The following is a 60,948-nucleotide window of genomic DNA, read 5'->3' on the forward strand; positions in this document are numbered from 1 at the left end:
CCAACGAAAGTACTTAACGAGTATGAGCCTTGGAGTAGGAGTCGTCGAAGCCTCTGAACCAAGTAAAACTTGGTTTTGTCAACATTATTTTTAATTCTTTCGCTACGTACTTGTTTTTAGTCACAATTTTTAATGAACGCTATTCACCCCCTAGCATCTTTCCAATCCTACAAGTGATATCAGAGCGAGGTCACTCTTCACCGGACTAACCGCTGGAAGAAGCATGAACCAGAGCCATGATCCAAGATCGAACTATATGGGTGAAACCTTAAACGAAGTAGGGGAGGCCTTGAGCAAGTCAGTGACTTGATGCTTCAAAGGAGGCCTTAAGTAGGTCAAGAGTGACCCGATGCTCGAGGGGAGGCCCTGAGTAGGTCAAGAGTGATCTGATACTTGAGGGAGACCCTGTGGTCCTTTGTTTGGGGGGGAAGGGATTGTTGGGGTTGTAAGGTTGCAAACATAGTCCCACATTGAAAACATATGAAAAAGATCATGAGTTTATAAGAAAAAGATATCTCCATTGGCATGAGGCCTTTTGGATAGAGCCCAAGAGCAAAATCATGAGAGTTTAAGCCCAACGTAGACAATTTCATACCATTGTGAAGATATCTAAATTCTTTTCAATCCCACAAATTGTTATCTATATATTATGATTTCTTTCTTTTATTTGAGTCTTAGGATTTTAAATCTATATAAACATCTATTTTGCAGATGGAAGGATAATCCTTGAATATTAATAAAATTTCTATTTTTAAAAAAAATCTGGAGAACAATGATTATCTCTTTTTTGCTTTCTCCTTAAACCTCCCTTCTCGTCAGCCTCCAAAAAAATCATTATCCTGTCTGATGTCAGAATGGCTATGTCATCTTGTGCCTATATGTAGATGACACATTTAACATTGAGAGTAATGATAAAATAATCAAATCTACTAAAGATATATTAAACTCAAGATTTGACATGAAAGATATGAGTCTAGTTGATATGATTATATGAATCAAAATTATTAGAATAGCAGAAGGACTTGTTCTTAGTTAGTCTCATTACATAGATAGGATTCTTGAAAAATTCACTAGGGTGATACTACATTGAGACAAACATCAATAGATACAAGTTAACATCTATCAAAGAATCGAGAAGAAAGTATCTTTCAGATTGAGTACTCTCGAGTGATTGGAAGTCTGATATACTTAACGAGTTATACACATCTAGACTTAACCTACATAGTAAATAAACTAAGTAGATACACGAGTAATCTTGGTATTGAGCACTAGAAAGGGATAACAAGAGTATTGAAGTACTTGAGGTATACTCATGAATATTGACTGTAATATATGAGATATTCTACTAGATCGAAGGATACAACAATATGAATTAGATATATGACATTAAAGACTCGAAGTCATGAGTGGATATGTATTCACTTTGAGAGGTGTAGTCATTTCATGAAAATCTTCTAAGAAAATCATAATAACCAGATCCATAATGAAATATGAATTTACAACTCTTGACAAATGTGGTGAAGAGACTGAATATCTACGATAATTCTTAGAAGATGTTCCCAGATGGACAAAACTTATACCTTCAATTTGCATACATTACGATAGTCAATAAACAATAGCCAGGGCATAGAGTCACTTGTATAATAGTAAGTCTAGACATATACATTGTAGACACAATATCATTAAATAACTACTCTCAATAGGTGTTATCACTGATGACTATGTGGAATCAAAAGATAAACTAATGGATTCATTAACCAAATGGTTAAATCAAGAGTTAGTTGCAAACTCGTCATAATGGAAGAGTTTGATACCGATGGAAAATATTGGTGCAAAGGAAACCCAACCTAAGCAGGCTAGAGATTCCAAGAATTAAGTTCAATGGAACAACCTAATTATATTGACTAAGTGGGAACACTATCCAATGAAAGGATGAAGGTTAAGCATATGACTTTTAATGATTTAGTGGAGTAATGTGGAATACTCCTAAAAGATTACCTATGTGAGAAAGCAGTGGGGGCACTTCAAAGAGAATTAAAGGCACAATTCTTATAACTTCTCACAAAATCAAGCGTGTTCATAGGCAAGACTAAAGACACTCATGAGAATTAAATTGTGTAGGATTGGTGCGCACGTGAGAGGGGGTGAATCACATGTTTTAAAAAACTTATCTTTTTTATTTTGTAAAACGAGTATGCAGCGGAATAAATCAACATAGAAATAAAAGGAAAGAACATGAACTCGAGGAGTTACTTGGTTCGGATACTTTGACGACTCCTACTCTAAGACTCATGATTCCTCGGACCATATCAATGAGCAACCCACTAAAAACCTCTTCTAGAACTGTCAAAAGAGGGAATCGAGTATAATAATAAACTAAGGACAAGTGTAAAAATCTACACTTTCCTTTATGCAGTAATTAAACACTTAATTAAAAATCTCATTACCCAACACTTGAAGATTATCGGATTGAGCTTGGTGTCGGACGGCTTCTCAAGGGTAGTAAGGCGTAGCAGTGTCACAGCATAGCGGGAGGGCGAAGTCAGAGCAGCCAAAAACTCGAACAATCGCATATAGAAGTTGTGAATGAGTTGTGTTGAAAGCTTGGCCAAATGACCGAGGGCACCTCCAATCCTCGTCCAAGGCACCTCCAAATGTAAAAATTTTCCCATGACTTTCGTACTCGATAAGCACTATAGCCTGCGGCCTTTATCCATGCGAGGGTGCCTTCCAAGTGCTCTAAGACGCCTCCAATGCGCCTCCCCACAGCGCAAACTTCATCTTCCTAAGGGCACCTCAAATCTCCAATCCCAGGCGCCTCAGAGCAACTTTGAGGCACCTCAGACACTATTCATCCAAGATTGATTTTTACTCCTTTTGTCCTACAAAATGCGTTAGTCCAAAAAATAAAGTATACCCTATAATACCAAGTTACACAATAATTAAATAAGAGATTATTAATTAGATCCTATCTATTCAAGACCAGGATCTAGTCAAGGTCCCTGGTCTTAGTCTAGCTTTCCAAAATGGACCTAAACTAGACCTGCACCTAAAGTCCCTAATTGGGACTTGTCCTCACTAGAACACTCTCCTCTAATGACTTACCTTACTTACCAAGAAAAATCACTTGACTCCCTTTCGGTCCACCAGGTCTTCCTGCCAATTGTCAAGTCCATAAACTCAATTAGATTTTGGTCAGTTGTCATGTCCTGCGAACACAGCCAGGCTTTCCTCCAAATATCAAGTCACTCCTTGACTTATCTAGACTTCTACACCAGTTATCAGGTCCTCTAGACCTAGTTGGACCTTAGTCTGGTGTCAAGTTCTCCAGACTCGTCAAGTCCTATACACTTGGTAACAAGGTTAGATAACACAACACCTAACTTTAATTAATTTATCATTCATTGGTGCCAACTGCACCAATAATCTCTCCCTTTTTGATGCAATGACAACCTAGGTTAAAGTTAGAAAAAAATACAAAAAGAATTAGCAATAAAAATGATTTAAGAGAACTTAAATAATTTGAATGTGTTTTATTCTCTTGATCATTTTAGGGTTAAGTTTTGCAGACTTTCTTAGTTTTTTTACTTAAACTCTTACCCTTTCCCTTTGACATTCAATAAAAATTGTACAAGTAAGTACACTAAAAATATAAAACAAGTAAACAAACTAAGTAAATTTAACAAACACTAAAGATAGTCAGGTCTATTTTTGCAAAGCAAATTTGAAAAATGGATTATGCAAAACATTTGTCAAACCAATTTCAAGGCAATTCTAAAACATCTTTCAAAATATTTTTCCAAGTGTTTTTCAATTAGTGTTTCAAGAAAATTTCAAGTATGCGTAAAAAAAATGTCAAAGACTTTGCAAGAGTTTTGCAAAAAATTTTGCAAAGTTTTTTCAAATAAATTTTCCAAAGTAAAATAATTTTGTAAACATTTTCAAAGTAATATTTTTTAAAGCTGACTTTTCAAAGTAAATTTTGTAAATTAATCTTGAAAGAAACATTTGAAAGATAATTTTTCAAAGTAAACTTTGAGAAAATTTTACAACACATTTTCTAAAGTAAAATATTAAAAAATATATATAAAGGTATTTTCAAAATATTTTTCAAAGAACATTTTACAAAGTATTTTGTAAGGATTTTAAAATGGGTACTTTGAAAATTTTCAAACAAAAGCTAAGAAATTTAAGTAAATTTCAAAATACTTTTCTAAAGTAATGATTTTCAAAATGGAAAGCAATTTTTTTTAAAAAAAAATCAAAGTAATTTTAGGTAGTTTTGAAAACATATTCTCCCCCTTAACCTAATATTATCTTAAAAATAATAGTCATCTAAAAATTATACTTAAATGTCTAACCTTTAGTTACCAATTAACTGTCAAAAGATAGCAACGTTCACTTGATTAGTCAAGTTAAGTACATGTATCCAACTAGTGATCTACTAAGAAGGACTACTTAACTTGATCACTATATTTTTGTATTTTTTATCCAGACTAATTTTGATGCACTGATATAAACATCTGAAGTCCAAGCAAAGTTCTAAGCATCTCACACTATTCTATATTTTTGAATACACAAGCAAGGTAACCCTAATGTGTTTGTGAGATGTTGGCTGCTAAAGCTATAGGATCATGCTGTTTAAGGAAAAACCTAGGATAAGTCCATTATATTTTTTGAAATACTAGAAAAATGGGGATTTTTAACAAAATATAAGTAACCTAGAAGTTTAAAATTTCTTGCTAGTACAAATGAAATAAAAGATTAAGTTGTAATCTATCATGCACATTCCTAATTGTCGGCGTAAATTGCTAAATTCAAATTCAGGGAACAGTTTTGTAAAGATATGGGCTAGATTTGACTTGGACTCAAAGTAGTTGAGTTTAATGTCACATTTAGCAACATGATCCCTAATAAAGTGATGTTTGATTTCAATATATTTGGTTCTTGAATGATGCACTATATTTTTGGTTAAATTGATTGAACTAATGTTATTAATAAATATTTTTTCATGTTTATAGTTTAAGTTAAAATCTTTTAAAGTATAGATCATCTATAATAACTGTGCTACATATTCCCTCATTCCTATGTACTTTGTTTCAGTAGTAGATAAAGCAATATAATTATTATTTTCTACTAGACCAGCTGACAAGTGATGATCCAAGGAGTTATCATCCACCACTTATACTTTTTGATCTAATTTGTAGTCAGCATAATTTGAGTTAGAGTAACCTATAAGTCCAAAACTAGTTGTTCTAGGGTACCAAATTCCTACATTGGGTGTGCCTTTTAAGTATCTAAAGATTTCTTTTTACTGTAGCTAGGTGAGATCCCTTAGTACAAGTTTAATATTTAGCACACATAATAACTGTAAATAAAATATTAGGTCAACTTGCAATTAAGTATAATAGACTACCTATGGCACTTCTATAATATTTTAGGTTTTCCATTTGAATCACTATCTAAAGTTATGTTGGTGATCATTGATATTTTTATTTCTTTAGAATTTTCCATTCCAAACTTTTTAAGTAAATTTTTGTGTATTTTTGTTGATAAATGTTATTTTCTTCATTTATTTGTTTATCTTGTAAACCTAAGAACTATGTTAGTTTACCTACTAAGCTCATTTCAAATTCTTATTCCATTAAGGTAGTAAATTCTTATAAAAATTTAGAATTTGTTTATCCAAAAATTATATCGTCTACATATATTTAATCTATAAAAATGTATATTTTAAGAGTTTTTACAAATAAGGTTGAGTTAACTCGACCTTGATTAAGAGATCAAATTGGTGGATTATCATTTATACCTGGCCCTAGGAGTTTGTTTTAGGCCATCTAGTGCTTTCTTTATCTTAAACACATGGTCAGTATGGTCTAAACTTTCAAACCCCAGTAGTTAACCTACGTAGACTTCTTCTTTGATTAGCTCATTTAGAAAGACTGACTTTAGATCTATTTGGTAAAGTTTAAATCCCTTATGGGCTGCATAACTTAGTATCATTCTGATAGACTCAAGTCTAGCTACAGGGACATAGATTTCATCATAGTTAAGTCCTTCTAATTGACTAAACCCTTTGATGACTAACTTGGCTTTATTCCTAATGATTTCTCCTTTTTCATTTAGTTTGTTTAGAAAAACTCATTTTGTTTCTATAGACTATTTGCCTTTGGGTAATGGAACTAAGGTCCAAACTTCACTTCTTTTAAATTTGGCCAATTCTTCTTACATGGCTTAGATCCAGTCTAGGTCAAGTAAGGATTCTTCAATAGTCTTGGGTTCAATCTTAGAAATTAAGATAATTTGACTTAGATTTCTAAAAGTTGATCTAATTTGAACCCTTAGTTCTAGATCTCCTATTATTTGATCAACTAGATGATTTGGGCTAACTCTAATTATTCTAGACTCAGTTTGTGTTGATTAATTTTCTTCTGGGTGAGTTGGTTCATTTTATTGTTCTTCTAATTGATTTAGGATTTCACTATCTCCCCCTTGATCAAAACTAGATCTGACAAAGTCGATTGGTTCAAACTGGGTTTAACTTTGGTCAGGGGCTTTAGGGTTAGAGTTTTCATCAAATTTTATATTTATTGTTTCTTCAATTCTAAAGGTACTTTTGTTGTAAATTCGGTAGGCTCTACTATTTAGTGAGTACCCTACAAATATCTCATTTTTAATTTTTATTGTAAATTTTCCTAAATATTATCTTATATTTAAAATGTGGACATTACATCCAAATACTTTGAAATAATTAATGTCAGAATTTTTATTGTAATAAATTTCATAGGAAGTTTTATTATGTATTTTATGAATTATTGTTCTATTTTGAACATAGCAAGTTGTATTTACAGCTTCAGCCCAGAGGTATTTAAGTAGTTGATATTCATTAAGCATTATCCTAGTGACTTCTTGTAGAGACCTATTTTTTCTTTCTACTACTCCATTTTGTTGGGGTATTTTAGAGCATGAAAATTCTTGGTGATAGCCATCTTCTAAATAAAATTTTATAAACTTATGGTTTTTAAATTCCCCACCGTTATCGCTCCTAATTCTTTTGATTTTTAGTTCTTTTTAATTTTTAGTTTGTTTACAGAAATTACTGAATATTTCAAATATTTCATCTTTGATTCTTAAGAATTTTATCCAAGTAAATATTAAATAATCATCGATTATTACTAGGTAATATAGGCTACCATTAATTGTTTTAAATCCATATGAGTCAAATAGGTCTAAATGTAATAACTCTAGTATAGTGTTGGTTTGAGTTTGGTTAGTCAGTTTGTGGGTTGATTTAGATAATTTTCCTTGTTGGTAAGTATTATAAATTGTTGCATCTAAGTTAGGTAATTTTGGTAGTCTTCCAACTAATTCATTTAAATTAGTGAGATTTCTAAAGTGAGTGTGGGACAGTCTTCTATGTTATAGTCAAGTTTCCTCTTTTTTGTGTCAAATGACACTTAAGTGAGGAATTGGCAGAGTTAATTATGTCAATATTATTATTCCTAAATCTTTTCAATTTTATAGTAGGGGTTTTATATGTTTAATTAAACATTCAGTTGATGAGACTCTAACCTTATAATCTGAGTCACACAATTGACTTATACTTAATATATTGAATTTGAAATTTTCAACATGTAATACTTTGCGGATAAAGAAATGTGACTCGAGTTCAATGTTACCTATGTCAATTGTCTTAAGTTTGTCATTGTTTCCAAATGGAATTGTTCCTAGGCTTTTACATTTTAGTTCAGTGAATTTGGTGTGATTCCCAGTCATATGTTTGAAGCAGCCACTATCCAAGATCCACTTAGATTCCTACAAAAGGTAGGAATCAAGATTTAGCTTAAGTGTTTAAGTCAATTCTTAGTTACCTAAGTGTATAACTAATTATGTTTAGCTTTAATTTTAATTTAATTTTAAGTTTAATTTAAATTTTAGTTTTAGTTTTAATTTTATGTTTAATTTTAAATTTTAAGTTTAGTTTTAATTTTAAGTTTAAAGTTAAGTTAATTTAATTTTAAGTTTAAAGTTAAGTTAATTTAATCTTAATTTTAAGTTTAAGTTTTTCTTAATCATCTCACCTGGTCTAGTTGTTCAACCAAGGAGTTCTTATAGTTTTGTGAGATGAGTTATACTTGTTATTTTAGAAAATAATTTAACTTTGTGTTATATTTAGGTTTAACCATCAGTCAATTAATTGCACATTTCAAAAATCAGATTCCAAGCTAAGCGAGGCACAGGGGCCTTCTTGGGTATCAGAGCAATGACTACTTCTAGACAAAGCCTTTCTAAGAAATTGAACATTTAATTTTCCTATTGATAAACCTTGGTCTAACTAGTTTAGGATTTAGCGAGGTAACTTCAGTTAGTTTCACTTAGCTAAGTAGACCAAGAAGGGTACATTTTACCTTACTTGACTCCCTAGACTAAGCTTCCCTAATATACTATCATCTCGCTTCACCTTGGTACTAATTGAACAAAAATCAAGTTATCTTTTTAATCTAGTCTTAATTACTAAGCTGGGTAGACTATTATTTTAGATATGCCAACTAGTTTGGTGTTTCCCCATGAATTATTGAATTAGGATTTGTTTTAAGTTTTAGGTTTATGTCTGATCCTGTCTGAAGGCGATGAGATGGTGTGCTAGCTCCGATGAGTGATTGAACAACAAGCCTTCCGATATCTTAAAAAAAACTCCTCCATAATCGTTAGTGACCGAAGACCAAGATGGGAATGTTTAACTACGCCCTCCGACGGTTAAGTCAGTCTCCTCTCTTCAAAAGTTGAAGAAGAATAGTAGTGAAAAAATACAGGAAAGTAGAGTTTCATATACAAATGCTTGTGTTTGCCTACCTTACCAGCGGAGAGGATTCCTCTTTTTATACCACCTCACATAACCTCCGTGATCATAAAGTGGTCCCCAGTTTGTTAGAGTTTGTTAGAAGATGAGAGAAGTACAATCTAGACGTCATGCAATAATCATCTGAGGAATCTTTTTTCTACCCCATATGTACTTTCTTTATCGTTTATGACTTGAACCTCTAATAACATATGCAAAGGAGTATATCACTGTATCTGATTAATGAAGAATCTTTGAGAGAATATTTCCCGACAAGTTTACCAGGCTGTCATTTAGGATGTCGACTACTTGTCTGCTAAATATATTTTGATCGATCATTAAGCCGATTGTATATTAATAATACCTTCTGTTGAATATATCTTGGTCTGTCATTAAGCCAGTCGTATATTGAAAATACCTTCTGTTGAATTTATCCTGGTTGGTCATTAAGTCAGTCGTATATTGAGCATACCTTCTGTTGAACACATCACAGTCGGTCATTAAGCCGATTGTATATTGAGATTCTTATAAGGCTAAGTACTTTTAAGCTCGATCAAACTTTTTCCGGTCGCACAGACACAGGTAACCTTATGTTCGTTCAGCCTTTGCTCTGTTGATCGTATGCTAAAAGTTTTACAAGACTAAGTACCTTTAAGTTCGATTAGGCTTTGCTCGGTCGAACACACACAGGCACCCTTATATTCGTTCAGCCTTCTCTCGATTGATCGTATGCTAAAAGCTTTACAAGGCTAAGTACCTTTAAGTTTGATCGGGCTTTACCTGATTGAATGCACACAGACACCCTTATGTTCGTTCGGCCTTCACTCGGCCAATCGTATGTTAAAAACTTTACAAGACTGAGTACCTTTAAGTTTGATTGGGCTTTGACCGATCGAACGCACACAGGCACCCTTATATTCGTTTAGCTTTCGCTCAGTCGATCATATGCTAAAAGCTTTACAAGGCTAAGCACCTTTAAGTTTGATTAGGCTTTACTTGGTCGAACGCACACAAGGACCCTTATGTTCATTCAACCTTCGTTCGGTCGATTGTATGGTAAAAGCTTTACAAGACTAAGTACTTTTAAGCTCGATCGGGCTTTGCCTGGTCGAATGCACACACACACCCTTATGTTCATTCGGCCTTCATTCAGCCGATCGTATGCTACAATCTTTATAAGATTGAGTACTTTTAAGCTCGATCAGGCTTTTCCAGGTCGAGTGCACACAGGCACCCTTACATTGGATCGGGTTTATAATCGATCGGCCCTATCTGAGCATTCTGCTCAAAGAACGCTCAGGAGCGCTCTCAGGACTTTGATGTAGGGCAATCAATTAGTATTAGTTAATAAACATTCACCGTATACCAATCTTGATTACCACTCACCTTAATTTTGGTATCCTTGTCATTTCTTTAATTCGTTCAACATAACCCGTATCACTAGACTCTCAGTTAAGTCTAGTCGAAGGAGGTGTAGCCAATTGACTGGACTCGAGTTCTAGTCTCATTTATTTCTCATTTGTGACTTAATTTACAAGAATTAACTTTTCCATTCTCCCTTTAAAAGAGGATGAACCAATTTTAAAGTCGATGAGGGACAGTCAACTGTATTACAGCGAGCTAATCAATGAATTTTAAATTTGGTTGTTTTCTTATTTCATTCCCGCCTACTTCTTTTTCTTTAATATTAGGATTCTTTTCTGATTCATGTTCTCAGTCGTACCCCAAGCATCTAGCAATTTGTGTCTTAGGCAGTTAGTGACTTCTTTGAAAAACAGTCCTCATTTCGCTAGGTCGAGTACCGAGGATGTGTGAAAAGGTATTTTTGGCTGTTAAAAGGTCTGGCTTGTCACGTCCTTCATAAATGTCTATTCATGGATGGTTACCACGTGTCTCTTCTTCTCATTCTTCACAAAGCTTGCTAACATCCCCTTCCTCATAAAGCATAATGGTACGTTCGTTTAACCTTGTAAATCAACAATCCACCTTATATAGGCCCTTTCAATCTAACGGTGATGCTTAAACTATCCCTTATAAAAACCTAAATAACATCGACTCTTCACTTATCATTTCTCATCTTCTCCCATCTGTTCTTTCTGGCGACCTCTCCTCCTCTGCATCCCTTTCTTCTTGATTTCCAGCAAACTTAGTAAGTTGTTTATCTTTTATTTCATCATGGCCCAAGAATCCTTCGTTCCATGGTATGCCTCCACCCCTTCAAGATTCAATGCATCTGATCGAGCCCATCTTTATTCTAAGTATGGAATACCTTGTGACCATCAAATTCACCTCCCTTCTCTAGATGAACATCTTCATCTTCCTCCTGATGATCATCTTCATCTTCCTCCTGATGATCATCTCACTTTCTTTTCTGACCAAGTGGTTGCGGGCTTACGCTTTCCTATCCACCCATTTTTCTCTGAAGTAAGTCAATACTTTCACATTCTCATGTAGCAATTTGTCCCGAATGCTTTTCAATATATGTGTGGGATGTACATGTTATTCCACTTGTTTGGCATTCCTCCTACTCCCGCAACTTGTATCTGTTCGCCTATCCCAAAAAATTAGAACTCGGAACCTTTCTTTTCTAGTCTCGCCCAAAGGCAATTTTCTTTAGGGATATGCCCTCTTCCATTAAAAGCTGGAAATCTCATTTCTTCTTAGTAAAAATGCCCGACTCCGCCACTTAGTCCGCCGCTTGGTAGTCTTTCTTTATGTCCGCACATAGATCTACAACTCGAACGGACTTAATGAGGATATCATCCATATAAACTTCCATGTTTCACACAATTTTCTTTTTAAAGACTTTGTTCATAAGCATTTGATAAGTAGCTCCTGCATTCTTTAGTCCAAAAGTCATAACATTATAATAATAAGTGCCTTTAGTAGTCATAAAGCTAACTTTTTCTTGATCATCCTTGGCAAGCAGAACTTAATGATATCCTTGATAAACATCTAGCATACATATGAATTCACAACCAGCAATAGAATCTACCACTTGATCAATACGAGGTAATTGATTAATCTTTTGGGCAAACTTTGTTAAGATCTCTGAAATCAATACACACTCTCCATTTGTTTCCAGGTTTAGAGACCAGGACAAAGTTAGCCAGCCAGCTTGGGAATTACACTTCCTAGATATATCCCACATTCAATAGCTTATCCACCTCTTCTTTAATGATTTTGTTCTGATCGGCTCCAAAATCCCTCTTCCTTTGCTTGACCGGGCGACCATTAGGGTAGACATGCAATACATGCTCCATGACCGTAGGAGACATGCCCATTACTTCTTCGGGCGTCAGCAAACACATCACTATTACTTGTCAAGCAGCTCACCAGCTTGGCCTTGAGGTCGAGAGTTAGGTTGGCAGCTATATGAGTGGTGGCTTCTGGCCGACCGAGTTGAATCTGCACTTCTTCCTTTTCTTCACATACTAGGATGGGCGGCTTTTCTTGGATGACATTGACCTCCATTCTTTGGATTTTTTGGACAGCATTAGCCTCCCTCTTTACTATTTCCATGTATCACTTGCATGCTACCAATTGGTCGCCTTTCACCTCCCCTACTTGATCATCGACTGGAAACTTTATCTTCTGGAAAAAGGTTGAGACGATTGCCCGAAACTCATTAAGAGTCGGTCCATCCAAGATGACATTGTAGGCTGAAGGTGTGTTCACCACCATAAAAATTGATCGACGTGTCCACATTAGAGGTTCCTTCCCGAGGGATATGGCCAATTTGATCTAGTCAAATGGTTAGACTTCATTGCCCATAAACCCATACAAAGGAGTTGACATGGGCTGGAACTCGCTCGGGTCAATCTGCAACTTATTGAAAGCTTGCTTAAAATGATGTTAACGGAGCTACCTGTATCAATAAAAGTGCGAGAAATATTATAATTGGCTATAATAGCTTTAATTATCAATGCATCATCATGGGGTACTTCTACCCCCTCTAGATCTTTGGGCACAAAGCTTATCTCTGGCCCGGTTGCTCGTTTGACACTACATCCGGCCTTGTGGATCTCTAAGCATCGAGCGTGTGATTTTCTCACTCGATTAGAATCACCATTAGTCAGTCCTCCAACTATCATGTGAATATTACCCCGGACGGTGTTATTGCAATTTTCTTCTTGTCAAGTGGATTATTGTTCTTATTGCGCCCTAGCAGGCCCTTGAACTTGCTCGGCCGGGAGTTGTAAAGTTCGTAGCTATGGCTAGGTCGCCCGATATTCAATCTTGATTGGGTTATTTTACCTTTGATATAGTTGATGATTTGGGGTTGGGGGACACCAATGATATCTGGGATTACCTTGCCACTGATTTCACAAAGTGTAACACTCCTCCGTACTGTGAATAGTTGTTTGATGATATGTGCACCACTTTTATGGGGCCTCTTAAGGAACCCCCACATTTTGTACGGCTTGAGGCCATGGTTCTGGATGATGATATTAAGGACCCACACAAGGCCCTTTAGGTGGAGGAGTAGGTGCTACGAGGTGCTCAGGGGCAAGAGCAGGTGTGATAACCTTCTTCTTCCGAGCAGTTTGGGCTTCTTCCGCATTAATGAATTTAGTTGTTTATTCAATCAATAGATCAAAGTTTCTTGGAGGCTTTCTAACTAAATCCTTAAAGAAATCACTATCATTAAGTCCCTAAGAAAAAGCATTTACTAGAATCTTCATGGTGGTCGTGACAACATCTATGGCCACCTGATTGAACCTCTTAATGTAGATTTGAATGGACTCCTTGGGCCTCTATTTAAGGGACTCCAAGGGGTTTACTGATACCTTCGGTTACTAAAAAAGTGATTGAGAAATACCTTGCGAAAATCCTTGAAGCAGCGAATAGAATTATCTGGCAATCACTTAAACCATCGCTGGGCTACTCCGCTGAATGTGATGAGGAACATCCGCATTTTACACTATCCATTAATTGTTGAAGAAGGGTGGCATGCTCAAATTTGAGGAGATGATTCTCTGGGTCGGTAGTTCCTGAATATTCTCCTATATTCATGTTCTGATAACGTTTAGGCAATGGATCATCCAACACCCTCTGAGAAAAGGAGTAGCCACTCACTCAGGACAACTATCACTGGACACCGCTTTTCCTCTATACCCCTCTCGCATAGGTACCTCTCCAAAAGACTCCTGAGGTATTATTCCTTGGCCTAACTATTCTAATGGTGTCTGAAAAAGAACTCGGGGGCATCGAGTTAGTGAGAGAGGCACAGAAGGCAAGCGAGCAAGGTCCTCCTCCTGAACCCCTCTTTTCCTTTGATGAGTGGTCGTTGATGCTTCCGGATTTAGTGGTGGCAACATACCACCACTATTGGCTTGCTGTTGTTGTTGGAGTAGTTTCTGCACCTTGGCTCTGATGAGAAACTCTAGATCATCTTGTGTTAAGGTTACGGTATTGAGTTTTCCAGCTTCTTCCATCGTAAAGCTTCAGATCCAGGCAAGGAGTTCCCACAGACGGTGCCAAATTTGATCTTGTTTGAAGGCGATGAGATGGTGTGCTGGCTCCGATGAGATCCAAGCATTTGCATCTAAAACCCTACTTTCTTGCATTTTTCCATTACTATTCTTCTTCCACTTTTGAAGAGAGGAGACTGACTTGAGCGTCAGAGGGCCTAACTAGGGATTCCCACCCCGGTCCTATGTCATTAACACTTTGTTGGCTCGTCTAACTGTGCACAGGATCGTGGAGGAGTTTCTTTGAGATCTTGGAAGGCTCGTTGTTCAATCACTCATCGGAGTCAGTGCACCATTTCATCGACTTCAGATAGGATCAATGTTGATTTGTTTTATAGTTATAGTATACTTGATTATAGTTTTGTTTGCGAGTTTACCCTTTTGTTTTAACATAGACTAGTAACCCAAGTTTGGTTTAGCTGATTTGAATTTGTAGTTTGGATTTAGTTTATTAGATTTATTTAAGATATTTTCTTATTTTATTCTTATATAATGTATTTCATTTAGATACATAGTATTGATTTAGTCTTATTTGATTGGTTAGATAAGCTTTTGGAACCCAAGCTTTGGTTTTTTTTTATTTTGGATTAATAGTGATATAAATATTTTATTTGTTAAGTTGTACTTGTATCCGAGTCTAAATTATTATACATAGCTTATTGTGATCCAAGTATCATGTCTAGGTACTTGGATCTTGTTGTGATTTTCTAAAAGTTCTTTTAGTTCAACAACTTCACTTTTTATTTAGAATTTTCCTCCTCAAGTTTTGTAACTTAAGTTAGATTTCCAAATTGAACTGGTTCAGTTGTTGGGCTTGATTTTAATTATGCTTTTAGATTTTGATTTTCCTTAAGAAGTTGATTAATTTGAGTTTCTGATTTTTCTAATTTTCTATTCATGCATGCCATAATTTTAAAGAAACTAGTAGATAAGTTAGAATATACCTCGTTGGGACCTTCGAAAATGAATACAGACTCATGACTTGACTCATATTCGGAGTCATCATCTTGATTCACTTTTTTATTCTAGTTCCAATGTAGCACAAGGTAATGTTAGGACCTTGACGTCCACTAGAGGAGGAGGGGGGGGGGTGAATAGCGTCTCACCCAAATCGTCGCTTCCTACGTTTGTTAGTGCACAACGAAAATATAAAACAAATCTAACAAATAGAAAGCTAAACCTAGAGGCAATAACCAAGACAATCAAACCTCTAACGCGTTTATGTAACGTGGTTCGGAGATCACTTGCTCCTACTCCACTGCTGTCCGTAAGGTGGACGATCCTAATCCGTCAGCGGATGACTTTCCAGAAAACCTCCGGCTAGCTCAAGTAGCTCCTTGGGGGTGGAGAAACCTCGTCACAAACTTGCACAAGCTCTTGATCACTCAAGAAGACCTTGGAGACTCTAATAGAGGTTAATCACCTCTATTTTTGTCAACCTTAACCAAGCTTCCAATGCTTGGTTATATAGGCCACGAGTTGAAAAACCCCGTCTACCAGTCGACTGTCAAAATCATCAGTCGACTGCCCTCTATGGAGATTCGACCATTACAACCCAACGGCTCGATACCAGTCGACTGATACTTCCATCAGTCGACTGCTCCATACTAACCGAACAAACAGAAGCATTCTGTTCGCTCCTAGTCGACTGTCTGATCGACCGCACCAGTCGACTGATGAAAATACCAGTCGACTGCTATAGTAACGCTACAGTAATGCTACAGTAAAACCCTAATCCTAGGATTTAACCCCCGAGTACATTCACTCAGCACTCGTCCTCGCCCGACCAACCTAGACCTAGCCTCCTCCATCAGCCTTGCATCCCTCGGATGCCTCCCCATCCTTCACATTTTGCCTTCTGGAGCCTCCATCAACCTTGTCATTGTTGTCAGGTCTTCCTTTGCCAAGAGGTTGCGCCTCCGGGACTTTATTCATTGCCAAGTCACACTTGGACTTACGTTGTCAAGACTACATGTTTGGACTTACACCGCCAAGACTCATCCTTGGGCTTTCCTTGTTGTACCTCTATCCTGCACACTCACAATGCATAGCAAATACAACAATAAACCTAACTTAAACCTTTTCCCAAACATCAAACCCTAGGGTACCCAGATTGCTCCAACAATCTCCTCTTTTTTTTTGTTTGACAACCTGTTTAAGTTAGGGAAATAATATAGAAATAATAATGCAAATAAACATGAAATCTACACATGCATAAATCATGGAATCTAATCCTAGGCTCTCCCTTCACCTAACCTCCCCCTTGAACTAGGATTTCTTGCAAAGGTAAACTTCTCCCCCTTTGTTAATAAATGAGCAATCGCTCCCCCTTCACCTAAGCTCCCCCTTAAGCTAGGATTTCTTGCAAAGGTGTGTAGATTTCCCACTTAAATCTAAACTTCTCCCCCTTTGCCATACATCAAAAAGAGTTCCAACAATATCCTAATTATTGGACTCTTTGATCTCTAATGACCATAAACATCATGTATTAATCCCCCATAAGATTACATACATGTTCACTACTCTTTTGGTCATTTTCTAATGTTGAAAAATATTTTTAGATTATATCAGTCGACTGACATAAATCCCAGTCGATTGGCATCATCAAAACGAGCTTACAGAGACATTCTGTGCTCATGAACAGTGTTACCAGTCAATTGGTAAAAGCCCCAGTCGACTGCCCTCATCAAAATGAGCTCACAGAGACCTTCTGTGCTCAAAAATACTATTACCAGTCAACTAGTAATTATACCAGTCAACTGGTATACTATTTCAGCAACAATTAATCTTTCTAACCCAACTTCATAAATGCACCAAAAATTCTACAGACCTCCAAAAAATCCCAAATTTTGTGAAGTCTATTTTAGCCTTGTCTACTTAGAAAAAATATATATATAAATATATTTATCACAGAAACTAAGAATGACATAAAATTCAAAACTATCTAAATAGTTCAATTGAACCCTTGACCTAAAGTCCTAGTTTTGCCTTCTTCTTTATGTATCTACCCATACTAAACCATAATACATCCCTAACATTAGTTTATATGGCATATATACATCCAAAACTAATTTTCATGCAATATGACCCCAATGTCATCTTTTCATGTATGAAACTTAACCCAATTGTGTCAACCAACTACAATAGAGACTCAAATCCATCTCTAATCCCTTTGGCACATATTGGTTCACTTGAGATCATTTATCATATGTCTCAAATACTCTTTGAGCTCCCCCTTGAGCTCTTAATCTTATTCACCTCCCTAGGTGACTCATTTACTATGGCTAGGCCACTTCGGTGCACCTCGGGTGACACTTAACCTACAAAACTCACCTTCTTAACCTTAGACACCTTATCTTTTGTTAGTTTCTTCTTGTCCTTCACCTTGGGCACCTTATCCTTGTCATAATTATATGTTACTCTAGCATATTCCTTCTTATTGGCCTTGGATGACTCTCCCTTGTCCTTGGTCACACCTCCCTTACCAATGTCATGTGCTACCTTAACACTTGACCTCCTTTTGGTCTTGGAGGGACCTACTTTGAAATTTTTGGGTCTTTGACCACCCAAATACATGTCAAGTCCTTTAGGTCCAATAATGAACCTATCTAGGACTTTCTCCATTTCTTCAAGCCTTACCTTCAAGGCTTGATTTTTCAATGCTAGGGTTTTAACCCTAGAGTCAACATGTCCACCTTGGACATCCCTAAACCTACCCACCTTTCTAGGCATATGTCTCCCTTTCTTGGGATTAATGCTTAGGTTTTCACCCACTTTCCTTCCCTTAGGAAAAGTAGTTTGGGTCTTATTAGGTCTACCCTTAGTATATGATTTCTTAGGGTTATCTACCGTGTTAACCCTATTCCTATCATTATACCTATATCCATAGTTATGCTTGGATAAATAATCTACATTATTTTTAACAAGCATATAAGAATTAGAGCTTGGATTAAACTTCAAAATAGGGATTACCTTCCCTTTTACCTTTGAAGCTCCCCCTTGACTTGTGCTCCCCTTCTTTTCCCATTTCTTTAAGTGCGCCAATTTCTTGAGCTCTCCTCTCCTTAGGTACTTTGTGTGGTAGTGACCCCACTCACCACATGTAAAGCACCTAATGTGCTTCTTCTCCTTCTTCTTCCTACAACTCACATTAGTTTCTAAATTAACTTTAGTGAGTTTAGGATTTACCTCCTTTACCTTCTTGAGCGAAGGACACCTACTCTTCTAGTGCCCCATCTTACCACATTCAAAGCATTTGATGTGGTCCTTTGTGCTCTTCTTGGTAGTTGAGGTGGAGGGTTGAGCTTCCAAGATCTCCTCTTCCTTGGATTGCTCTTCTTTCTCTTCACTTGAAGATGTGGATGATTCCACTTCTTCCTCCCTTGAAGATGTGGATGATACCTCCTCATCTTCCTTCTCCTCCTCGAATATTGAACACGTGTCAACATCCAATTGGTCTTTCTCCTCTTGGACCAATGAGTCATTCTCCTTGGGCTCCTCCATTACTTGGAGTTTTGTAAGATCTTCATGGAATGCAATTAACTTTTTTCCAAATATCACTTGCATTCTCGTAATTGTCTACACTCAACAAAATGTTAGGAGGTAATAAATTCAATAGAATTTTTGTTACCTCCTTATTGTTGATTGCTACTCGGAATACCGTTCTAGTTCCTCTGTATAAAAATTTGCACAAGCATAGAACTATTCTAGCTACTCATGTGCTCTACTGAAGTTAAATTTGAATTGCAAACAATGCTTAACATTATTAATCCAAATTATCCTTCAGAAATTAAACTTGGATTGGAAACGATACTTAACATTTTTACTCCAAGTTTAACCGATGTGATCTTCCTAAGTTAAACCATATTACAAAAGTTAATTAAATATCTATTTTAAAGATTGGCTTCCAGGTTAAACATAGCGAGGCACTAGGTCTTCTTGGGTATGGGATCATCCACCACTTCCTAGACAAAGCCTTTCAAAGAAATCGGATATTTAACTTCTTACAGTAAACTAGGTTTAACTACAGAGACCTCAATAGAAGCACAATATCGAAAACATGAAATCGAAAAATAAAATTGATAACAAAACAATAACCTAAAACCGATAACCTCTTGTGTTTGATTTTTCAAGATCTATACAAAAGGATGAGTTAGTCATGATGCGGAAACAAATAACTAGTTATACCTTTTGTAACTTATAGACCTCTTGATCTTCTGTTGTATTCCTCTCCTTCTCTTGGACGTCGTGTGGGCGACGATCTACCAAGATGAAATCCACCCAAGCTTCTTCCTTTGCTTCCAAGTTTCAACCACCTTCCACCAAAGGATACTAGGATGCAATACCTCCTTCACTTCTTTCTTCTTCTTCTCCAAGCAACCGGCCACCAATGTCTCTCCAAGGCTTGATGTCGCCGGCCACAAAGAAGAGGAAAGGGAGAAGAGGGAGAGCCAGCCACAAGGAATAGAGAAGAGGAATAAGAGATGTGTGTTAAACCATAAGGCACCACCTCCTCTTCTTTTATAATCCTTGGTGATTACAAAAAAAGGAAAGTTTTATAACAAAAAATAAAACTTCCTTTTCTATCATGGCATGGTCGGCCACAAGCTTGTGCTCCAAGCAAGGAAAGATTTTAAACAAAATTAAAATCTCTCTTTTAAAATCCCTTTTGTGGATAGCTTTAAAAAGAATGTTTTATAAATTAAAATCTCTCTCTTTTAAATCCTTTTTATGAATATCTATAAAAGAAAAGATTTTAAAATAAAACTTCTCTTTTAAAACATGGTTACAAAAAGGAAAATTTTATCAAAAAATTAAAATCTTTCTTTCACATTATAGATAACTACAAATAAGGAAAGATTTCAAATCTCTCTTTTAATCCTTTGTAGAAAAGTTATAAAAGGAAAGATTTTAAAATTTAAAACTTTCTTTTAAAATTATGTGGATGACATCATAAAAGGAAAGACTTTATCAAAATTTTATTTTTAATAAAACTTCCTTTTCTCTTATGATATGGCCAGCCCCTTGCTTGGGCACCAAGCAAGGCTTGGCCGGCCCTAGCTTGAGCCCCAAGTTTAGCTTGGTCGGCCCTTGCTTGGGCTCCAAGCAAGGATATGGCCAGCCCTTAAGCTTGGTTAAGAAGCTGGGCTTTGGGTAGATATAAGGCTTTATAAATAAGAGGCTACAACAGGGACCGAGAGGAGGAATTGGTTTTGGTCTCCCGATGAGATTGAGCTTCCCGTGTTCGCCCTGAACACCCAACTCAAGTTCATCAATAATAACTCATACCACTAAAGAGTTATTATTGCACTGCCGCACTAATCTCACATTACAATATGGGTTCCTTCTTATCATGAGTGTGTTAGTCTCCCTGTGTTTAAGATATCGTATGTCCATTAATTAAATGAGTTACTGACAACTCACTTAATTAACATCTAGCTCCAAGAGTAGTACCACTCAACCTTATTATCATGTCAGACTACGTCCACCTATAGGGTTTACATGATAATCCTTATGAGCTCCTCAAGGGGACATCATCAACCTAGATCACTAGGACACAGTTTCCTTTTATAATCAATAACACACCATATAAATAATATTATTTCTCAACTTATCAGGCCTATTGATTTAACGAACTAAATCATAAATTAAAGAAATAAATATTAAATACATGTTTGTTATTATATTATGATTAAGAGTACGCACATCCATAATAACAGAGGTCCTATTTTTTTTTATAGTCAGTATAAAAAGAACAACCTCAAATGGTCCTGCTCAATACACTCAGAGTGTACTAGTATAATTTTATAGTCAAGATAAACTAATACCAAATTATACTACAAACATTCTAATGGTCTGTCCCATTCCATCTTGGTTGTGAGCAACTATTTATAATTTATAAGGAACTGATAACTTGATCTTCTATGTGACACCACACACCATGTTATCTTCAATATAATTAAATGAACAACTACATTTAGCATATAAATGTAGACATTTGATCAATGTGATTCTTATTTAAAATAAATGTTCATACAAAAAGCTAGGCTTTTAGTATACATTCCAACACTTATCCGCCTCCAATTTATCCCTTTGCTCCTTGGTCCAATACCGAGGCTGGAGCCATTTCCCTTTCTTGTCCTTTGGAGCTTCGAAAGGATCTTCCAATGTGATCCAATGGTTCCAATCCATTTAGAACCAAGTCTCCAAGCGTGACCTCTAATACACGAAGTCTTCTCGGTCATATGGAGGTGGGATCCGGATATCCCATCCAAGTAGACCTTCGAACTCCATCTTCCTCTAGCGCTTTGCTCCCTTGGCAATTAGTCCGTAGAAGAGCGACCTGCTCTGATACCACTTTTTTTTTAAAGAATCTTTAAAATATTTTTTAAAGTTTTTAAAATAATTTTTAAAGTTTTTTTTTTTTTGAAAGAATTTCAAATAGTTGTTAAGGTTAAAGGAAAATGATTTTTAAAATAATTTTGAAAAAATCTTTTAAAAAAATTAAAAACCATTTTTATTGGAACCCCAAAGTTATTTTGGTGTGATCAACAAGTTAAGTTAGATCCTATGTGTTTTTAACCTTGTGTCTAAGTGTGCAAGAGCTTAGGAGCACAGGTAGTCGAGCAGAAGACGCAGCTAGTGAGAAGGACGACACGCGGTGTGTCCGAGGGGCGAGGCACTGCTGAAGAGTACACCGACCGATGAGAAGGAAGTGTGCGGTGGTTCCGAGGGACGAGAAGCCGGAGCGGAAGACTGCTCGGGGAGCAAGAGACGCAGCTAGCGAGAAGGTCGGCATGGGGTGCGACCGAGGGACGAAGACTGCGGATGAGTATGCTGACGGACGAGAAGGAAGCACACGACGATTCCGAGGGACGAGAAGACGGAGCGGAAGCCTGCTCGAGAAGACCGGAAGTTGGGTTCGAGTGAGCCCTATTCCGGATGGCATAGATCACCCAAGCGAGCGGAAGACTCGGACTGAGGTGAACGGAGCAGGAGCAGAACACCCGGGCTGAAAAAGTCAACGAGATTGACTTTCCCAGTCGGGGCGCTCGGACCTGTCCGAGGCGTCCGGAATGAAAGTTTATCCAGATCTCGATCAAACCGAGATCTGTACGTTGGGGATAAAATTTTATCCCCCCGGGGCGCCCGGAATCCTTCGAGGCGCCCCGACCAAGGCTATAAATACAGCCTTGGTCCAGAAGCTTAAGATCAACTCAAGCAATTCATTTCCAACACTTGTAAGCTTTCATTTAGAGTTTAGCTTCTTTCTTTATGCGCTTCATTGTTGTAAGAGGCTTCTCCGCCTGAAGGAGATACTAGTGCTATACTTTCCTTGGATTAACAACCTCCCCAGTTGTAACCAAGTAAAAATCCTCTTGCCTCTTCCTTTCTATTTTAATTTATTGCTTTTCTATTTTATGCAAGTGGTAGTTTAAGAAAAGTCGAGCAGGGTTTCGTTTTATTATGTTTCAGGCTATTCAACCCCCTTTCTAGCCAGCCAGCCGCAATCCAACAAGTGGTATCAGAGCTAAGGCGCTTCAGGAGGACTAACCGCCGAACGAAGCAATGAAATAATGGTCGGACCAAGCATCTACCTGCCGAAGTTCAAAGGGGAATTCGCTAGCTGGAAAAAGCGAATGCAAGTATTTTTTAAAATTGAGTTTGATTTAATGTTAATTATGGAATTCAGTTTCACAGCACCGGAAGATAAGGAGAAATACCACTGGACGAAAAAGGAGCAGGTCGACTACGTGGCAAACGGCCAAGTGGAGTACCATCTACTAAGCGTTCTCCCGCCACAAGAAGTCAACCAAATCGGCAACTACGACTCCGCAAAGGAACTTTGGGAGAAGTTCCTTGAGCTATACGAAGGAAAATCTGAAGCCAAACTCGCTAGACAAGATCTACTTTGCAATCAGCTCACCGGTCTGCGACTTGGGGAAGACGAGACAGTTGCGCATCTGCACTCGAGAATTAAAGAAATCATCACCGAAATTTTAAATCTCGGAGAAAAAGTAAATAACCGAGATTCGCTCAGGTATGCACTAAACTCTTTTCCTAGAAATACAAAATGGGCATCACTAGTAGATGCCTTTTACATTTTGAAAGATTTAGAAACAATTACATTAGAAGAATTATTCTCGACATTTGAAGTGCACGAATCAAGATGTGCAGGTACGAAGGAGCCCAAAAACAATGTCGCCCTCAGAGCATCGAGAGACGAACCTGAATCAGAGTCTTCTCTCGACGACGAGGAAATGGTAATGATGGTAAGACGATTCAAGAATCTTTGTAAGTCTAGAAAAACTAACCATCCGCAGGGTATAAAGAAAAAGACCATCCGCTGCTACCACTGCGAAGAAGAAGGGCACGTCAAGGGCAACTGCCCCAAGCTAAAGAACAAGGACAAAGATAAAGGTAAGAAGCATGTCCAAAAATGCAAAGCATTAAGACGATACGTCGTCCGAATCGAAAGTCGAAGCCTTCTCTGGACTTGCACTAATGGCAAGTCATCAAGACGACAACTGCGAGTCAAGCTCTTCCGAAATGAGCATCGAGAGTATCGATGAAGGGGGAGCTACGTCGGAAGAAAGCAGCAGTTCAGGGGGAGAAACGGACAACGAGATTGACAAGGTAAGTCAGGTACGATCTCTTCCTCCCGACAAACTATTTAAGTTTATTAAATTGTTAACTAAGGATTGCTGTAAATTAGAAAAAAGAAATTAAGAATTTGAAAATAATATTAGCTAAATCTTGCCCAATAGAAGAACTCGACATAATTAAATTAGAAAATGAAAAATTAAAAGTAGAAAATAATAATTTAAAAGTACAAGTAAATAACTTGAAAAACTATGAATGCTCATTTAATACCAATGTTAGAAAAGTTAACAATTTGAATTGGTATTTTAGATATCATAAGGGAAAAATTAGAAATATTTCAAAAAATATGTCCATAAGAAATTCTTAGTTAATCCAGTTGGCTGGAACCTATATTGGATTCCTAAGTCTTGCTTAATCTAAATTTTAATCGGATTTAGCGCTTTCAGTGAGAAAATTAAACAGTGAATTTCTTTATGAGGCTTTGTCTAAGGAAGTGGTTGTTGCTCCAATAACCAAGAAGGCCTAGTGCCTCGCCACGACCTGGAAGCCAAAATATTGAAATAAAATATTTAAGTAACTTTATGATAAAGTATTAAGGTTGAAATTTAATAATACTTTAAAAAGTTTTTTAAACATTTTTTTCTTATAAATTTTCTTTTGCGTAAAACTTTTACTTAGAAAAATAAGTTAAAAGTTCTTCTGAAATTAAAAATTTCTACTTAAATTTTTACTTAGAAAAATTTGTTCAAGAATATTTTTGCAAAATTTCCTAAGTCAGAATTTTTTTAAAAATTTTTCTTACTTAGAGCTAGACCTAGAAAATTTTCTTACTTAAAAGTTTTTAGTTAGAAATATTTTAACTTAGAACATTTTTTCCTTTTATTGCAAAATTTTTCAAAGTTACAAATTTTTCCCTTAGATTTTTTTTCTTTGAATCCCATTTTTTTTGTGATCAAATGGAGAGAAGGAAAATTATAAGTTTAGGGGGAGGTAGACCAACTTTTTACAATTTATTGCAAAATTAGTTAGTTTATTTTTTACGTATATTTACCCTAGCTTAACTTGGGTTGCTCACATCAAAAAGAGGGAGTTTGTTAGAACTCCAAGGTTATTTTGGTGTGATCAACAAATTAAGTTAGATCATGTGTGTTTTTAAACTTGTGTCTAAGTGTACAGGAGCTTAGGAGCACAGGTAGTCGAGTGGAAGACGCAGCAAGCGAGAAGGATGGCATGCGGTGCGTCCGAGGGATGAGGCGCTGCGGAAGAGTACACCAGCGGACAAGAAGGAAGCGTGCGGTGGTTCCGAGGGACTAAAAGCCGGAGTGGAAGACTACTCGGGGAGCGAGAGACACAGCTAACGATAAGGTCGGTACGGGATGCGACCGAGGGGCGAAGACTGTGGATGAGTACGCTGGCGGACGAGAAGGAAGCATGCGACGATTCCGAGGGTGAGAAGCCGAAGCGGAAGACTGCTCGAGAAGACTGGAAGTTGGGTTTGAGTGAGCCCTATTCCGGATGGTAGAGATCACCCAAGCGAGCGAAAGACTCGGACTGAGGCGAATGGAGCCTGAGCAGAAGACCCGGGTTGAAAAAGTCAAAGGGGTTGACTTTCCTAATCGGGGCGCCCGGAACTATCCGGGCCGCCCGGAACTGTCCGGGGTGCCCGAACCAAAAGTTTATCCAGATCTCGGTCAAATCGAGATCTGTGCATTGAAGATAAAGTTTTATCCCCCCAGAGCGCCCGGAATCCTTCGAAGCGCCCCGACCAAGGCTATAAATACAGCCTTGGTCCAGAAGCTTAAGATCAACTCAAGCAATTCATTTTCAACACTTGTAAGCTTTCATTTAGAGTTTAGCTTATTTCTTTGTGTGCTTCATTGCTGTAAGAGGCTTCTCCACCTGAAGGAGATACTAGTGCTATACTTTCCTTAGATTAACAACCTCCCCAGTTGTAACCAAGTAAAAAGTCCTCTTGCCTCTTCCTTTCTGTTTTAATTTATTGTTTTTCTATTTTATGCAAGTGGTAGTTTAAGAAAAGTCGAGAAGGGTTTCGTTTTATTATTTTTCAGACTATTCAACCCGCCTTCTAGCCGGCCGCCGCGATCCAACAATTAGGACCTTGACGTCCGCTAGAGGGGGGTGAATAGTGCCTCACCCAAATCGTCGCTTCCTATGCTTGTTAGTGCACAGCGGAAATACAAAACAAGTCTAACAAATAGAAACCTAAACCTAGAAGCAATAACCAAGACAATCAAACCTCTAACACGTTTACGTAACGTGGTTTAGAGATCACTTACTCCTAATCTACGACTGCCCGTAAGGTGGACGATCCCGATCTGTCAACAAATGACTCCCCGAAAAACCTCTGGCTAGCTCGAGTAGCTCCTTGTGAGTGGACAAACCTCACCACAAACTCGCACAAGCTCTTGATCACTCAAGAAGACCTTGGAGACTCTAATAGGGGTTAACCACCTCTATTTTCGTCAATCTTAACCAAGCTTCCAATACTTGGTTATATAGGCCATGACTTAGAAAACCCCACCTACCAGTCAACTGTCAAAACCATCAGTCGACTGCTCTCTGTGGAGATTCGACCGTTACAACCCAACGGCTTGATACCAGTCGACTGATACTTCCATCAATCGACTGCTCCATACTAACAGAATGAACAGAAGCATTCTATTTGTTCCCAGTTGACTGCCCGATCAACCGCACCAGTCGACTGATGAAAACACCAGTCGACTGCTATAGTAACGCTACAGTAAACCCTAATCCTAGGATTTAACTCCCAAGTACATTCACTCAGCACTCGTCCTCGCCCGACCAACCTAGACCTAGCCTCCTAGCCTCCTCCATCAGCCTTGCGTCCCTCGGATGCCTCCCCATCATTTACTTCTTGCCTTCCGGAGCTTCCATCGACCTTGTCATTGTTGTTAGGTCTTCTTTTGCCAAGAGGTCGCGCCTCCGGGACTTCATCCATTATCAAGTCACACTTGGACTTATGTTGCCAAGACTACATGCTTGGACTTACACCTCCAAGACTCATCCTTGGACTTTCCTCCTTTGCCAAGATCACCCTTGGACTTTCCTTATTGTACCTGTATCCTGCACACTCATAATGCATATCAAATACAATAATAAACCTAACTTAAATCTTTTCCCAAGCATCAAAACCTAAGGTACCCAGATTGCTCCAACAGGTAATTCTTGTGCTTTGGTTCTTCGACGTCTAATTCTTCATAGGAGGATTCATCCCAAGTTGCCTTCAACAGCTTCTTTCTTCTAATTGTCTTGGATTTGTCCCCTTTCATCTTTGGGCACTCATGATTATAGTGTCCTTTCTTGTTGCACCTATAGCATGTGACGTTGGCTTTGTTGTTGTTAGAGGTAGACTTTATGTTCTGTAGATCCCTCTTGGTAAAGTCCTTTTTTCTCCTAGTGAACATTTTTCTTACTAAGTTCACTAGGTGTTCTTGATTATCTGAGTCTGAGTCAGACTCAGTTTCTGGTTTAGGTTTGATTTTGGACTTTGCTTCTTTGGAGGATCCTATAAGAAGAGCAATACCTTTCTCGACTAGTTTGGAGTTAGTTTGCTCATATAGTTCTAATTTACAAAATAGTTCGTTAACTTTAATTTAGAGAGATTCCTAGAAATTTTATAGGCATCCATAATAAATGCCCATAATGCATTTCTAGGAAATGAGTTTATGGCGTACCTTATAATGTCTCGGTTCTCCATCTAGTGGTCGATCATGTGGAGTCTATTGAGGATGCCCTTGATTCTCGCGTGTAGTTGGTTTACTGTCTCTCCTTCCTATATTTTAATATTAAATAATTTATTTAACAAAAGGTTGTGTTTTGTTACCTTTGCGTTAGTCATTCCTTCGTGTAACTCGATGAACTTATCCCATAGCTCTTTTGTGTTCTCATGTGGGCCGATGAGGTTTAGTTCTTCCTTCGTGAGTCTACACTGGATGGTGTTCGTTGCTCTTGAGTCATCTTGTGCCTTCCTCTTCATTTCCGGGTTCCACTTTTCTGAGTCAAGTGGAATTCTAGTGTTTTCGTTGATTAGGGTCGTATATCCTCATTGAGTGCTTAACCATTGATCAATGTTCATTTTTAAATACACCTCCATTCTTTTCTTCCAATAGGAGAAGTCATCTCTGATGAAAAGCGGGGAATAAGCGGTTCTATATCCTTCGTTTTAAGTCATGTGATTACTAAAATAGGAAGAACTAAACAGATACCATGTAAAATACCGGAAAAATAGGTGAATATTAATAAGAGAATTTTCCGGAATTTTTGGAGATTTTTCGGGAATTTTTCGGAGCTCTTACGGACGAGTTAACGGGGATAAAAACGGGGCCCGGAAAAGCCTGTTTAAGTTACCCCGTTTAAATGAGGAAAAGTTGATTTTTCCTTTTCCTTTTTAAATTCTTTTTCTCTTTTTCTTATTTCTCATTCTGTTTTCTTTCTCGCCGAAACATCCCCGCGCGCCTCTCCTCTCCCTCACTCCTGAACCCGACGCCAAAAGGAGCCCTAACCGCCGGCTACTCGGCGGTTCTCTCCTCTTCTTCCTCATCCCCTGCCCCTCACGACGACAGCATTCTCAGCCCTAGCACCGCCGCCAGACCGCCTGCCCTAGCCACCCTACGCCGACCACAGAAGCCGACGCCGACCCCAATCGTCGGTGCCCTAGCCTCTGCCCCGACTCCAGTGACGCTGATTCTTCTCTCCTCTGTTCAGCCGAAGCCTCGTCTGCCGTAGCCCTTGCTGTGGAGTTTCCAGCGCCGCCGCTGCAACTCACAGAGCCTCCCTTCCTCTTCTCGCGGACACCAGGAGCCGTCGAAAATCGAGCATCCGAACCCTAGGTTGGGTCCCTGAGCGCTGGCCGGAATTTCTCTTCTGGTGTCTCTGTTTGACAGTGCCAAAGACAAGGAGTTGTGCCCTAGTTTTGCTTTTCACAGTGGTTCTGTCTTCGTTGTGATCTGCCTTAGCAGAATTGGGAAGGTAAGGGCCATACCTAGCTGTGGAATTAGGTTTGTGGCTAGAGCTCAGTTCATGTTTTTCTTTGCTTCTAATCTAGGTCACGGATTGGTGAGGTTTGGGTGTATTGTGGGGTGTTTTTGATTTTTGGCAGCAACCCCATCCCGCAGCGGTAAGGTAAGTATTTGGTTTATGGATTTAGTTGACACATTTTTGATACATGTTCTAGGTACGACTTGATACATAATTAATTTGGTTATAGGGTGATTTAGGTTTATAAGTTGTATAACTGTGTGATTGGGGTTCATGAAACTAACCCTAACTAGTCAGTGGATTAGAAATTAGTTTAGCTATTTGTTTATAATTAAATTAGCTAAACTGTGCGATTTAACACAGGACTTTGACGCGAGACGAGTATCTCGGAGTCAGATCGGACCTTTCTATTTTCGGAGGCGGGTACTTTGACTTATGTCTTTTGATATGCATGATAAAGTGTTTAACATATAGCAAGAATTGTGTTTCCATTTGATTCGGTTGGTCACTACATGATCTGTTACATGTTGTTTGTTTATTTATTATGCACTGCATGTTATTATTTATCTGACCATACATGCTTTCGGTAGTGACCCAACCATGTGATACATCATGTTCAGGACCTAGGGTTTATAGGATACCCTATCTGTTTGTGTACCTTCCATCTGATACATTGACTTGTGGTACACCTGTTATTTATGTATGGATCTTGCTATGCTATTCATGAGATTGCCATGTTTAGTATCATGCATCATGTTTGCATGCTGTGCGATTGTCGGCTCCACTATGGTTGAGCCCATCGCCAGTTACATGTACTGTACACACCACCACCACCCATGGATTAGTGGTATATCAGGCAGGTGTGTGGCGGTTCTGCTGTTTGGCTCCGTTGGTCTGAGGACTCAGCGTGGTAGCCGGTAGTCAGTTCTGCTCTGTTTGGCTCCGTTGGCATTTAGTGTAGCAGCGTGGTAGCCGGCAGACGGTGGACTCTGTTTGGCTCCGTTGGTCAGGAGACTCAGCGTGGTAGCCGGCAGAGATTTTTCCTCCCCGTCATTGTGTACCGGGAGATGAGAGCATTGAGCTCCCCCATTTATGATTTGGGGCCAGAGGACAGGAGTACTCTGACAGCATTCCGTCCACTCAGTCACTGTCAGGAGCAGTGATGTCCGAGTGCACGGTCACCATATGCATTTATTGCATTTTATTGTTGTGATTGCTGCACTTATATGCTGCATTTGTATGGATGCATTTGATTGACATGCGTACAGGATTATGATTTCTTCGGTCTGACAACCTATTACCTTTGTACCTTGATTCCGGTTAGTACAGTTATCTTCTGATTTCATTTCAGTTGCATTTATTCCTTCTCGTATTCAGGAGACTGTACGCATGATTAGTGTTGTCTGTTATTTGTTTTATTATGCATATCAGTTGTACCTGCTGAGTGTTGGACTCACCCCGCCTCCATTGTTGATATTTTTAGGTTGAAGCTGTCCGGAGCAGTTCCAGTCGCTGGCCCCCCATCTGCACGTAGAGCCAGTTCTCTACTAGTTCGTTATTTGTTTTTATTTGGCCTTTTTCTATATCAGACTTTGTTTTAGTATTATCTTTGGATTTTTCCTATGGATATTGTATGGAGTGATACCTTTTGATGGATTTTTGATATGATATTGGATTTCATTCTACTACGTGCCTGCCTGGACGGCAGAAGAGGTGAGTTCGTTGGATTTGAGCTTTACGAGTGTAGTGGAGTAGGGTGGATTTCGAGTCAGAGTCCTATTGTTATTGATTACTATTATTAACTGCGTGGTTGTGACAGCCAGAGACTGAATATCTTTATAAACTGCGTGGCGTTTGTTTTTTTTATTTTTGTTATCATTCCAGCCGCTTGTGGCTGATGTATATGTGATATGTAGAAAGTTTCATATTGTCCGCCGTACAGGGGAGATGCTGCCGAAATTTCTTCGGACAGAGACTCCTCTGGGGCGTGACAATTTAGTGGTATCAGAGCAGGTATACGATACTTGCTGTGTTTTCTGGATTTATACGATTTTTGTTTTCGTATTATGGATACTTTGAATAATCTGATATCAGTTTATTGGGTATCAGCGCGCCAAAGTTTGGCGATATTTATTTGATTTCCGTGTTTTGGATTTTCGGGATTTATCTGATACCAATTCATTGGTATCAGAGCAGGGTGTGATACCTGCGTTTGGTATTTTGGACATTTTTATACTAGCCCTAGTTGCGAGACAAATTAGTCTGGGCAGTTATTTTGGGTTGCACGGATTTTCTGTTTCGATTATGTTTCAGACTTCCGTTTCGGATTTATATGGATTTCCGGCGATTTTCTCGTTCGGAATTTTGAGGTCAGAAGTTGGGGACTGGACAGCGATGGAACATCTCCAGACGGCAAATAGGTATGATGTTTATTTTATGATAGTTAGGACATCTATTAGCACTTTATCTTTATTACCTGTCTGGATGTTGTAGCCATATTACATGTGATGGGTTAGCCACTGATCTTGGTCGACCCTAATAGAGATCAAGGATTATAGTCTCTGGTAATTTTTCATATCATACCATCAGTAGTTTTAGCTTCTGTTACTACTATTAGGAGATGGAGGCACATATCAGCCTCTGCTATTGTTAGCTGGGTAATGGATGATACTTATATATTCCTGTGGACTTAGCCAGTAGAGTTTTTATACTCGTATCCTTTGGATAATAGGGTATCCGATACGATGAAAATTGGGCATTGGAGAGTTATCATGTTTGATCATTGTTGAGAATGATTTGAGGTTGAGGGATATTGGAAGATCAGATATTGTGATGTGTTGATTTCTAATAATTTATGAGAGCAAATGTTATGTGGTTGTTTGATGATCTATTGTGGATAACTATTTTGATGATTTATATTTGGGTTGTCATTGATGGTGACATAGTGAGTGTCATTTATGATATTCACAGGTTTGATGATTATGGTTGGTGATCAGATTATAAATTGGGTGTTGGAGAGTTTTACGGTTGAATGTACCTATGAGATTTTAATAAATCTGGTTGGTTATGGATAGTTAACAGGATGAAAAAAAAAATGATATATGCTTCCTCTGATATGGGACTATGTGGAAAAAATAATGATTGATATTTTGAATGCTAACTTGCCCTCATGGGGAGTGGAGATTTATTCATCTGATATAGTGTGGGCTGATGTTTTTGAGGATGAAGATGAGAGTGTCTTGATGTTCTTAAATTATGACTTTTCTTTTGGGTCGTACACATTTATATATATGATATTATGTGGTTGGATATACCTTAGTTGCTTGTGGAGGATTAAGTATTCTTGATTAGTTAGTAGATGAATGATTTAGTTTTGTTGGTTGATCAGTAGAGGATTGCCATACTCTATTTTTAGAGGTTCAAACCTTTAGGTTATTTGTGCTTAGTTATGTATCTAGAGCACATTTGAGTACATGTTTTGTACTGACGTGAAAATGACTGATTTAGCCATATATCATTATCGGCTTGGATAGGTTATAAAGAATCGATGTATCCTATTCCATGAAGATTTTGACCGTGGATTGTATATACCTGGTGGGATAACTTGGAGGGTGCTTTGGGTTATGTGACCCCGCTGATGTAAGGAAGTGTAGAGCTACTTGCTTAACACTTGTGGGATACAATCGTTATTGGTGTATACTGGAAGAGTACATTTGGATTTATGATGATAAAATTTTCCTCATTAAATATAGTCTTGGTAGTGTATGACATTGACTTGCAATGTTATACCATGGTGTGTATATCTTTCTTGTCTGATACTAGTTCCTTTGAACCTATAGCAGGGTTGTTATTGGATGATTAGACTGCTTTATTTTGGGTTGCTTTTGATTGATGTATTCATGCTTGATACGTATGCATGAATTTTGTTTAGATATACCCGTAACCCACGAGTGTTGGTAGCATAAGGTTGGTCTCTTTGATTGAGCTGGTATGCTGATTTTGCATGTATATCATGATTGTTTTGGGTTGTAGGAGTCCTGTGGTAGACTGTCCATTTGCAAGTAGTATATATATCCATGTTCTGATATGATTTGAAGGTTCCTTGTGGATCATAGATATGTAGTTCGGTGTATGTATCTGGAGGTATTATTGAAGATAGCTTGTTGATTAAATCGGAGATGTAGTATAAGTACATCGGTGGTGTTTTTGATGGAGGCATTTTGTCGATTTAATCTGAGTTGTGATATGTACATATGTGTTTGGTGTGGTATCTGAGGTAACTTTTTGATTTTGTTTGATTTGTGAGTGCACCTGAGTTTAGTATGCTTTATTGGAAGTATATGTTGGTTATACTCTTGGCATAGGTGAAGATATGTCATGTGAGTGTTGTTTGTGGTGTATTGTTGATTTTACCTACATTGATTTTGCACACGTGTTCGGTATGTATTGTTGGAGGTATCATACTGAATATACCTGAGTTGTGAGTATGTTTGGTGTATAATAATTGGAGGATTTTGTTGATCATACATATGTTGTGTGAGCATGTGTGCTAGGTGTATACATTGGTAGCAGTATGATGATTCTACTTATACTGAATGCAAAATGTGGAGTGACTGCATTACGTCATTTGTTGAATTAACCCATCAACTAATTTTCCTATCAGTGGATGACCCACTAGGATGATGATAGAGTTGACTATGGATTTGATTTGTTTATTAGGTTGTTTATACCTTCGGTTGCCCACAATGATATATGGTTGAGTGATCTCGTGCAGCCTCTAGTTGGATAGTTAGGTGCCTTGTACACTTATGGATCGTTTGTGGTGGAGCGTTGCTCCCACATATCACGGATTGCTGGTAGCGGAGCATTGCTCCTATATTTATTGCAAATACATATTTCAGATTATTTGTGGTGGAGTGTTGCTCCCACATATTGAGGATTTCTTGTGATAGAGCGTTGCTCCCACATATGTGGTGTTTCCTGTGATGGAGCGTTGCTCTCACCCTGGAGGATTTATTCTTTGGTGATTTATGTTATTGATGATCAGATTTTTCGATTTATTATTGGAGATCTTATGGATAGGAATGTCTGTGATACAGACATTATGTGTATTGGTTTTTGCCATATAGGCTTACAGTGCCTTAGATGTTTTCAGGGACTCGATGATCCTAGTATGTCGAGGATGTTTGGATAGGTGTCCATTATCTTTGTGGACGATGTTGTGATCTATTACGGATTCGAGGTGAGTCACGTACACTACCTTTGCATAGATCTAGAGATGATTCGACGAGAACATCTATATGTGATTATCAGTAGTGGTGGTTTGGATTGTCTTTTGTTATGATGTTTGGGACACACGGTCACCAGTAGGAGTGTACCGTGGTTCCACAGGAGATAGAGGTTGTTACCGTTGGGAGCAGCCGAAATCAGTGTAGGAGATCCGCAGTCTTTTGTGACTCGCAGGATATTACAGACCTTTCGTCGAGGGTTGCTTTCGCATAGCTATGCTACTTTCACGCGTGACCATGAAAGGCGTGAAGTTTACTTGGACTGAGGATTGCAAGACCAGCTTCTAGGAGCTGAAGCGGAGACGAGTGTCGACTTTGATTTTTGGTTTTTACCTTCGGAAGAGGACGAATTTGTCCTCTACACCGACGCGTCTCTACAGGGTATGGGTGCTGTTCTGGTGCAGCACGGTAGAGTATTCTTATATGCTTCTCGATAGTTGAGGGAGCCTGAGAAGAAAATACTCAGTTCATGATCTGGAGTTGGCCGCTGTTATTTTTGCCCTGAAGATTTGGCGGCAGTACCTGTATGATATTACATTGAGATTCTCACTGACCATCGGAGTCTCAAATATCTGTTCATTCAGAAGGAACTTAATCTTCGACCGAGGAGATAGATGGAGTTCCTGAAGTATTATGATTGTACCATTAGCTATCACCTGGGAAAAAGCTAATGTGGTTACCGATGCACTTAGCTAGAGGTCCAAAGGGACTTTAGCTTGCCACCGAGTTGTGGTCACAGATTTGATTCAGGATTTCTCTGAGTTAGACATTGAGGAGCAGGGACAGACAGAGCAGGGTATTCTTGTTACCATAGTTGCTCAGTCGTCGATCAGGACGAGAATCCGAGAGACCCAGTTGTTGAGACCTCATAGAGCTCAACGTGAGGCAAAGTGGTCCATATTAACAGACGGAGGATGTCAGAGGCGCAGGATCGCCAGAAGAGTTACGCTGATCGGAGACGCAGACCACTAGAGTTCTCTGTTGGTGACCATGTATTTCTGCGAGTTTCACCCACGAAAGGGGTGAAGAGATTTGGCATCAGAGGAAAGCTAGCTCCGAGGTACATTGGTCCTTTCGAGATCTTGGAGAGGATCGGAGCAGTAGCTTACCGACTGGCACTACCACCGTCCCTATCAGGCGTCCACGATGTATTCCACATATCTATGTTGCGTAGATACGTGCCCGACCCGACGCATGTGCTGACAGATATTCCAGTTCCAGTTCAGCCTGACATTACATATGAGGAGGTTCCGGTACAGATTCTCGACCGGAAAGAGCGTCAGTTGCGTAACAAGACTATCCGGCTGGTTAAAGTCGGATGACAGCATCATTCGGACGAGGAGGCTACTTGGGAGCTCGAGGATACGATCCGAGCTCGATATCCCCATCTTTTCACTTGGGGTATGTGAGTTTATTTACCGTTCAGCATTTATTATTATTATCTGTTATTAGTACTTGCTGATGGTAGATACTGAAATTTGGGGACCAAATTTTTATTAGTGGGGGAGAATGTAAAATATCGGAAAAATAGGCGAATATTAATAAGGGAATTTTCCGGAATTTTTGGAGATTTTTCGAGAATTTTTCGGAGCTTGTACGGACGAGTTAACGGGGATAAAAACGGGGCCCGGAAAAGCCTGTTTAAGTTACCCCGTTTAAATGAGGAAAAGTTGATTTTTTTCCTTTTCCTTTTTAAATTCTTTTTCTCTTTTTCTTATTTCTCATTCTGTTTTCTTTCTCGCCGAAACATCCCCGCGTGCCTCTCCTCTCCCTCACTCCCGAACCCGGCGCCAAAAGGAGCCCTAACCGCCGGCTACTCGGCGGTTCTCTCCTCTTCTTCCTCATCCCCTGCCCCTCACGACGACAGCATTCTCAGCCCTAGCACCGCCGCCAGACCGCCTGCCCTAGCCACCCGACGCCGACCACAGAAGCCGACGCCGACCCCAATCGTCGGTGCCCTATCCAGCCGAAGCCTCGTCTGCCGTAGCCCTTGCTGTGGAGTTTCCAGCGCCGCCGCTGCAACTCACAGAGCCTTCCTTCCTCTTCTCGCAGACACCTGGAGCCGCCGAAATCGAGCATCCGAACCCTAGGTTGGGTCCCTGAGCGCTGGCCGGAATTTCTCTTCTGGTGTCTCTATTTGACAGTGTCGAAGACAAGGAGTTGTGCCCTAGTTTTTCTTTTCACAGTGGTTCTGTCTTCATTGTGATCTGCCCTAGCAGAATTGGGAAGGTAAGGGCCATACCTAGCTGTGGAATTAGGTTTGTGGCTAGAGCTCAGTTCATGTTTTTCTTTGCTTCTAATCTAGGTCACGGATTGGTGAGGTTTGGTGTATTGTGGGGTGTTTTTGATTTTTGGCAGCAACCCCATCCCGCAGCGGTAAGGTAAGTATTTGGTTTATGGATTTAGTTGACACATTTTTGATACATGTTCTAGGTACGACTTGATACATAATTAATTTGGTTATAGGGTGATTTAGGTTTATAAGTTGTATAACTGTGTGATTGGGGTTCATGAAACTAACTCTAACTAGTCAGTGGATTAGAAATTAGTTTAGCTATTTGTTTATAATTAAATTAGCTAAACTGTGCGATTTAACACAGGACTTTGACGCGAGACGAGTATCTCGGAGTCAGATCGGACCTTTCTATTTTCGGAGGCGGGTACTTTGACTTATGTCTTTTGATATGCATGATAAAGTGTTTAACATATAGCAAGAATTGTGTTTCCATTTGATTCGGTTAGTCACTACATGATCTGTTACATGTTGTTTGTTTATTTATTATGCACTGCATGTTATTATTTATCTGACCATACATGCTTTCGGTAGTGACCCAACCATGTGATACATCATGTTCAGGACCTAGGGTTTATAGGATACCCTATCTGTTTGTGTACCTTCCATCTGATACATTGACTTGTGGTACACCTGTTATTTATGTATGGATCTTGCTATGATATTCATGAGATTGTCATGTTTAGTATCATGCATCATGTTTGCATGCTGTGCGATTGTCGGCTCCACTATGGTTGAGCCCATCGCCATTACGTATTGCACACACCACCACCACCCATGGATTAGTGGTATATCGGGCAGGTGTGTGGTTCTGTTGTTTGGCTCCGCTGGTCCGAGGACTCAGCGTGGTAGCCGGCCGTCAGCTTTGGCTCCGTTGGCATTTAGTGTAGCAGTGGTAGCCAGACGGTGGACTCTGTTTGGCTCGTTGGTCGAGACTCAGCGTGGTAGCCGGCAGAGATTTTTCCTCCCCGTCATTGTGTACCGGGAGATGAGAGCATTGAGCTCCCCCATTTATGATTTGGGGCCAGAGGACAGGAGTACTCCGACAGCATTCCGTCCACTCAGTCACTGTCAGGAGCAGTGATGTCCGAGTGCACGGTCACCATATGCATTTATTGCATTTTATTGTTGTGATTGCTGCACTTATATGCTGCATTTGTATGGATGCATTTGATTGACATGCGTACAGGATTATGATTTCTTCGGTCTGACAACCTGTTACCTTTGTACCTTGATTCCGGTTAGTACAGTTATCTTCTGATTTCATTTCAGTTGCATTTATTCCTTCTCGTATTCAGGAGACTGTACGCATGATTAGTGTTGTCTGTTATTTGTTTTATTATGCATATCAGTTGTATCTGCTGAGTGTTGGACTCACCCCGCCTCCATTGTTGATATTTTCAGGTTGAAGCTGTCCGGAGCAGTTCCAGTCGCTGGCCCCCCATCTGCACGTAGAGCCAGTTCTCTACTAGTTCGTTATTTGTTTTTATTTGGCATTTTTCTATATCAGACTTTGTTTTAGTATTATCTTTGGATTTTTCCTATGGATATTGTATGGAGTGATACCTTTTGATGGATTTTTGATATGATATTGGATTTCATTCTACTACGTGCCTGCCTGGACGGCAGAAGAGGTGAGTTCGTTGGATTTGAGCTTTACGAGTGTAGTGGAGTAGGGTGGATTTCGAGTCAGAGTCCTATTGTTATTGATTACTATTATTAACTACGTGGTTGTGACAGCCAGAGGCTGAATATCTTTATAAACTGCGTGGTGTTTGTTTTTATTTTTGTTATCATTCCAGCCGCTTGTGGCTGATGTATATGTGATATGTAGAAAGTTTCATATTGTCCGCCGTACAGGGGAGATGCTGCCGAAATTTCTTCGGACAGAGACTCCTCTGGGGCGTGACATACCAAGACTTGGTCTTGGGGTAAGTAGTATGGGAAGAAGAAGAAAATAAAGCTCGAGTGGTGTTGCATTAATTTTGAACAGTTTGAGAAAATCACAATGAAAAACTTATCCGAAGAGGTAACTGTACCAGTTCAAATTGATTCAAAAAACTTAAACTTGAAAAAGAAAAGCGGAAGAAAAAACAACAAAAATTAAACCCTCTACTTGATTGGTGGTTGCACCAATTCAGAGCAAAAAGTGCATTGATGTCACTTGTCGGATCAATGCACACGTGAGAGGGGGTGAATCACATGTTTTAAAAAACTTATCATTTTCAATTTGAAAAATGAGTACACAATGAAATAAATCAACACAGAAACAAAAAGCAAGAACACAAACTCAAGGAGTTACTTAGTTCGGAGCCTTCAATGATTCCTACTCAAGACCCACAATCCCTTGGACCATATCGATGAGCAATCCACAAAAACTTCTTCCGAAACTATCGGAAAAGGGAATCAAGTACAATAATAAACTAAAGACAAGTGTAACAATCTACACTTTCCTTTATGCAGCAATTAAACACTTAATTAAAAATCTCATTACCCAACACTTGAAGATTATCAAATCGAGCTCGATATCAGATGACTTCTCAATAGTAGTAGGGCGTAGCAGCATAGCGGGAGGATAAATTTGGAGCAACTGGAAACTCGAACAATTGAGTATAGAAGTCGTGAATGAGTTGTGTCGAAAGCTTGGGTGAACAACCCTTTTATAGGCTATTGAGGGTGCCTCTTATCCTCATCTAAGGCACCTTCAAGTGCAAAAATTATCTCGCGAGCTTCGTACTCAATAAGGTCTGCAGCCTGCGGCCTTTATCTATGCGAGGGCACCTTCCAGGCGCTCTGAGGCACCTCCCAACAGTACAAACTTTATCTTCCTAAGGGCGCCTCTGACTAGTCTAGGGTGCCTCCAATCTCCGATCTAAGGCACCTCAGAGCACCTTTGAGGCACCTCGGGCATTGTTCATCTGAGGATGATTTTTGCTCCTTTCGTCCTGCAAAACATGTTAGTAAAAAAAAATAAAGTATACTCTGTAAAATGAAGTTAGCACAATAATAAAATAAGAGATCATTAATTAGATTCTGTCTGTCCAAGACTAGAATCTAGTTAATGTCTCAATCTAGGTTTTTAAAATATACCTAAATTGGACTTGTGTCTAAAATCCCTAATTGGAACTTGTCCTCACTAGAACACTCTCCTCTAGTGACTTGCATTACTTACCAAGTAGAATCAAACTTGACTCCCTTTCGGCCCATGGTCTTCCCGCCAGTTGTCAAGTCCATAGATGCAACTGAACTTTGGCCAGCTGTCATGTCTCACAAACCCAGTCGAACTTTTCGCCAAATATCAGGTCACTCCTTAATCTATCTAGACTTCTACACCAACTATTAGGTCCTCCAGACCTAGCTGGATTTCAACCTGGTGTCAAGTCCTCTAGACCCATTAAGTCTTGCATATTTTGTAACAAGATTAGATAACATAATACCTAACTTTAATTCATTTATCATTCATCAAAACTTAAGTTTGATCATTGATGTCAACTACACCAATAATTTGTATCAAGGTGAGTTCTAGTTGAGATATATCAATACTTACACAAATGATAAAACAACTCGAGGATATTATGTCTATAAGTATTCCGAGTCAGTTTTGATGTGGTCAACTGAGTTAAGTTAGATCATGTTATTTTGATATCTTATGTCTAAGTGTGTAAGAGCTTAGGAACAGAAGAAGTCGAGTGGAAGATGCAGCGAGCGAGAAGGATGGCACGGGAAGCGAGTCGATGAGCTTAGTACATCTACGGGATAAGGACCTGCGGAGGAGTACACAAGTGGATGAGAAGAACACACACGATGTTTCAGAGGGCAAAGAAGTTGGGAGGAAGTCTGCTCGAGGAGAAGATCGGAGTTGGATTCAGGTGAGCTCAACTCTAGATGGACGGAGTATCACCCAAGCAACCGGATAAGAAAATGGTCAACTTCTGAGTTGACTGGGTCCAAGCACCAAGATCAGGTCTAGGTGCCTGAACTATTCTACCACGTCAGCGAGCTATTACCAAAGATGATCAGCACGGAGTCCATGCTGCCAACTCCAATCCCTCGGACCTAATCTAGGTGCTTGGAAAGCGAAGATCTGTTGGAGAAAAGTTATTACAAAGTGGATCGAGTCGACCGAATCCAAGCGCTCGGGAAGTGCCACATCAGTAAATGGCTAGTTACGACTAGTTGGCTATAAATAGAGTCCTAGTGCTCGAAGTTTAGTACAACATTTGTTCTTTATATCTAAATCTTTTGTATTCATTTCTTGTATGTTTAATTGCTATAAGAGACTATTTCTTCTTCAACAAAGGAGATCTTTTTATTAAAACTTTCACTGTCTTATATTAGGAACCTCCCCCGGTTGTAAACCAAGCAAATTTCTACCTCTTCTTTTAACTTCTTATGTTATTATTTTTATTTAATTAATTAAGCGTGCCCTTACTAAATAAGTAGTAAGAGAATATTCTAACTTTTATCTCAAGGTTATTCACCCCCTCTTATCGGCCTACTTGGACCTACAATGCATTGTTAGTTAGTAAGCAAATAGATCTTCACAAGAAAAAATTTAAAGGGTAAAACATACATGTTCTATACTGGAATCAACTGCTTAATGTTATTATATACATTATTTTCATTCATATGGAAAATTGTTGAATATAAGTGAATGGAAAAGATGCGGAGAGGAAAATGATTTCATTGTGAATGAAACCTTAGTCCCACATTGGGAGTTTCAAGTTGACAAAAGACGACTGCGCTTGCCTCCAGTGCCCCCGCCAACTCGTCTCAAGGCCAACACGGCACATTGGGAGTTTCAAGGTAAATGTTGATTGATATTGATTCACAAACATTGATGTTATGAACAAATGCATGGGGAGAGGATCTCTCTCACTTGTGTGTTGGTACAACATCCCTCAGGTCAAGGTTGACCTGGTTGACCAAGCTGAGTCTTGGTTTGAGTTTAGATGTTTGACAATAAGAAATTGATTGAAGAAGAGTCAAGTAGGTCAAGGTTGACCGGATACTTGACTGGGAAGTCCTAACTGGGATGTTAGGTAGAATGGAAGTCCTGGTGAGTGAAGCCAGGCAGAAGGAAAGTCCTAGTGAGTGAAGCTAGGCAGATTGAAAACCCTAGTGAGTGAAGCTAGGTGAAAGTCCTGGTGAGTGAAGCCAGGTGAAAGCCCTAGTGAGTGAAGCTAGGTGAAAGTCCTGGTGAGTGAAGCCAGGCAAGGGAAAATCCAGATGGATCAAGGATGATCGGACATCTGGTGTTGGGAAGTCCAAGTAGGTCAAAGGATTGACTGGATACTTGGCACGAGGAAATACAGATAGGTCAAAGGGATTGACCAGACATCTGGTGGAAGTCCAAGTAGGTCAAGGGAGTGACCAGATACTTGGCATGAATAGAAAAGTCCAAGTGGATCAAAGGGATTAACCAGACACTTGGTGGGAAGTCCTAGCAGGTCAAAGGAGTGACCAGATGCTAGGCATGATGTACCAACAGGTCAAGGTTGACCGGATGTTGGTTTGAGAGGCTTGGGACTTGGTTTTGGGCAAAAACCAAGTACTGGATCGATCAGTGGATCGATCCAGGCCTTTCCTAGCGAACAGAAAACCTCTGGATCGATCAGTGGATCGATCCAGATGTCCCAATCGATTAGTGAATCGATTGGGACGCTGCTGCTTCGCGCGATAAGCGCTGGATCGATCCGTAGATCGATCCAGGCGTTTTTCCAGAGCACAGAGGCACTCTGGATCGATCCGTGGATCGATCCAAAGCCTCCCCGATCGATTGGGAACATTCGAATCGATCGGGATCCGACCGTTGGCGTCGATAAAGGTCGCAGGCGCACGATTCCTTCGGCATCTCTTCGCAGATTCATCTCAGATCTCTCGCCAGCTTCTCCACAGCACTCACAAAGCTCAGATCGCCAGTTCTTGAAGGATCTTGGAAGGTTTCCAAGTCAAGAGGCGGATCAAAGCAAAGAAGATAAGCTAGGGTTAGGGTTTGTACTCATTGTAAGCCTGTAAGCTTGTATTTCTTGTATCCTTTCCCTCTCTTCTTGTGTTGAGTCTTGTAGGGCTTCTCCGCCCTTGGTAGTTACCATAAAGGAGAGTTTTACTTAGTGGAGGGTGTGTGTGTTGGTGTGGATCCTTGGATTAGTCACCTCTTGTGAGGTGGATACCAAGTAAACCAACCGTGTTAGCGTTGTGTGATTGTTTCTTTGTATTTCTGCTGCACATCTTTGAAGGAACAAGCAACGCCGACCACCGAGCGAACGCGACGAGCTATTCCCCCCCCCCCCCCCCTCTAGCTACTTTTTGTCCTAACAAGTGGTATCAGAGCGAGGCCGCTCTTCACCGGAATCATCGCCGGAAGGGTCAAGCATAACAAGAAAAGCTAGAGGGTGAAGAAGTTGGAGCAAATTCTTCAAGTTCAAGACTTTATCAAGCTCAACTTCAAGATGCAATTCCAAGATGGACTTGGATTTGACACAAGGGTGGCTCCACCGTACACTTCCACGAGCTTCGATTCTTGGAAATCAAGAATCGAAAACTTTCTTATGATGGAGATAGAGCAATGGTTTGCTCTAATGGAAGGATTTGAAGCTCCAACAAACTCCAAGGGCAAGCTTCTCAAGAAAAGCAAATGGAGCTCGGAGCAAATTCAAAGGTGCAAGGCAAATGACAAAGTGACCAAGCTTTTGGTCAATTTATTGCCAAGCACCATCCTTTGCAAAATTGGAGAATTTGAAGATGTAAAGGAATTATGGAGCAAATTGGCCAAGCTTCATGAAGAGGTCCCCTCCACTGTACAAGAGCAAGAAGTATCCAGAGAGGGTGACTCTTTGGAGCAAGACCAAGAGGAGGACTCCGAGGTTGAGAGATGCTCAACCTCCGAAGAAGAGGAAATCCAAGAAGCTTCATCCTCAAGGGAATGCAACGAAGGGAACAAGGAGGGAGCATACTCCTTGTTTCATATTCAAGATGATGAAGCCTCCACTTCTAGGATTGAGGGGGAGCAATCCTTGGTGACGCCGGATCAAGAAGAAGGAGAAGCTTCTACATCCGGGTCAAGAGACGAAGAGAAGGAAGAAGATTCTACCTCCACAAGTCAAGAAAAATCAAATGGAGGAGAATCAAGGTCCGATCAAGAGGAAGCTTCTACCTCCAGATCCAAAGGAAAAGATGCCACCCCTACAAGCAAAGGTATAAATATTTCAATTAATAATAAAAATCATATTATATGCTTTGAGTGTAGGGAACATGAGCACTACAAGAGCAAGTCCCTTAAATTGGCCAAGAAGAAGGGCCAAGTGGCACAAAAGGGCAAGGTGAAGCCCAAGGAGACCACCCCCGGGACAAAGAAGAGCAAGGAGCACATTGTGTGCTTCTTGTGTAACCAAAAGGGGCATTACCGAAGTCAATGCCCTAAGGGGAAGAAGGTGGTTAAGGCTCATGGAGGAAGCTCAATTCAAGGGGGAGCCTCCAAGGTAAAAAGAAAGGTAACTTTTATTGAGCCTACCCCTTTAAATTATGGTAAAAAGCATGATAGTTCTAACTTATATCATTTTAATGCTATTTAACATGAAAATAGGAAGCATGATAGCGTTAAGGAAAAACATATAGCTTTTCATGCTAAAACCACTACACCTAGGGCTAGGAATGTGGGTAAAAGTCTAGGCAAGAACTCTAAGGATTCTAGTTACAAGCCTAGAAACAAAAATGCTCATGGATCAAATGGAAAAACAAAAACTAAGGACTTAGTGATGGAAAATCAAGTCTTGAGGTCAAGACTTGACAAATTAGAAAAGACCCTAAAACGAATGGAAAATATCCTAAAAGGGTAAAACGAGCATAGCCTAGGTCTAGGAGCACAAAAGCCATCCAATGGCCATAGAGGTTTGAGATACAAACCCAAAGCTAAAAGGGATGTGCCTAGTTATCATAGGGTTCCATATAGCTATGGAACAAACCCTAAGTCTAGAGGTCAAGTCAAAGATACAAGGCAAGATATCCCTAGAAGTATCTTTGCAACCAAAGTGACTAAGACTTCTAAGAAGTCTAAGAAAGTCACTAACAAAGTCACAAGGGAGGCTATCCCTAGAGTTGACCTAGAAAATGTGACCAAGGCTTCTAAGAAGCCCAACAAGGTCACTAGGAAGGTATCTAGGGAAGTTATCCCTAGTAAGTACCTAGAGCATCCAAGGAGCACCAATAGGTGTTGGGTTCCTAGGAGTATTTTCTCTACCCCATAAATGGGTTAGAGAGTGTCAACTCCGATTAGAAGGGTAGTTAACCCAACTTTGAGGAAATTGACACTCAAGGAGTATTTTCAAGGTTTTGTTAACCTTTGAAAATGAAATGGAATTATTATTTACTCCTTGAAAGAGTAAAATGTGCCTAATGGTGGAAGAATTGATTTTAATCTTAAATGACACATATTGGGAAATTCATAAGAACTACCAAGTTGGGATTTTGGTATGTTCTTAGGAAATTTAAGGCGATCCGGGCCTTAATTTAAAGGTGCTACTCTTGTGGAAAAATAAAATATGCCAACATTTGAGGATATGCTTATTTTCAATTGACATGCATTAATCAAGGGAATTAGAAATGCCAATTTAGGCTTTGGCATTTTCATGAAGCACTTTAGGGCAATCTAGGTTTAAGTTGTAAGTTTAGCTAAGGTTTTAAGGATACTTAGATAGTTAATCTAGGTATATTTTATTTATGCTAAATCTTGCCATGATTGTTTGCCCATCATATGCCATGACATCATGTCTATTTTTGCATTCATGTTTTATTATGCAAAATCCAAAAATACCATGTCATGACATACATACATCATGTAGTTATAGGAATCTTTCTTTTGAAAGTTATTTTATTTTGATGTATGCCATAACATTATCATGCATTAGTTTAATTCCTTGTAATTAAGGACAAATGACATTTAACAACACTTATTAACAAGTGACATTCTAGGTGGATGTCTAATATCTCTAAAGTGCCTAGATAGATATGCATGATCCCTAGTTTAGGGCAAAACCAAAATCTACATCTCACAAAGACTATAAGGTGACTTGTATGTGTTTTAGTGCACATTAGATACAAGTGAGATGTTAGGATGATGAACAAAGCTCGAGATGTTGATTTAGTGCATTCTTTTGAGTTTTTAGGTTCATCAAAACACATAGTTATGTGTTTTCCCATCATTGGGAAAGCTAATGTATAAGTCATGTGCATTATGCCCAAGGAATATGATGGGATATTGGTTTGAAAATATTTTAAAAAATTGCTTTTGGAAAACCATGGTGAAGGCTATCTTTTGATAGTAATTACCATTGAATAGTTAGACACAAACTTGAAGAAAACGTTAAAGTTTTAGTAAGTTTTCAAGCTTGTGTCAATCTTTGAAAATATGATGTATTTTCATAGAAAACTATTTTTCCATGATTAAGTATGCCCTAAATAATGTCTACACGAAATTTTATGATTTTTGGATTTTTGTAGAATTTTCTAGGGGTTTCTGAAGTTGACTGAAATGGAATTTCAGCAACTATCAGAGCTTCGATCGATCCATGGATCGATTGGAGTGCCTGAATCGATCCGTGGATCGATTCAGAAGGCAAGTCTCCCGCGAGCAGAAGCTCGTTGGATCGATCAACCGATCGATTCAGGTAGTCTGAATCGATCAGTGGATCGATTCAGAAAGGTTCAATCGATTGGAACCCAACTCCAATCGATCCAAGTTGCTGATTTTGGCTGGGAAAGCCTGATTTCAGCATCTTTGAATCTCTTTGAGTCTAGGTAACCATTCCAAACCCCTAAAATATATTTGTATACATACAAATGGTGTTTTCATGTGAAAACAAGGATGGATTGGTTAAGGAAGGCTTCATTGAAGTTTAGGTTGAGGTTTGTTTCAAATTTTGAGTATTTGAACCTCAAAACTTCTAAATTTGGGTTTCCTAAAGGTTTAGGGATTCCAAGTCATTGTTGGTGCAATGACAGAAGTTACCACCATGTCTTTAGGGGGATGGACTCTTTAAAGACATGAAAAATTATTTTTCATGAACCTTGGAAGGTGGTTAACCTTCTTTAAAGAAAATGCTCATGTATGAGCTTTTGAACTTGAAATGGGGAGTGGATATCCTCATTATTTCAAGTAGGAACTCAAGTGGTTAGAAAATGCTCAAGGTTGGGTATTTGTCTACATTGAGGGAGAAGTTAAGGATAAATGAAGGGTATGGGACCTTCATTATCGTGTTGATCACAACGAGCGATGTTGTGAACAACGTTGAGCAACTCTTCAGGGGGAGAATCGTCAACAAATGGATTTGTTGATGTGTACCCAAAATTAGGGCATGGGTTGATGTGTGCCCAAAGATGGGTTGATGTGTGCCAATAGGGGAGAATGAAAGGACCTGTGATTGGGTGTAAGTTAGGCTTTCATTACCTAGAGGGAGTGTGCCCTCTTAGGGGGAGAATGAAGAGCTTAATTTATGTGTTCATTACCTAGTGGCATGAAAATTGAGGCTATAGGATTAGCCTAACTTACATGTGGTATTGTAAGTGTTATTGTGGTATTGTCAAACATCAAAAAGGGGGAGATTGTTGGTGCAACATCCCTCAGATCAACGTTGACCTGGTTGACCAAGCTGAGTCTTGGTTTGAGTTTAGATGTTTGACAATAAGAAATTGATTGAAAAAAAGTCAAGTAGGTCAAGGTTGACCGGATACTTGACTGGGAAGTCCTAACTGGGATGTTAGGTAGAATGGAAGTCCTGGTGAGTGAAGCCAGGCAGAAGGAAAGTCCTAGTGAGTGAAGCTAGGCAGATTGAAAACCCTAGTGAGTGAAGCTAGGTGAAAGTCCTGGTGAGTGAAGCCAGGTGAAAGCCCTAGTGAGTGAAGCTAGGTGAAAGTCCTGGTGAGTGAAGCCAGGCAAGGGAAAATCCAGATGGATCAAGGATGATCGGACATCTGGTGTTGGGAAGTCCAAGTAGGTCAAAGGATTGACTGGATACTTGGCACGAGGAAATACAGATAGGTCAAAGGGATTGACAAGACATCTGGTGGAAGTCCAAGTAGGTCAAGGAAGTGACCAAATACTTGACATGAATAGAAAAGTCCAAGTGGGTCAAAGGGATTAACCAGACACTTGGTGGGAAGTCCTAGCAGGTCAAAGGAGTGACCAGATGCTAGGCATGATGTACCAACAGGTCAAGGTTGACCGGATGTTGGTTTGAGAGGCTTGGGACTTGGTTTTGGGCAAAAACCAAGTACTGGATCGATCAGTGGATCAATCCAGGATCTGGATCGATCAGTGGATCGATCCAGGCCTTTCCTAGCGAACAGAAAGCCTCTGGATCGATCAGTGGATCGATCCAGATGTCCCAATCGATCAGTGAATCGATTGGGACGCTGCTGCTTCGCGCGATAAGCGCTGGATCGATCCGTAGATCGATCCAGGCATTTTTCCAGAGCACAGAGGCGCTCTGGATCGATCCGTGGATCGATCCAAAGCCTCCCCGATCGATTGGGAACATTCGAATCGATCGGGATCCGACCGTTGGCGTCGATAAAGGCCGCAGGCGCACGATTCCTTCGGCATCTCTTCGCAGATTCATCTCAGATCTCTCGCCAGCTTCTCCACAGCACTCACAAAGCTCAGATCGCCAGTTCTTGAAGGATCTTGGAAGGTTTCCAAGTCAAGGGGCGGATCAAAGCAAAGAAGAGAAGCTAGGGTTAGGGTTTGTACTCATTGTAAGCCTGTAAGCTTGTATTTCTTGTATCCTTTCCCTCTCTTCTTGTGTTGAGTCTTGTAGGGCTTCTCCGCCCTTGGTAGTTACCATAAAGGAGAGTTTTACTTAGTGGAGGGTGTGTGTGTTGGTGTGGATCCTTGGATTAGTCACCTCTTGTGAGGTGGATACCAAGTAAACCAACCGTGTTAGCGTTGTGTGATTGTTTCTTTGTATTTCCGCTACACATCTTTGAAGGAACAAGCAACGCCGACCACCGAGCGAACGCGACGAGCTATTCCCCCCCCCCCCCCCCCCTCTCTAGCTACTTTTGGTCCTAACATTGTGGACCAGCGGGAGGTGCAAATCCAAGACTCGGATTGCACTAAACCAAGTTGACTCTTATGAAAGCACAACTTACCCACGTCGAATGTCAAACTAGTCGGGGTAAAATTTATCCAAGCGAATGAACCAATATTTTGCTACTGAATTTTTTTATTTGCTGCTCAAACGTAATGGATGCATTAATCAATGATTAATGGAGAATTCATAACCACCTATTTGAAACGGTCATTATTGATGACCAAGCTGCTGGAGGCAATGAATGACCATTACTCTGCCATTCAATGTACCGAAGGCATGGAGCATATGTAAGAGGCGGGCATGACCTTGAGAGTATATGGATGCAATAGGAAAAAGAGAATCCTCCAACTTTGTTTTGTGGTTTTCTTCTCTATTGTGTACTCGCTTGGTAGGTCTATCCATGATAACGTTCAGGTACTCTCTCAGTTCGTTATGAACAATTAGTATTTGATTGTTGATGTGATCTTTCCATTTTATCCTGAGAAACATACATCCATCATAACTTCAAAGCACTGCTGGAGCCCCCAGGGCGTAGCGCAGACGGTGGGCGCATGGTATCTCTGGCGTAATGGCCAGGGGTCGATTCTCAGGAACTGACGACCTGGGGTTTACCCCGCCATGCGCCTATGGCTTGTGTACCTGCATGAACCTCCCTCCATATCCGTGGAGCCGGCACTAGGGGGGCCGCTAAGGTAGCGGATCTACCTTTTCAAAACACTGCTGGAGGGGGACGAATCTGTTTTAAGGAAACTACATCAAACGTAGACGTCAATATCTTCTTCTTTGTGTCTCGACAGATATTTCGACCACATGTCTCGATAGACATCTTGGCCTCATGTCTCGATAGATATTTCGACCTCGTGTCTTGATAGATATCTCGACAAACATCTCAGCCTTATGTCTCGGCCAAATCTTCCAAGCAACCCAACCATCCAAGCATCTCATTCTTCCTTATTTGGCAGTCTCATATTATCAATTCAGGTCCGTCTAAAGTTAAATTTTGAGTTTATTTTAATTCGGTAACTATTCCTTTAATTTCTGGCTACCTTGTCAAACATTTATACTGTATATATAAAAATAATAATAAGAATAATAATATAGGTATATAAATTTATAGTTTTATTTTCATTATTTTCCAATTTTTTATATATATTTATATTTATTTTTTTTTCTATTTCCAAATTTTTAGGATATTTTAATATATATATATATATATATTAAAAAAATTTATCTCGTGAGATTAGGCCGACGCGGTCCAACGTCAACCGAACAAAGGTCAGTGCCAGGTGGCAAATATGACAACCGTCCTGTGTATATATAAAAAAGTACAGAATTTCCTATCTGCACAGTAGTTTGTTTAAAGAAAGCCAGGGATTACAAAAACTAATCAAAATCTAGTAAAATTATTGCGATAAAAAATGATAGGTCTAATGAAGTTTTCTCATCTCATGCCAACATGCTTCATTGTTTCTACTAATCACGACTTTGGCCCTCTGGACTACTGTGCAACGGCAAATAACTTTTATTGTTAATCAAATATTCATGGTCTATTCCTAACTACGCCAGATTAATGTCTTTAAGTGGAAAAACAATCCTTAAATGTTGACTGCAAATGACATGTATGTAGTTCGCATCTTTAAATTGAACTAGTAACTGGTGGCCGATGAAAAATTTTAATGGAGCCGAATCTATCATCTCTTTCTTTCATATTTTTTATACTAATTAATCACGGGTGCAAAAGACGATAATATTCACACCAAATGTTGATCACTTATTGTGGGTCACAAGGTAAGATAAAGGAAGATAAATTAATTAATTACTGAGTGTCCCCCTAGGTAAGAGGATTATTTGCCATCGTCATAGCTAAAATTCTTATCCATTGATATAAATCTACCATTTAAATACCAACTCAGTTGGATTAGGGATTAGGGGCGGCTCTTTCATACTATTCACGACTTTGTATATCCTTTCGGCCTTTCCCATTTTAATTTAATGCCTATATATTAATTCTCGGCACGAGCATGCATGGCTAGCAGCTGTACAGTCGTTGATTACACCTAAAATGGGATTGAACTGAAATCAAAAGACAAAGAGAAGAGAAGAGAGGAGATGAGAAGAGCGAGTTAGCTCCGCAGTCTCCGCGATGTCGGCTGGTGCATGCATGTGACTGTGAACAAGAAGGCAGATCAGACCGACCTGGCCACCAACCCTCTCCTCCCTTCTCCCTCCTCCCTCCTCCCTCCTCCCTCCTCCTCCATCTCCATGTGTCCAAGCTTTGGATTTTACCTTCCTCTCTGCCTTCTACGTCAGCCCTAATATATCCTACACACATATAGCTATTTAATTTATACTTCTTTGACCATCGGCACGGATGCTTCTTCCCCTTTTCCATCTAAATATATCTCCTCCCTCTCATAAACCAAACATCACAATTCACATGGCCCTCTTATTTACTTAACGTACGCTGCTTTCAATTAATTAAACAGGAAACCCCCACCAGGACCGGGAGAGGAGGAGACAAGCCTTTTTTGCGTAGTATGCTTTTGGCTAGCTCATCGATAGAGCTAATCAGTTACTGTGCAGTGCAGAGCAGAGCTTGCCTTATTTATGCCCGGTGACTAGAGTTCACTTGCACTAAACTCCTTCCACATGCACCTTCCGCTGGCCGGTCTCTCCCTTAGTTGATAGGTAGCCATGGATGGCCGGACCCCAGATGGGAAGAAGGATGACCCGGAGGCCGCGGAGCCGGCCGTCCGCTCCCGGTGGACGCCGAAGCCCGAGCAGATCCTGATACTCGAGTCCATTTTCAACAGCGGCATGGTCAACCCGCCCAAGGAGGAGACGGCCAGGATCCGCCGCCTTCTGGAGAAGTTCGGCGCCGTGGGCGACGCCAACGTCTTCTACTGGTTCCAGAACCGGCGGTCGCGGTCTCGCCGCCGACAGCGGCAGCTGCAGGCCGGCCTCGCTGCGGCGGTTGGGACGAGCCCGCAGGATCAGCTTTTGTTCTCCTCCTCCTCCTCGATCTCCAGCGCGTCGTCGGCGAATGATATCTTTGCGTCGTCCTCTTCCAGTGGCTTCTTTCCTTATGCACCTTCTTCTTCTTCTTTGCCGTCGTCGTCGTCGTCGTCATCTTCTCCGTATTGCTATGTGGGTGATGAAAGAGGAGATGATCTTTTCTCGATCTCTAGCCACATGGGATTCCCTCAGAGGAGAGACCAGGATATGAATCCTTTTGAGTGCTCTTCTCACGCCGCACCTCAGTTGCTATATCAACCTTCCGGTTAGTAGTATTCATTACTGATGCGTCAGATGAATTCGACGTGATACTGAATGCAAGCTTTTCTATAGCTCCTTCTTAAGATTAATTCAGATCAAAGCTTTAATACTGCTTTCAATTTCATAATTAATTACTCGAAAACATGAGTTAGATTAAAAATTAAAAAATTACACATCTTGAGCTCCTTCACTTTATTCTTTCAGTATTGGGTTTAACTACTGAATTTTATACAAACACTATCTATCAATTAACGCCATCAACTGCTGTAGGAACAATCACAGTGTTCGTTAATGGAATCCTCTCAGAGGTGCCGAGGGGGTCGTTCAACATGAGATCCATGTTTGGTTATAATGTGATGCTTGTCCAATCCTCTGGAGAAGTTGTTCCAGTAGACGAGTATGGTTTCCTAATGCAGAGCTTGGAGATGGGTGAAAGTTACTTCTTGGTCGGATTTCTCTTAATTCTAGATCTTTACAATTCACATTAAGATGATCAAGCTTAATTGGCTTCACTCTGACACTTTGTTTATTATACTTTAATTATGCAGGTTTGTTCATCCACTTAATTACTACAAGCTGCATGATGAGTTAAAGATGTGCTGACTAGCTAAGAGAGCCAATAGCATGTTCACTACTTGTACGATCACTTGAAAGCAGAGACAGCTGAAGATTATATAGAATATATATATATCTGCATTATGTTTATCATATGGTTGAAGCTTTTTAAATATTTGCATGGGCACCAGCAAACAAACTTAATTTGAGAGTTTGAGTAGGCCTAGCTGAATGCTGTCATTTCATGTTCAAATTAGATATTCTATATTGTTGTAATCCTGCACTAATATTGTTCTTATAATTAAGTGGTTGTTGTCATAATCAATGAATTTTTGACTCATAAGACCCGAACAAGTTTATATATAGTGAAATTCTGTTACATTAGATACTAATTCTGATGCTTTAGAAACTTCTATTCTTGCAATGCAATGTTGGTTCAGTTTTTCTACAGCAAAATGACAAAATAGTCTTCTTGATCGAGTTTGCTTTTCTATGGAGTATGGACGAACACAACCCATACTTTCTTTTGGTGAAATAACAGGCCCATTTCAGAGAACCTGTATCATGACATAATTTCTCGAGAGAATCATTTTTCTACTATAATATTATATTGGTAATAAATTTGTACTGTATAAAAATGTATTTTATAATTTGTCATGATTTAGAATACTTTATCATAAATCCACTTTAACATTTAGCGATGAGAACCAAGCTACACAAAAGGAATCAAATGCGATGACTTCTCCATGACACAACATTATACACATCGCTAAAAGTGCTGATTGCATTTGTGAAATAACAAAAGATTTTTTTTTTTTTTTCCTTTCAACCTTCTTTGATTTCCCTAACCTCCTCAATTTAAGTGATTTCTCCCTTCCATTGATTAATCGTTTTAGTTTCTTTGGTTTCCCTCTCCTCGACAACGTAACCTTTATAAGCTGGTTTCCACGGTGGGTTTGCTATCATCCTCTCTAAGTGGGTATTTTATCTCGCACGAAATTAAGGTTGCAGCAGCTTCTTTAATATTGCCAAAGTGATATGAGAAAACTGCTTTAATAATGCGCACCTTTTTGTTTTTTTGTTTTTTTTGGTAATCCAGATATCCGGCCCAATTCTTGCTATAGAAATTTTTCACCAAGATAAATTAAGAAATGCTCATTGAATCTCATCCAAGCTGCCAGCTTTTTTAGATTTATCGTCCCACTAGAGAAAAATTCTTGAAGCTTAACCATGCACAATAATCCGAGGGCCTCTAATAATGCACTCTTGATCAAAAGTGTAATGGCTAACTAGAATTATGTTGTGTTGAGTAACTTTCTTACATGTTCTACAAGGGTATCAGCCACCATCACAATATCTAAATTTTACTAATTTAATATTAATCTAAATAATTTTTACGATGTAAAATATTATAAAAGTCAAATTTAAAGTTTATATTAGTTTGATAGTTTTGTTAATTAAATTGTATATTTTATTTTAACGGGATAGTCAAAAAGTTGTATCTTTTTTATTTATTATCAAAAGAATTCATCTCTTCTTACCTTATTTTTATTTTTAAAAAATATAATAACTGCTAAAATATGCTATACTATGAATACTTTAACTCTCGTAATGCAAATAAAACTATTTTATAGTAGTTATAATTTACTATTATTACAATATGAATATTTCATCTTTTATAAACACTAATGAATATTATGGTGTAGTAACTATGAATCATACTTGTTAGATGATAAATATTTCATTTTTATTTAACAAAAATTAATATTATATTGTATGGTAGCTACTATAATTATATATTAACTATGATCTCGTAGCTTGATATAATAATACTAAAAATAAGGATATTTTTGAAAATAAAAATGAGTTGGAATATTATTTTAATAAAAAAAATAAAAAAGAAATACCTTTTTGATTATTTCAATTAAAAAAATACTCTTTTAATTTTTACCCTCAATAATTAACATATATATTTTTGACATCATATGGCTCATAGTTGAACATAATTGAAATAACCATGCACTCGAAGTCAAGCATAATCCTTAAACTATTCATATTGAATAATGTTATTTCAATAACTCAGGAAAGTGTCAAATATTGTCACATAAAATTTTTAAAAATCCTTGCCCATTTAGCGATTCTTCGTATATCCTTCCAAAATAATGACATTAAATGATGGTTGCACTGTGTGATAGAGTTGTTTGACATTTCGCCTTCCCCTAGACTTCGACCTTGAACATAGAGTTGTTTGACATTTATTCAACTTCTCTTTCAATTAGAACCTATCGCGAACCCCCAAGTGTCTAATCTACTTGTCTATCCTTTTCTTAGACAATGTGATGGATTATAAGATATCTTCAAATGACATGGTTTCTCCATGATATAACACATAACTTCCTCTGAAATTTGTGTATGAAGAAGGTAAAAAATATGTCAAATGTCATCACTTGGTCTTCTTCATCATGTTTGAATGCTCTTAGACACTTACCAAGCTAAATCTTGATGAGTGTAATATTCTACTAAAAACTTCCAATAAGGCTTTTCGGCTTTTGCAATAAATTAGCATCTTACAGTCATAGAACAAGAACTCCAGACTGCTTGAGGCTCATGACAAGCCAATAGGGAGTCCTCATTCAATGGAACAATAACACTCTAGAAGCATTGTATCCAACAGAAGTGGCAGTCAACAACATGAGACTTTATCCTACCAAAGAGCTTCAACACCTTATGAAGTTTCAGTTCTAAAATTTCCAAGTGAAATTAAAGCTATGCTTCATAATCAAGGCTTACACTGGTAGCAGTGACAAAAAAAAAACAAATGATTACAGACCAAAATGGTTTAATGAAAAATATTCACAGCCTTCTATAAGAACCCTTTGGGTGTTGTAGTTTCCAAGGAGGAAGTTATTACTTATTAGGCCAAAATTAGCATATTGGAGAACGATGACAGCTGAAGTTGCATCTCAATTACACCCATGGAAACAAAGATACCTAAGCACTGGAGGAAGGCTAACTCTCATTTACAGTGCTTTGACTCACCAAGTGATTTATCCTGCGACTGTCTATCTGCTTCCTATTGTTTTAGGTGTCACAGAAACATGGACCATTTGCACCAACCCTATTTCACTCGGGGATTTGTTCATCATAAATTTACAAAAGCATAATCAGTCTCTAGTCTCTACTGATGCATGATAGTGGTGTTCTGCTGCAGCACAGTGAAGCAGGAACAGCCCTTTCTTGGCCCGAACTCCTAGCCTAGAAAGTCACAACCAACAAGCATATCTCTCAAATCAAGCAAGACAAACAATGATCCTATTTGTGAAAAGGCCTAAATTGGGGACTGGAGTTTCTATAGACCAGTGAAGAGACCATTTTAAGCAATGATTATTCTGGACTATTTGCTGCTAGCTAGAAGGAACGACAACCTCTCAGTAAGATCAACTTGGGCTTGGCCGACCTGGGATTAGATCTGGAACAGTCTCGGGAAATTCAGGAGCTTGACAATTTCAGAGATAGACTATGCAGATCTCTAATGCACACAAACTCAGTGGATATATAATTCATCAAAAGAAATAACTCCAACCTTAACTCAGCAATGGAGCCATAACTGCTAATGGCCAATCCAATGCTACTTAAAAACTGTTGAATAAGTATGAATGGAGAAAGAGGTGGAAGAGAAGAAGCTCCATTGTGAATGAGACTTTAATCTCACATTAAGAGTTTTACTTTTGTTGATTTATATTGATTCACATACATTGAGGTTGTGAACAAATACATGGGGAGAGGCTTTCTCTCATGCGTGGGTGCGCAGGGAGGATGCAAATCCAGGGCCCGGATTTGCACTGAACCAAGTTGACTTGTGTGCGAGCGCGACCTGCGCACACGAATGCCGGACAGGTCGGGGTAAAAATTTACCCAAGTGGAACAACCAACATTTGCCCTTGAAACAGACGTCCCTTGTAAGCCTCGAAACACAACCGGAGGTAGACGAATCTGTTTCAAGGAAACTGCGTCTCACAGGCCTCGGTCAGCTCGCCCGGTGGGTCTCTTTGTTCGCCCGGCCGATTTCTCTACCGCTCTGGTCTTCCACACTACAGCTCTAGTCTGCTGCTCTGGTCTGCAGACCTGCCCTGCCGCTCTGCAGACTAATCCTGATCTTCCGCTCTACTGACCTGATCTTCCGCTCTGCAGACCTGGTCTTTCGCTCTGTACTTTACAGAAACCAACCCCTGCTGGCAGTCTGAGATTATCTGCTCAGGTCTTTTCAACATATAAGTGAATTTAAATTCGATATATTTAAATTCAACTAATACCCCGTAAAATCTCCAACAACATATTATTTGTGTCCAACGAAAACCAATCCACAAAACAAAATTCAATTATTCACGCATCAGGATAAAGAGATTTTTTTTTTAAATGTGAGAAAGGAGCTCATTTATCTTTCCTTTTCCAGTGTGAATCCATAAATACATCCACTATCAATATGATAGTCAAATACATGACAATCTACTACTTATGGTACTGGGAATGCTACAGAAGTTCGTGCAGGACTCCTTACTGCATATTTAAGTCAATCCATGCTGAAGCTGACACAACATTTAAGGACAGAAACAGTGGAGCAAACCCCACAATTGCATGACTTAAAGGGATGATTGAAGAGTTGTGAGGGTGTATGTAAATTCAGATAGCCTTTAAATCTGTCCCTTTGATTTCAGAAGGACAAGCTTATGAGGCCAAATTAGATGCACCAGTTTTGTTCAAATTAATATTTTCCCCTGTTTCACATTTGATGCACACTGATGGTCCCAATTCCTATGCTCCCTCTGCCTTTGACAATGCCACAGTACCCCGCGGTGTTACCATGAGTTCATTTTCTTAATAAACAGTGCTGCATGCAGGCAGATGTTGATGGCATAGCAGCAATTGTCATGATCCACTACTCTCCACAGCAGTATCAAAACAATTGGGTTCATTAAGGTTCAAGTAACTAGGAGGACAATTTGAATTTGGATTCATTAAAAACCATGTTGGGACTAATTTATCACACCTTGGCCATGCTTAATGTCAAACTTAAGCCTCTAGCTTTGTCGATTCTAGTACGTAGAGGTGTAGAAGTTTAGCTATCAATGATTCTTGGAAATGAAAATTTGGAAGAGATGGACAAGGGCAGTTTGTTAGCTAACCACTAAGCCAATCTTGAATCAAGTGAATCAAATAGGGACATGCAAAAGAGTTGTGGGGGAAAATATTGATAAGGACCAAGGCTTGTCTTGGTTGTGGAGTTTGGGGCAAATCAAGGCAATGGTTGATTCCTTTTGCCCCCATGAATAGCTAAACCCCACTTATAAAGGTTCTCAAAGGAACGCTCAATCACTTCTTTTATTTGGATGCTAGTACTCTGCCTTCTTGTTTCAAGTGTCAGTGCCTGTGTTCTTTTGTATTATTTTACTGTAAAATTATTCAGCTTATGAATCTACGGATAGCACTAACTCCAAAGAAGAAAGAAGGGTAGAAGTGGAGCATTGAGTTCATGAAGTAAAACGAAGAACAATGGATTATAACAGATGAAAAGGCAGTCAAATCCCTCTTATCCAAATCAATGACTTGGCCTAATTTTCTATCAACTATTGATCGACGAATTAAATTTGTTCACTTGCTGAACTAATACAATATTTATGAATTTAAGAAATGGACGGTCCATAATAGTTAGGGAGGATGATGGAGAAAGGTATCAAATTATGCGAGTGATGAAGAAGAATGTCTTCTGACGGTGAACTTTGCGGTGTGCTTGCCCGAGTTAAATGCAACAGATATAACCAATAAATGTTTCAGAATATATAATAATTAATATTTATTTCATCTATGTTCGATGAGCATGATGGATAACAATACAACCCCTTCATTTGAATAATATAGCACACATATAATGTTTGAAAGAGATCGATAAACAGTATAACATTTTAAAGTTTGATATGTACTTTTAATTTTAAATAGATAAATATTATCTTAGCGAAAATAACCTACTGTTGGATATTTATGGGATATTAGATAAATTTAAATACACCGAATTAAATTTATTTATCTGTCAAATGGCATGAGTTGATAATTACAAACTGTCAGCAGGGGCTAATATCTATCAAGTGTCGAATGAAGGTTGCGGTCGAGCGGGCTAGCTCTCGAGCAAGCTTAAGACTGGTCGAGCGTAGTGACCGAGCAAGCTTATAATCGGTCGGGTGAGCAGAGAGACCGAGCGAGTTTAAGGTCGAACGGGCAGCTTAGCCGACCGAGCTTGGCGATTGACTGCCGAGCAAGATCAAGGTTGATTGGACAGATAGATCGAGCGAAGAAGCCAAGTGGTCGGTCGGGCAGAGCAACAGAGCGAAAGGGCGAGCGAACTGGAGGCCGACCGGGCGAAGAAGCCGAGCGAGCTGGAGGCCGACCGGACGAAGAGGTCGAGCGAGCTGGAGGTTGGCCGGGCAAAGAGGCCGAGCGAGCTAACCGACCGAGCAAGTTATAGGCAGGTCGGGCGAAGACTAGAAAGCGACCGGACAAGCACGCTTCTGAGCAACCAGGCCAGTGAACAGCTGAGCGAAGCGACCGGTCTAGAGTTGAGCGAACCGATACCTACGATAAACCCAGTTTCCTTGAAACACCCATCTCCTGCTGTGCTTCGAAGCTTTCTCGGAATGTTTGTTTCCCAGGATATAACACCATGATTCCATCAAGCACTAGTAGTCACGGCGAACTAAGTGGTACCCAAATTATCACGGGCACTCAGCTGTGCAAAAGTTGCACAACAGAAGAGGAGAAAACGTAGACGGAGAGCTTCTGCTGCTTTTCTATGTGCGTAATCTTTTGCCTATGACCGCAACCTCCTTATATAGGAGCTTAGACCAATGGCAGCGTTAATGATCATTTAATGATCAATATTTGTCAGCTGTGTAACACCAACGTTTCACTCGGCTGCATTAATTTTTCTTTAATGCATCCATTTCACTAGGCTGCATTAATCTTTCTTTAATGCATCTGTTACACAAGCAGCAAAAAGGTTTACATGGCAAAATATTGATTGTTTCGCTTGGGCAAATTTTGCCCCAACTAGTCAGGCATTCAACACGTGCAAGTCATGCCCGCACACGAGTCAACATGGTTCAGTGCAATCCAGACCCCTGGATTTGCACCCCCCCCTGTACACCCATGCGTGAGAGAGAGTCTCTCTCTATGCATTTGTTCACATCCTCAATGTATGTGAATCAATATAAACCAACCTATTTGCCTTGGAGCTCCCCATGTGGGACTAAAGTCTCATTCACAATGGAGCTCCATGCCTCTTCCACCTCTTCTCCATTCACAAATCTCCAACAATCCCCCACATGAATAGAGATAGGGTATGTGATAGCATTCAACAATTGAGTTCAGTATTGGACAGGTAGGTTTTACCCTTTGAACCTTCCCTTTGAAAATCTATTTGCTTACTGGCTGATAGTAGACCCGATGTCCTTAAACTATTTTGTTGTCTGTGTAAGCACTGACATATCTCACCCAGAACTCTTCCTGATACAACTCAGTTCTCATGAGTGTATTTATTCTTGACCATAAACATGCCTGATTCTGTGAGAAGCTTTAAGAATTGTGCCTCCAATTCTCTTCGAAACGACCCCACTTCTTTCTCACATAGGTGATCCTTTAAGAGTATTTCACATTACTCTTCTTGGATCATTAAAAGTCATGTTCTTAACCTCCATCCTTTACTGATTCATTGGGTCGTTCCCCTACAGTGTGTCTAGTCAGTGTAAATTAGTTGTCCTTTTGAACCTAGTTCTTAGGATATCCAGTCAGCATAGGTTGGGTGCCCTCTGCACTGAACGCTGACAATGGCATTAAGCTCATTCCACGTGATGAGCTTGCAACTAACTCTCTGTTTAACCCTTTGGTTAGCGGATCTGCTAGGTTATCTTTTGACTTCACATAGTCAACAGTGATACTCCCGTTGAGAGTAGTTGTCTAATGGTATTTGTCTATGACGTATATGTCTAGACTTACCATTATACAGATGGCTCTATGTCTGACCAATTGATGATTGACTATCGCAATGTATGCAAATTGTTGGCACAGGTTTCGGCCATCTTGGAATATCTTTGAAGAATTGTCGTAGTCATTCAACCTCTTCACCATATTTGTCAAAAGCTATAAACTCAGATTCCATCGTGGATCTGGTTATTACGGTTTGCTTAGAAGATTTCTAGGAAATGACTGCACCTTCTAGAGTGAATACATATCCACTCGTAGACTTAGATTCTTTTATATTAGATATCCAACTTACATCATTGTATCCTTCGATCACAGCAGGATATTTCGTATAGTACAGACCATATTCACGAGTATACCTTAAGTACCTCAGTACTCTTGTTATCTCTTTCCAGTGCTCAACACTGGGATCACTTGTGTATCTACTCAGTTTACTTACTACGTAGGCCAAGTCTAGTCGTGTACAACTCATTAGGTATATCAG

General features: G+C 39.3%; 1 protein-coding gene and 1 long non-coding RNA gene across 2 annotated transcripts; both read left to right on the forward strand.

The window, feature by feature from the left end:
• Positions 1 to 36,391: 36,391 nt before the first annotated feature.
• On the forward strand, positions 36,392 to 36,870 carry LOC122026286. The gene is made up of 3 exons (XR_006124095.1): positions 36,392 to 36,452; positions 36,529 to 36,604; positions 36,824 to 36,870. It is a non-coding gene; the product is annotated as an uncharacterized LOC122026286 (long non-coding RNA).
• Positions 36,871 to 51,016: 14,146 nt separating this feature from the next.
• LOC122027600 (WUSCHEL-related homeobox 11-like) lies at positions 51,017 to 52,744 on the forward strand. Its single transcript, XM_042586594.1, has 3 exons — positions 51,017 to 51,885; positions 52,152 to 52,327; positions 52,430 to 52,744. Exons 1-3 carry the CDS (start codon positions 51,300 to 51,302, stop codon positions 52,445 to 52,447), a joined length of 780 nt encoding a protein of 259 aa, XP_042442528.1. The 5' UTR covers positions 51,017 to 51,299; the 3' UTR covers positions 52,448 to 52,744.
• The last annotated feature ends 8,204 nt before the right edge of the window (positions 52,745 to 60,948 follow it).

This window comes from Zingiber officinale, chromosome 10A (genome assembly GCF_018446385.1).
Source record: "Zingiber officinale cultivar Zhangliang chromosome 10A, Zo_v1.1, whole genome shotgun sequence".
Classification (NCBI taxonomy): domain Eukaryota; kingdom Viridiplantae; phylum Streptophyta; class Magnoliopsida; order Zingiberales; family Zingiberaceae; genus Zingiber; species Zingiber officinale.

What these genes read in the sequence shown, in the direction of transcription:
- LOC122027600 (XM_042586594.1), top strand. Translation starts at nt 51,300, where the DNA reads ATGGATGGCCGGACCCCAGATGGGAAGAAGGATGACCCGGAGGCCGCG. An exon ending in GTTGCTATATCAACCTTCCG is followed by an intron (nt 51,886 to 52,151) that starts GTTAGTAGTATT and finishes CAACTGCTGTAG; the next exon opens with GAACAATCACAGTGTTCGTT.